General features: G+C 42.1%; 1 protein-coding gene across 1 annotated transcript; it reads left to right on the forward strand.

Annotated features, from left to right (window-relative positions):
* Positions 1-14,672: 14,672 nt before the first annotated feature.
* ISX (intestine specific homeobox) lies at positions 14,673-41,595 on the forward strand. The gene is made up of 5 exons (XM_071549838.1): positions 14,673-14,844; positions 22,445-22,681; positions 35,658-35,809; positions 40,579-40,695; positions 41,359-41,595. The coding sequence occupies exons 1-5, from the start codon at positions 14,673-14,675 to the stop codon at positions 41,593-41,595; spliced, it is 915 nt and encodes a 304-aa protein (XP_071405939.1).
* Positions 41,596-72,089: the final 30,494 nt, after the last annotated feature.

Here is a 72,089-nt window from a genome sequence, read left to right on the forward strand (position 1 = left end):
GCTCGTCCCGGTGACCCGCGGACGCCGCTGGCGTGTCCCAGCACTCCGGGATCGCTCCGAACAGGCCGCGCACACGGCGCCCTCTGGCGGCCAACACCCTGCATGGCCCCGCATCCCTGCGCGCTCCATCATCATTCCCTGTGGCGCCCGCTGCCACAGACCTTCCCAAGCCGTGGCTCTGTCACAGCCCTCTAGAATTCATGTGCGTCCCAGCAACAGTAGGAGACGAATGTTTTTACATGGGGGGAAAAAACCCCTAAAATTCCTGTTTACTGTTCTGTTCACATCTTCTCCAAAGGGAGGTGAAAGAATAAAAATTACCTGGAGATCTTGAAGAGGTATAGCAAGAGAAGGGAGAGCCCAGGACTCTGCCAGGGCAGTCCGTTTTGGCTGGGAACCTATCTACCAGAACTCAGAGCTCAGTGCTTTTGTCAGCATGCTGCTAACTGCTGGCAGAGCAGCCATGTGTTCTGTACAGTGCAGACTCCGAAACGCTGAGAAAGAAATAGCTTTCTAGTTAATTCTTCACTTGCTTCGAAAGAGGGCACTGAAATGAGGAGTTCATCTCCCTCACTCAGGGCAGCACTGTGTGTTCATGCAAAAGCCAGTGCTGTGAAAAAAACCCTCCTTTCTCAGGCTCATGCCACAGAACAAGACTAAGAAGCCTGTTTGGGAGACTGCGCTGAGATAGTTACACAGGACTTAGAAGCAGCATCATAGTACAGCACAGTTGAGCACAATTCTACCTGAAGGAACCAGCATGTTTGAAAGTAGTCTGTACATCTCTGAACTGCATAGTGCTAACCATGTGCTGATGCTCCTGAAGGGAAGTTCAGATACAAGTGCTTAAAGTATAGGCATGGTTTCTCTTATCTTAAAGTATAGGCATGGTTTCTCTTATCTCAGTACAGCCCAATTCCAACAAGGGCAGAGTGAAGATATGAAAGATTTTTGTAAATTTTTTTTTGTGTGATCATGCATTAATTATATACTTCTATTCTTGCCCAGAGAAGTGTCTCTTTCTTCTATACTTTACAGCACCGAGCACAAGGAGGTTCTTCGGTGTTAAAGAAGAGGTGAGCTGCAAACAGTCTAGTGCCTTGAGAAGCCCAGCTGGAAGCTACATTTTGGAGAATGAAACAAGCACACAATGCAAAGTCCGTGAATAATATGACTATAGCATCAACAACAGTAGGAAATTCAATCAGATTGGAGCATGTTTCCAGCCTTTACTTACGAGTGCAGCTGCTGGTCCAAAAAACATATTCTTGGACTGCATGGAATGGAAAGGATCCACTGCAAGGCTGAATGCAGCCATGATGTGCAAGACATGTAGTTATTCCCTTTTCCTCTAACCTAGTACATATACTATTTGTCCTGCATGAAACTACAGGTGTCAAATGAGGAATTAAATCAACCTTGATCAGAAAGCTTTGTAACAGTCGCAATTGTAAGCCAAAAAGCAAAAACCTCTCCTGATCAATATTCCAGAGCAACCAACACATGAATCAGGTACATAGCTTAATTTGTAAATGGCTTAACTCATTTTGTCTGTGTTCCTCCAAATGGGCCTACTGCACTGGAGTGTGATCCAAAACCTAGTGCTCTTCTCAGCCATGAACTAAGGCTATACCAGGAATGCAGGAAGGGCATTAACTTTATTTCCTCCACATGTAAAGCTTTCTCATGCACTTGAAGTCCAGTACCTGAGCTGTGGTCGAAACATACTCAGCCAGCATCCCAGACAGGAAATTTTACTGCATGCATCATAAAAAGTACACAATTGGTTGTGTTTGGTCATGGAGAGGGTGGCTAAGTGTATCACAGAATCATAGAATGATTTGGGTTGGATACGACCTTAAAAATCATCTAGTTCCAACCCATATGCCATGGGCAGGGACATCTTCCCGTAGACCAGGTTCCTCAATTCCCCATCCAGCCTGGTATGTTATTAAAAAAATATACTTGTTTCCATTCTCTTTCTCTCTCAGGAAGCAAATGAAAACACTCTCAAGCTGCACTTACCACAGCTTCCTCATCACAGACACAAGCCTGTGCAAACTCTCTCTCTTTCTGTGTGTCCTTAAAATACTCTTCTAAAATGTCACCAGGAAGATTTATCAACAATCCACTGTGGAAACAAGTGGGAGGAGAAGCTGACCATTAACACTAAAAAGCATCTGCAAATTGGCCAGGCATGAACCAGGTTAAGCAACTAGCTTGTATATGAGATTTAAGATGTTGTTTTCCGATCTTTTTCTCTGTTGCAGCTGCAAATAGGAGAAATATGCAAGTTGGGTTAATCTTTGTTATAAAACAAGTGGAGTCTGGCAGGGTCCACACACTAAGGACACTTGCACTCTCTTTGGATTGAAGTATCCTGCATTTGATTAGCTGAGTTACACATGGTGAAAAGTTCTTAGTGAAAAGATTTTTGTGGAAGGCAGAGACTGCCCTTTTTGACGGTGAGGCAGGTGATAAAAAAGTTATGCTGCAGGTCTTCTTGATGTCCATTACCCAGGCTGGATATTAACTGTTCAGAAGAACACCACATGAACTGCTATGCTATTTTCACATCCAAAGAGGATATCAATATGGTGCTGCAGCATCCCAAGAGGGACATCACTTTTGTTGGAAGTTGGCTGGAACATGTCTGCACTGGCATGATCCCTCACTGCATTGTTTTTTCTACTGCATCATGTTTTCTACTGCATCCTCCTTCACACTAGTTCAAATGCATTCAGTGCCAGCTGTCTTAATCCTCTCAGTGAATTGTGTTATGCCATCTGTACCAGCACTACCTTGCATTATCAAGAGAAAAAAAGTCCTTGGCTATGTATGACTCCGAGTTTATGTGTATGTGCAAATTTTTTACTGCTGTGTAGCTGTGATGTATTAAGGTGGAGCCCACTGAATATTTAGTAGCTTAGCTTGTTATGGCTGAGGTGGATTTTTATTGGAATGTGATATTTCTATTATATTCTATAAGCCCCAAGTCCAATATGTTCATCTTCAGAACTCTCAAATTCAAAGTACAGTCTCAGAAAATTAATATTTCAGATGCATTTGGTAGTTCTAACACTTTTGTATTAATGAAAAAACACAGACATGCCACAAGCTTGATCCAACTACCATTTCAATCAAAGGAACTTTTTATTTGACTTTCATGGGAGTCAAGTTGGGCTCATAATTTTTTTTAAACATTTAAGTGAAACCATAGGTCTTCAGGTATAAGCAGGAGGATGCTTGAATGTGGCATTCCAATTACTTGGCACTAGAGTTTGGGTTTATGTAGGACAATTTCTAAATAACCAATGCTAGAATATGAAGTGGGGTCCAGACTTACTTCCCATGTCACTATTGTTACTCAAGTGCCATTACACTGATTTAAATGTGACAGATATGGAGATGTAAAAATAATGTTTGTATTCCATTTTCTTCATAGTTTATCAAAGGAGTAATAGAAACTTACTCTTTAAAATAAAAAGCAATGGGTAATAATAAGCTTATTCTTAACCTCATCTCACCTCTACCATTAGTGTAATATTATTACATTTAGAAAGTATTTACCAAAAAAACACCCTGCCAAAGCTGGCAGTGACTGCTTTGTGTATTCATCTAGGCATGTCACCAGTACAATGGCAATTAATATGTAGTCTGCAAGAAAGTTCCTGTGGATAAAGCACGAGGCTGTACCTGCCTTTGTAGATCCAGAGGAAAAAATCTACATGATGCTCAGGACAGATTAATGCACAGGCATGTGCCTGGGGCTCCAGCTCTGCTTTGATGTCAACAACATTTTTGTTTTCCTTATTAAGAAATGCTTTTAGCCCTCCTGGCCATGAAGGAAAGCTGGAAATTACAATCTACATGTCATGGATAGAGCAACATCTGCTTGAATCTGCTGTCAGCGTCCAGGAGAGGGAAGGGCTGTACCTAAAGCTAAAAGGAAATTACAGAGACCTTCTCTGTTTCCTAAATATATAAAGAAGACGGAAAGGATTTTTCATTTTTAAAAATTCAGCTTTCATGGATTCCATAAAAAGAGTACTGATAATCTGAAAATGTTTTCATTTTGCAAAACTTACTCCCATAATAAGACAACTAAGTGGAAAATTTCAGACAATGGGGTTTATTTTTGGCAACCAAAACTGCAAATAAGCTTCAGTATTAAGTCAAAAAGGAAGCTAACTGTCCCGTTACATTTCCACTAGTGTAGGCAGGGGTGGGGGGAGAGAGACAGACTCTGTAGCAGCTGCCCTTCATCAATCCATGGTCAGATTTCCCTTTGGCTTTGCAGGGGGTTCCTCAGTGTCTTGCTTTGGCCATACACAGCTCAGCTGCTCTGCACTATGTTGACATGTTGTGTGGGTAAATTTTCATTTTCTCCTCAGAGTAGGCTGTGGAAATATTTAATGGATCAGAAAGCAACACTACTTTTGTAGCCCTTTTCAATGCCTCACCAGTGACTGACGGGTCATCACCAAAGGAGGTTGAATGAGCCAGGAGTAAACCACGGGGAGGGATTATCTACCTAGCAGCTCTCATCTCTTGCTTTCTGCACTGAAAAATGCCCTTTCATCCCCTTCAGAAGTTGTCTGAACTAGACAATCCTCATCTGCTGCCTCCTCCTTCTCTTTCTCCATCTGTGTCAGAGTGCCATGGTGTGTGTTAGAGCCATCATGGTTTTAGTACATTCCGGGACTTGCAGACGATACAGACAGTGGACCGACCAAAATGAGCACAAGGAAGGGGGTTGGAGGCCAGAGCTGAGGAAGAAGAAGTTCATACAAATGAGTCACTTTTCAGGTAATTCATCAGTCCTGCCTATGAGACAGATCATTTCACCTTCTGCAGGAGTCTGACCATCTATAAAAGCTTTCAGCATGTCCTAATGCATCTGCCTCTTAATGTATGAGCAGAAGCAATCTCAAGTCTTGCATTGCCTTAACTTTCCAGTACTTGATTCTGCAGCCTCAGCCGATAATGTTCTTTAGACAGACTTTCTGGTATGTAATTTTTTGGATAAAAAGCGGGCAGGGCACTTGAAGAGAGACTAGGTTGGCACACAACTGCAGAAGTGTTGCTTTCTTATGACAAACTGCAAGGGAAAAAATAAAAAAGACGAACTGTATATAGCCCAAGCAATTTTCATAGCCTGTGTCAGTGGCCCATCAGAAAATACAGAAATTTATTTAAAATGTCTGGGGTTATAAAAACACGAGAAGGCTTCTTTCAGAAAATTTATTTGAAATGCATGAAAGTAGCTATGTTAAATGTCACTCAAAAAAAAAAAACAAATTAGGGTTTTTCTGCCCCAAAGACATAGTCAGCTTTAGCAGCTGGAAACAAATTTTGACTCAAGTTTGTGTAGTTCATGGGCTAGATCACAGAAGGATCTGCAGTCAGCTGCAGGTCAGAAGTGTCTGTTTCCCTGAAGTTTGGGATCTTGAGCCACTACATGAATGGAAATACCATGACTCAAAGAGCAAATTCAGAAGGAAAAACACCCAAACTAAGCTTTTGCCCTATAATCAGACAATTTATTCTGGTATGCAACCTAATTCCCCAGCAGAGCCTCATGTGCCTGTGTAGCTTTGGAGATGTTCTGCCCCCTTCCAAACCCTAATGGTGACTTGCTGCTCCCCTCCAAAGATCCTGTAATTCCCTGAGTCACAAGAGCCTCTTTCTACCCCTGCCTCTGCCACTTCAGCACTTGGCCTTTCTCTGGAGGAATGCAGAAAGGAAGCTCTTAATGGGTCCCCGTGGGACATCCTAGGGAAGTCCAGGAGTGAGGAAGGGCATCAGACACATAATTCATGACCTGCCTCAGGCAAAAGGGGGCAAACAACAACAGCAGCAACAACAACAAAAAGCTCTTTTCTCTAGAGTGGATTAATAGGAGTTCCCACTGGAGCCCATTAAACAAAACAAAATGCTGAGAGCCTAGGAATATTGTGCACTTCATTGTTTTCTCAGGAACCCCAGGGACAGGACAGGGAAAGTTGCAATGTTACAAAGTGGAGGGAAGGAGCCTGAGAGGTATAAGAGCTCTGCCGGGCAAGAGCTGCCAGGCAAGTACCTCTTCAGTAAGTGGATGAATGTCTCCTTTGTGTGCCTGCGGGTGATATTTTTCCTTCTCTAGTCTGTACATAGATATTTTGTGCTCTCTCAAGATTTTGCAGGGCCTCAGTGGATTGTTTGCTTGCTTTGCCATTCTGCCATCTGGCCAGCTTGACATAACTGTCCCTGGCAGAGGGTGAAATTTTGATGTGTAGTCTAAATTTGGAAGTGATATTTTCACAGGTTTTGTAAAACAGAACTAATTAATTACTACAGTGCAATCTCTTTTACTCTCTCTTCATGGAGTTTGACCTGAATTTTAGGACTGACAAAGATGATGCTTTGACAGGACAGGTTACAAGGATATTGAGTCTGGTCTGCTGATGTATCTTGCTCCTGCCCAGAATCTTCTCCAGCTATCAAAACTTTTTTTGTCTTCTGCTTTCACTTTTCTCTCAACAACGAGTTTGTTCTCCTCTTGGGACTCCCTCTGTATGGCTCTGAGGACACATCTTCATACCCTCCTGCCATTCCCATTCAGGACCAACAGAGAAATTCAATAACACAAGCCATCCCAGCTCATCCTGAAAAAATACTTAAGGTCTTGTCAGGCAGGACGATGCATCAGGATCAATTTGTTCTGTGGGATAAGTAGGGTTTGGGGTATTTGACAGAAAAAATCACGAATGATTGTAACTTTCCTCATTAGTAATTTCTTTAAAACTACATGTCTAAGTGCTGGGAAGACTGAAGTTTAAAGAAGACAGTAAAACTTGCAGCTTCTCTTGGGCTTTCTACAATAAGTCACCTGAAAAACAGACTTCAGTGACGAACCTCTAACTTATTTTAATTTACTGGCTTTCCTTACAGAAATTGTATGTTCTCTATAGTTTCCTGAGGAGGCGAAGTGGAGAGGAAGGTGTTGACCTCTTTGCCCTAGTATCCAGGGCTACAGAATGTGGGTATAATTCAAAGCTGAGATAGGAGAGGTTTAGACTGTATTTAGGAAACATTTATTCACAAAGAGAGTGGCTAAACACTGGAAGAAGCTTCCTGGAGAAGTGGTGCAGTGCTTAAGAGGCATTTGGACAATGCCCTTAATAACACACTTTAACTTGGTCAGCCCTGAATTGGCCAGAAATTTGGTCTAGATGGTTATTGTAGGTCCCTTCTAACAAAAATATTCTCTTCTCTCTTCTCTTCTCTTCTCTTCTCTTCTCTTCTCTTCTCTTCTCTTCTCTTCTCTTCTCTTCTCTTCTCTTCTCTTCTCTTCTCTTCTCTTCTCTTCTCTTCTCTTCTCTCCTCTCTTCTCTTCTCTTCTCTTCTCTTCTCTTCTCTTCTCTTCTCTTCTCTTCTCTTCTCTTCTCTTCTCTTCTCTTCTCTAGTCCATTCCATTTCATTCCATTTTAATTCCATTCCTGTAATTCTTTCGCACCCTGCAAAGCAGCAGAAACCTATATATGGAAAAAATCAAGGTTGTTCGTGGCATGTAAATCATGGGCTTTTAGTGTCAAGTAACTGAAGGAGAATCTTTGCATGCAAATTAGATGGGTAAGACTACCACTTTTCATTCTGTACCCTCTTTTTCTCCTGGAGATGATTCAATTTAAAGATGAGGATGTAAAGCAATTTTGCACTTCCTCTCGTGGTGTGTCGCAGCCCCAGTGTGGTATCCCATAGGACATGCTGCCTTCTGCTGCTTGTCTTTTAGAGGCAGAAATGGTTCAAGCAGTGATCCCCTAATGCTGGCTCTGTCAGCCTGAACACTGAATTAATTAGTAGTAACTAAAGCACTGTTTCAAAATGTTGTTTGCTAAGCCTGTCATGTGAAAGGTGTTGACTGGTTAAAATCCATGCAGGATTCCGACCCTAGTCAGAAACTATATAACAGAGTAATGCTTTTTTCTTGAGGAAATCAAAGCAATTTTAGAGAAAGGCAAACTTGCACACACTGTGGCCATCCCAGAGAGATAAAAACCTCTTACACGTGCAGTATAGAGTTTCTTTATTCCCACATAAATTATCTATGGAGTAACTGCTTTCCAGGATGCTTCGCAGACCGGACTGCTGAATTTGAGAAAATTAGCTACAGAAACAGAGGAAAAGGCTTTGAAGAAAGTGGGTTTAACAATATAATAGGATAGCTAACTATGACTTCTGTTAATCAAGATAGTCAGAAGCTTTAGGGGAAACATACCTAATACAACTTTTCCTAAAAGTTCTTTTGGTAAACAGTTGATTTTCAAGTTACATTTCTGAAACCAGGAAACTGGGTCAGTGGCAAACACGTTCATTTCCTCTGCACATGCAGAGCACCACACCAGCAGCCTGATGTTGTTTGGATTCACTAAAAAAATAATAATATGTTCATTAAAAAAAAATTTTCATATTCTTGAAATATGTTGTTTCAATAGTCTTTAAATGCTCATTTTTCCTTGTTTGAGATTACTACTTTATTTAAAAATAAATTAATTATGTTGGAAGAATAATTGAAAGTTCAACAGCAAGACAAAACATTTTATTATGATAAAAATGATTTGTTTTTAAATTGAGCTGAGGCTAGTGAACTAAAACCCTTCTTTTTCAAGTCCTTTAGAGTTAAACTTTTTGTTCTGGCTTGGTGTGGGAGCGTCTCTTAAAACCTCAAAATCTCAAAATGTGTTCAGCATGAGAAGGCTACTTCCCATGAAACTGTACCCAAGCAGTGAATTACTCTAGACCAGTCGTCTCAGGAATGAGACAACAGTTGGTGGCTCCACCCCATTAGTGTAACACGAGCATTTCCCTTACAGCCCATGCGCTGATGGTCAGCTAAACCTCACTGACTTCTGCCTAAGTGCTGTGCTCACTTGGTCTGCCTGTGTCTTTTTTTCACATAAAAACATTGAAAAAAGCAGTCCAGTGCACATGTGGTTAAGAACAGAGGACCAAAAAAAAAAAAAAAAACGACTCAGTCTCACACTCCCAGTCTGTGTATTGCATGGTCAGTTTGGGACTGAGGAGTGTGTGTACCAAACTCCAGGCATCTAAATTTTAGATAATTAATTTAAACTACTTGAGGCCTTTTCTTTTGAAAACGTAGGGAGACAAGTGCATCCTGAGCAATATTTGGAACGTTTCTCTCAGGCATTTATCCGAGGATAGCTTGCATTGCCCATTTGGAAGTGCCAGTCTCTTCCTCACTGGCAAATGAGACAGCTTGCCATGGCACTGTTTCAAAGATTATCTTCTGCTGGTAATCTCTGCAATGGAATATGCAGTGAAGACCTAATTCTTTAATTGCAGGTACCACTACCTAACAACAGCAGTTCAGTGTAGCACTAGTGATTCACAGGAGCATTCAGTGCCTTCTCCACATCTGGGTGATGATGAACCATGCCAGGTCACAGGATGCTCACTTTCATGCATCACTATGGACATTTATTTGCTGCCAAACTACAACCAATTTGAAATAATGAGCTACAGGTCATGGACTTTCTGTTTTACTCTGTTATTGATTCCTGGGGCTTTCCCATTGCTTTTTTCCCTGTAGGATTGGTTTTATTTCTGTACACGTAGACTCTGTAGCTTTCTTCAGTAGGTGGGGAAAGAATTGTTGTTCTCCCCATGTTTGCAAGTATGGACCTCATTAAGCACATTCCTTCTTTATTTTCAACTTTCCCTCAGCCAAACAGCAGACAAATCAAAGCCATGCTGGAAAGTTCTCCATGGCAATTGCTGCTCAGAGAGGCCTGAATTGTTATGAAGAGAACAACCTTTGGTCTCTCCAGCCCTTCCCACATACAACAGCTCCTGCTCTGTTGGAAGCAAAATGCTCCCCATCATGGATTAACTAAAGATTTTTCATAGAAAAACCTCTACAAAGGGTGTGAGGGGTCCATCAGGGGAGAAGAAGCAATATGAAATACAAGAATGGATTAAACAGAGGGTGAAGTTGCTAAAAAACACCACCAAGTATGAAAGCAATGACCTGCACTCAAACTGTTTGTGTCCTTTCTCTCCTGCAATCCTGCTGCTGTTATTTTTGGCTTGGGAGAAATATTTTTCTGAGTCCATTTCACCTTGATGGATTATGACGCCATTTTAAATGTCAATTGATAATAACTGTGCCATAAAAAATCATAATAAATGTTACCAGTTTAAATCTACAGCACCCCTTTTATTAATATTTCTAATATATGAGCTTGTTGAGAAATCTCTGAAGAAAACAGGGCTAATAAATCTGATGTGAAAGGGACTCCAGGAGCAGGCTGTGTGGGCTTTGTGCTAGATCACTGCCAGCTGTCGAACTTTGAGAAGACCAGAGCAGCTCAGATGTCGCTGGGGAGATTGTTAGAGTCCAGTAAGGCATAAAGGATGAAAGGCAGCCTACAAGGACATGAGGATGCAGAGGTGCTGTGGGCAATTTGCAGCTGCACTGTCACTGGCAAGTGCTGGTGCACTGGCGTGTCTGACTGACTGAGCTCGTTGCCTTGCTCTGAACAGCTGACTGAGCACAAGCTCTTGGAGAAGTGGTGTTGAGAGCTTCAGCATCCATGCTGTGCATAAACACTGGACAGCTCTGACTCTAAATCACATGAGAGAATGGGAGTCTAAAAGAGATTCTTCACAGGCACAATGTGGAATATCATCCCCTTATTGTCTTCATGCAGTAGAAGAGAATAATGGGGCAGGAATGGTCCTGCTCTGTGACTGACAGCATAAACACAATTCTTATTATTTGAGATAGGCAGTATAGGACAAAAATCTTCAAAGTATTGATCCCAAGTCTACATGTCCAGGATTTTTGCTTTCTGAAAATACTCCCTATTTAAAAAATCTCATAGGCTGTGTGTGCCTCTAGATTTGCTTGGCACAGAGAGGATGAGCTGAAAAAATCAACACGGCATGATTTTGTTCTAGACAGCTCCCTTATGCTGTAAAGAGTTGCCTTCAGAGCTCAGCAATCCCAGAGGAAGATGTATTTCCTGCCTCAAGGAATTTATAGACTAAATTAGAGGGGTAGCACAGTAATTGTAACAAATGAGAGTCATCTGCATTTCCAGGTCAAGCAGAAATACAAAAATATCCCCAAAGTACCCTGCAAAAGCCATCATATTAGAACTTGGCAGAAAAATAACTTCTTCATTCTCTGGTAATTTAAAAGTAAATAATTTCTTGTTTTGAACATAACTAATTGTTACATTTCAGCAACTCAATCATTTGAAAAAGGGGGTCAGCTGAACTATTTTAATTTGCAAAATGTTCATTTGCATTTGAAACACCTATTTTTTGCCACTCATCTTTATTTTAACATAATGCAAAGCAAAGAAATTCTGAGCTAGCAGTCATTCTAAAGACATTTAATTTTTCTTTTAATTAATGAAATTGTATTCACTATTTATTTTTTATTAAAAATACAAAAAACATTCAAGTCTTTTGGTAATTCTTAAACATTTTGATATCAAAACTGCATTTTTTTCTGGAGAAACTTCTGTATGCAAAACATCCTTACACTCCTGCTTTCTAATCCCCTCTCAAAAGTTGTCGCTTATTTATCCTGTTTCCTACTTTAGTGCTTGTTTTGTTTTCCTATACAGAAGAAGAAAATATATATTTCTCAGTTGGCGTTGCCTTCAGTTTTAATAAAAAAACCTCAGTATAATAAGACAGAACAAAAATAAGGCCTTCACAAGGATGCTTTCAAGTCGCAAATTTGCATGTGAGCATCTAATTTAAATACACACAGAAAATCATCCTGTCGCTGTGAGCAGCAGGGAGGTTTAAAGTTGCAGACTGAGATAGAATAGTTATACAAACATGCACAATTTGATTTTGTGACATGGGACTAAAGCATTTTCTCAGCAGGTGCACGTTGGTGGCAGTGGAGACAGGCAGTGCATACACTCTGAATATGAGGATATTCAGGCTTTGCTCACTACTTGTTGCCAGTGTGACCATTAAATAAAAGTGTTTCACTGAGAGGAAAACTTGGGGTCTGCCTGTCTCAACTTTTTTTACTTCAGGAATTTTCTAACATGAAGACATATGTATTTCTGCCAGAAGGCTACATTTCTTACTTTCAAAATAGTGTGTGTTTTAATGTAGCAGAAGTGGAGCTGGGGTGAGGGGGAGGGATAGGAGGTGTATTTTTTGTCCTGTGAGTCTTTAGGATAATTTGCCCAGCTAATTTACCCAAAGATATGAGTCCTCTTGTGCAGAGTGCTGGGACCTATCAGAATTTCCTGTGAAATCATCCTCCTTCTCCCCCTGCAGCAGGAAATTAGCCCCTTGAATGTATAACCAAAGCCAAAGCTTTCCACTGCAAAGGAAAATGTGACCTTGCTTAACTTACCAACTGAAACAGACAAATCAATGGGCTTCACTTCTGTACTTTTTAAAAAATGGACAGCAGGAAGACTTAAAAACAGAGGTCACTAGAGCTGTTTTTCCTGTGCCTGAAATTTTCAGGTACAAGGTAGTACAGTAAACATCAGGGAGCTCAGACACTGTCATATATACTAGATTAATACTCTGAAGGCTGGGTCAAGGACTCTCAACTCGAGACATCTGGGAAGTGAGTAAGTTTTTAAGCCATTACTCTATAGGAAGCCAGTAAAACCAAGAAGAGTGGCAAACAGAATAGGGGAAGTAAGGCATTTGCAAAAGAATGCATCAGGCTTCTTTCTCATTGTGCTGTTTAATGGGTTTTGAATCAGGAATCACACCGAAAAAAGGGGAACCCTATTATTAAATAGGCAGTTTTAATCCAGGATGTAGATTCAAAGCATGTTTGTTTCCCTTACCTCTGCATACAGATAGTGTGCTTACCTATTCTCAGCCCCAAATTACCCACTCTCTCACTCTAAGGAAAGAGAGGGAAGACCTCCTTTTCTATATTGCCAGCCAGGATTACAGACCTCTCCAAAGCTGGAGAGGACAAAGCTTGGCCAAAGAGGCATTACCCTCCGTGCATCAATTGAAACAAGAAGGTGTTCTCTGCTTAATGGAGAGGGCCACAAGACATTTTGCACCCACACCACAGCTGTCACCTCATTATACAACCAGGAAGACACAAGATTCTCCTTTATAGAAATGGCAGAGGGATGCAAATAGAACAAAGAAAAGTGCTTCCCACTCTACCCCATGTGTCATCAGTGTGAAAGACGCTCACTTGTCTACCGTCACCTGGGGAGAAGCTTGAATAATAAAATCAGATAATTAAATATTCTTCATCACAACAGGCTGCACCATTTTGAACGTCTTCCATTGTTCTTTTCGCAACTACCCCCACCGTTTTTCCAGTATCTAGAATCTGGAAAAAGCTGAAAGCCTTTCATCTTATCAGGTGTGGTTTATTGCCCCCTGGTTACACAGTAATTTTGGTCTCCGCTCCATGAAAAGGTCATATGATGGGATATCAGCTCAAGAATTGTCAGTTCACTGGACAAATAAGGCAGGGTCTGCCAATACAATTATAAGAGCCTGATAAGGAAGGCACACAGAAGAACCAGGAGGAGAGGGAGAAACAACTTTAGCAATTTAACAGGTGAGGGACAATCCCTGAAGAAGGCAAAAAATGCCACTGAGGGGAGGGAGAGGAAAAGAACAGGAATGTATCTAGCCACACATTCTTCTCAAAATAAAAATTAATGAGAAGATAGAAGTGGATCAGGAGACGAATCACTGGTATTCACCAGCATCAACCAGGAAATCTTCTCCTCCGGCACTGGATGCCTCATTGGGAGGCATAAGCATAAGATTATCCAGCTGGCTTGCCTCATAGCTCAGGATGGAAAGAAAATAGTGTTTTATCTGTATAGGTGGGGAGTACTGGGCACTAATTCCTATTACTACACGTGTTATGAGGGCCATCTCTTTTTCTCTTGTGACTGATAAGATGGAATGATGTTGAAAAGCACCTGCCTGGAAAGTTCAAAGGGTTCCAAAGTAAGAGAAAAGAGAATCTGAACCAAAGCTGATGGCTGGGAGATATGGCTGAAGAATAATCTGGGAACTGCTAGTTAGGGAGGTTTTCATACCTCCTGGTACGCAAGAGAAGTTTACAGTTGTCTCTCTTAATAGTAAATGGCACAAAGGACAAATATTTGTCCAGCCAATTATTTCTTAATTTCTTTATGGTACAAATCCAGTGGGCTTTTCACAGGTTTCAGCCTGAAAGCAGAAAAGGAAGATAACTGGCCCATAGACAGGATTTACCAACAAGAAGTAATCCTGCCAGGGCAGTTTTTCCCTGGGTCTGCAAGGGACACACTTCCTCCCGGAATAGCCATGCGATTGTTCAGAGCTCTGTAAATCTGAGTGGCAAGGGAATACTCAGTAGCGGGGCAGGGGTCGGGGGGGTTGGTAAGACTTCTAACCCCCACTTCTACTGCTGTCTTTCCCAAACATGTGAGTGTAGGTCTTGGTTCCAGGCTGATTAGCAGAGAGGAGCAGGCGTGTGTGCTTATTTGTGGGTTGCCTTTGTTTCTCTTCCCAGCACTCCAGCAGGTCATCCGGGCATGGGTGGGGAGAGACGCACACCGTCCCAGCTGCATGTTCCTCAGGGTGCTCCGAGAGCCAGGAGAACGGGAGAGGACTCTCTGCCCCACAGCCACTTTGGCAGGAATATGATGGACCCCCAGGTGTGTGCTGGACAGAGGAAGCCCAGCCTGTCCTTTTCCATTGAGGAAATCTTAAAGAAACCTTCTGCCAGCACTGCCCTAAGCAGTGAAACCAGGAACAGAAGTAACTATGCTGAGAGACCTCCATCCCTAAAAGCAGGATCACCACTGGCCTCTGGTAAGTACTAGTTTTAACACTTAATGAAAATGCTCCTTTCTTTTTAGCCTCTAGGGCTGTCACATTTGATTACGCAGAATTTTTATTCTTTAGTTTTTGTAGGAAACTGCAATTTCCCTAATCAGGTACAAATCATTCGTTATATACACAGAAACAGTGTTTAAGAAATAGTTTGCTTTCAGCCTCACAGTGGACTGGGTCTGGGGTTTTGCACAATGTGAAGCCCCAGTGTCACCGGGAAGGTGAATACGCAACCTGAACAGTTATTGCAGGTAGCTCTCTTCAGTAACACTGAGAAGTGCTTGTTGTAAACAAATACAACAGCCTCATGTCTTTCCTTTAAAAATCAATACTGATATTATTGAAAAAAGAGACAAATAAATGTGTGTCATAAGGAAGAACAAGTATTCAAACTCAGGAAGCTAGCCTAAAACTGCTGAAACTTAATGAATTTTTTTGAGTTTGACTTAAATCAAGAGTTGACTGTTGTCTGGAGTTACAGCCAAATCTCATATCAGCACCCTTTTCTGACAAAACCCACCACTCATCCTCAAGCAGAAGAAATGATCTGTAAGGGTAATGGTAGCTAAAGAGTGTTAGAATTCAATTGTTGGAACAAGAAAAGAGAAAGCATATGTGTTTAATAATTTCTGCTTATTATCATGGACACTAGGTTCTTTCACAAACTAAATAAAAGCAGCTAGTAAAAAACTTCCACAACTTTGATCTTAGCAAAGCAGCAAGTACATTAGCCTTTTTGACTTCAGTTTACTCAGTTTAGTTACTTGGGCCTTGAGTGGACTTATACCCCCACAGAAATTGTCTCTTCCTTAAAAAAGGAAGACCAATACCAAAGACTTTCTGGATTTAACATGTTATCTTCTTTTTTAATCTACATCTTCCATGAAAAGGAGATATTTCATGTATAAAACACATCCTCTTAACTGAAAAGTTATTTATAGTTTTGACATAAAATTTTCACTCACCTCTTACTCAACTGCTTTCAACAAAGCTTAATGCTACACTTTATTTTTTGTAATATAGAGAGATAATTTCATGGCTCAGGACCCCATTTCCCAGGACACTGCATGAACCATCCATTAGTAAAGGAGAGAGTGTTTTTCAAATAACCTGCCAGTGCAAGTAACCACTGCCTATTTGCATAGTTTCATCTCCTTTTATGTCCAAACTGGGTACTGACTTGGACTGGAATGCAAACAAGACCTAAGTGTGAAGGAAACTACTCACTAGTGTAACATTAGCCACTAGCTGGACTCGAGCCCACTAACACTGCCTCTCAGCCACACTTTACACAAGATTTGTACTTTTTTGTTCATCTCTGACACAGAATAATTTCACTTACTCTGTTCAGACTTGTCTCTTGACCATGGGACAGTTAGCCCACCACACATCTCACAGTGGGGGGAGTTCCAGGCATTGGGGCTGAGTATACAACTGCTGCCTTCATGCTAGTAACTGCAGCTTTCCACAGAAACCTGTGTATGGGAAAAGGGATAGCATGCAGCTGATTTTTCACAGAACCACAGGACAATAGATGTTGGTTGGGACCTCCCCAGGTCATCTGGACATACAACCTCCTGCTCAAAGAAAGGGCTGTTTCAAAGATAGACAAGGTTGTTGAAGGCCACAGCTGTTTCATCAGTGGTGCTGTTGGAGAACTGCAGCACTGAGAGGTTTCCTAAAGTTGCCTTTGCAGACCTGAACTGGACAACCAATCTTGAAACAAGAAAGATCTTAGTTGTTTGTAGAGGTGGACAAGGACAAGCTGATGCCCCGGCATGTGTGCCAAAGGATCACAGGTGCCACATTTTAAAAGGGGAGAAATGCTGTTATGAGCTCTGGGAGTGAGTTTTTGTGAGCTGAAAGACCTTTCCTGAGGGCTGATGGCAGTCACTTTGTGCCACTGAATCCAAAGTGAGACAGATAACACCACTGAAAATTAAGTCAGTGCTTGTTCTTAATACGGACCATAGAACTGGGAACCGAGAAGCATGGCAGAGACAGGACCTTTTTATATTAAATCTGTTTCATGATCAGTATGTTGAAGCCCAGTTTCACTACATGCCTCAGCTAAGCACATCACTTCAAGCACAAGGTCTGACAAATCTGTATGCAGGACATGGGGTGTCCTTAGGATTGCATTACTGACTGCCAGTGCAGCCTCATCCCAAATTGCTCCACCTGAGCATACAGCCAGTTTTTCACCTTGAAAACAATGCAGGCAGAACCACCAGGCATTGCTTTTGACTTCACTTCATCACCTAGCCAGAAAGAGACTAGCTATAGCAAGAAAATGTAGTGACTCTTTTCTGCCCTAGAAAGAAGGGTTGGATTAAAATACTTGAGACAAGGTAATGTTTTAACTAATGAAAATAGTATATACATATGAAGATTCACTTAACCGTTACCAGAGGTGGGAAACCAGGAAAACTGTAGAAATCTTCAAAACTGTTGTACTTTGCTTTTGCAATTTATCAAGGATGTTTAAAAAAGAGAATGAAAAAACCCATTTTCATTGTTTGTTTCTTACTAATACCAAAGAGATACCTAAGCTTATTACCCTTTGTTTTCTGAGGAGAATGGTGGTTTATTCAGATAAGTTCTTCTTATTTCAGAAGTGCAATACGCTATGCCAGATAATTGCTGTATTTCTTCCATGTCGTTTAACTTTGTGCCATATAACAAAGCATTAAACAAGTTGTGTAAATAGTCAGCCATATCTAATACCGCTCAGTGCTGGCCAAAGTCAGGGAACTGAAATGATCTAGGGAACTTCTTGGAAATTCCAGGATGGGACACAAATCCAGCTGCTTTCTCATTTCATTTCAGCTTCAAGTAAAGAGAGAAGTACTAAAGGTCAGGGCTGAGCTATATCTTACTATGGATTTTAAGAACTTTTCCCATATCCCATGGGGTATGTATCTGAGCAAAGCCATCCATATGAGAGGTAGGAAGATCCATATGGCATATGAGATCCCTATGGCACTACATACATACTCATGACTACTGTGAGTTAAATACCAGGGCCAAAAAATGACCTAATGCAGACAGTCTAAGGGCCAAGATCACACCTGAAGTCTAAATCTAGCCATTATGAACTGAGGGGATGGGTAGGACCAGAGGACTAGAAGGTGCAGAATGTCAGAAATTGTTGGACTCAGTGGTCTAATATTTGGACGCAATGTTCTTAGAGGTCTTTTCCAACCTACAATTCTAAATTAGGTGCGCAGACAAGGCTTCCCAAGAAACCCCATGAGTGCTGGATCAGATGCCTTCTAGAAGTTGCTTCTAACTTAAGTTATTCTTTGAGTCCCTGACAAAAATGATGTTGTTATTTACAGTGCCAGCTTCTTGGGAAGCTGGGGCAGGACTTGATCAAATGTAGAAAATCTCTGGGCCTGACTCCTCAGTTCACATGTTTTTGTGAGTGTAATTCCAGTGGGGCTTGAAACAAGAAGTGTGCAGTCTTCTCTGAAGCATTTGGCTTCCCAGTTGCAGTATTAGCCATTGCAGAGTTCAGTGCACAAGCACTGCTAGATGACCTGGAGCTCCAGTTGTTGATACTTATTGAAATCTTTGAAAGACTCTAACCAAGTTAAAAAATAAATAATGAATAAGGAGATATTTTAGTATGCATTCTATGCTTTTCCTCTCATTATTTTGTCACAAGGTCTAGAAAGGGTAACCATGGCCTTTGCAAGGAACACAAATAAATACCCAGGAAAGGGCTGCTCTCCTCCTTAGTGCCAACTCTTTAATTTAAAAAAGAGAAGAATATCAGGCTTACTTAAAAAAATCATTTTTCTGAAATTTCTTGAAACCTGATTTCAATTTACTTGAAAGTACATCTGAAATGATTGTTCATTACTCTCCCAGTTTCTGCCAGTGAGGTCTCAGCAACAGAAGGTCTTTTATCAAGTAAGGGAGAGCCTGGGATGAGAGTGTTCTACCTGAGAAATTAATAATAAAAGCAATAAGAGATACAGTAATTTTGTAATCCTGTCTATATTATGCTTCATTATGTTAAAGATATTCAACTTAATAGAAATACAACTATTTCTTCCCACACAAAGGTCAATATGGTGATTGTTCACTTTTAGCAACACTCCACCCAGCTTTATCACGAAAGAGGAAACAACCTGAAGGAATCTAACTTAATAAATACCACCTGGTCAATATCACAAATTTACCCTGCCTACTACAAGGAAAAACAATACATCTGACACACATCAAAAAAGAAAAAAAAGTAAAAAATGCATAGAAGATGAAAAAATGTACAGAAGAGAAATACAGCAAAATACAAAGATGCTTTCTCTTCTCTGAGATAGACTGTTCCCTGTTCACAGCCTTAGTAAGACCCTAAAATCATAACCCTTATGCCCCCACAGGTCTGTCTCTCTCCACTGATTACACAACAAAGCTTAAATGGAACTTGTGTCATAACCTACTGCTTCCAAAGTTAAACCCTACTATCTTGCCTGAAATTTTCCATCCTTTCCTACACAACTGAAAGTCAAGCCAAAAAGACCATTTTGAGCCACAAGTCAAAGTCATTTCTGTGTGTGACAGTAACAAATATCTCATGTTGTGCTTGGCTGAAATGTTATTGCCATCCCTGGAAAAGAAAACTATATTCCCTGGAAGAGGTTTTATCCCATGCCACTTTATAGGTATTTTTCAGAACTCCCTGCCTAAAGAGCTACCACTTCAGACAGTCTTCTTGCTTGTTCAGGAAAACGAGCATCAGAGAAGGTTGCAATGCAAACTTTTAGACTGTAGGGCTCCTAACTCTCAGCTTTGTTCTTTAAACTAAGTGTCATCTACCTTCAATTTATCCTCTAGAAAACTTCCATAATTTATTCAGCTTTTCTTTAAGGTTCATGCCACTCTAATTTGCTTCTTTGATCTCAAACAACAGATCACCCAATTCACAAAGACATTGGCATTTTCCCACCTGCCTAGGACTGTCTTCCGTTTTCACCCTGTTCCCTCTACTTCAGTCTCTAATTACTCTCTCCATGCTCATACATAAGTTGTGCTCTTACCCCCTCACTGTGGTATGTGAGCATCTCCGTGAAACATTTTGGGGAGGAAAGTTGTACGTGAAGAATGAGGATGTGAAAAGTCTTCTATAATTTATAGAATGCTAATGTCATTCTTAGAAAGTTTTAATAACTCCCCATAAGAGCACCTTACTTGGATACCCTTACATTTTTCATTACTGTAGGATATAAGCATCATCAATTCTGGAACATACTAATTTTCACAGCATCACATCTAGCAAAGGGCTGCATCTAGTCCTTAAGGTAGGGATGGTAGACCAAGATAGAAATCCTGGAATAAGAACCTATGTGCCAGCACTGGTATCCACTGAGTTCCTGAGCAATAATTTAACCTTAGATCCATGCTAGTGACCACTCCCATGTCTGTCCTTGTCCTTTATCCCACAAATATTGTTCAAAACTTCACCTGTTTTCTCATCAGAAAAATCAAAGTTATTTGATTCTAAAGAAATTAAGTCCCATTTTGCACAATATGACTCAAACACAGAGGTGGACCTCATACCATATTTTTAAGCCCTGCATGACTGGACACACATAATTGTGTTTGAAAGATTACTCAAAGATTGGTGATAATTTGAATAGATAACATTTGAACAATCATCCTTTATTCGCATGAGGCTTTGGCCAATTTTCAGAGCTCTTATAACTTTGTTTTCTTCATGTAAGTGTCAACCATCTATAAAATTCCTGTTGTGTGGGCTTTTACTGAAGGCAGAATTGGAATTGGGTACCTTGTCTCCAGATGTTAAAATAATCATTGCTCCAAAGTTGGTTACAAATAGAACTTGTTATTTTTTCAGAAAATAAAATTGTGACAAGTCTAAAATCTTAGATGCTTTGCCAATGCCAGATATGACAACATAAATGTATAAAATATATATGTAAAGTGTATATTAAAAAGTGGAATTTCTTTCAGTACCACCTGTAGTGGTTCACATCTGCTGCCATTTAGATATGAGAGGGAAGAGGGGACCAGCCACAAGTGCTGCAAACCCCAGAGCACAGATGTAGGTGACTGCTCAGGAGTGCAGTCCATTTATAGTATTAAGATTTTAATGTTCTTTGGTAGTAATAGCAGACAAACCTGTACTGTCACATTTGCTTCAGAGTCATGCAAACCATGAAACCTAAATTCTTCAATGGGTGCACTATGTTCTTGTGTTACCTCTTCCTCTGTCTCAACAAGCAAAGAAATCCAGACATGGAGAAAAACTAAAGCAAATTCTAGGTTTGCCATTAAAGCAGCATAGATGCATTTGTCTTGTCTCAAGCGTAAGCCTTGATTGCAACTACCAAAGGCAGTATATAAAGCCCTCAGAATTGCAGTTTATGGCAAGGCCTTAATATAGAAAAGAAGGGCTGGTGGAGAGCAGGAGTATTTGCTATTCCTCTCTTGGGATGCTGAGAGCAAGAGATAGCCACTGCTTCAAACCATGAAATTTCCCAGTATGTTGTGTTTCAGTGCATGGCTTTGCAAGGTCTGTTTACATAAGGAAAAGTAAAAACTCATACTACATTCATAAGGGTAGAAAACTAATATGGAAGACTTTTGTGGTACCCCTGCTACCCAGTGAGATAATGCTGTTGGTAATAAGGCAACATTGTGGATAAAGAAAGATTGTGGCTTCTGTGACCAATTTCCTAAGCACTCGAGGTCAGGTGTCCTAGCACATCATCACTGGAGGTTACCTTAGAGATTGTTTATAATGTCAATGCTCAAATCTAAGCTAACATTACAGCTGCATTTCATGAAAATTGGCCAATATGTGTTTCTCCTGTTTGTCCTGTCAACAAGAGTGTGCAGGTGTTTTCATGAAGATGAGCTGGCTGTCAGTACCTTCCCAGATATCACCAGTGTCACCTGTCACAAAGGCAAACGGAAATGTTGACATCCTGGGCAAAGACTGGCTTTAGAATTGTCCAATGCCTAAATCAGAGCAGCAAGTAGCCCAGACGGAGAAGAAAGGACAGATGGATCTGAATCAGGGAAGACATTTAGCCTATTCGTTGGCCCATTTTCCTATACAGTAGAAGTATCTACAGGGAAATTTAAGAAAGCACCAGATTTTTAAAAGCATTTGGCATCCAGCAAAATCCATGGTGATCTTGCTGACAGATTTTCAGAACAGCTCTATATCTACTGTACTTCTGAATTTTTCAGAAAAAGCAGCTATTAATTTGAATACTGACAGAGAAACTGAATTTTTGTGATCATTTGGTCATGTCTCCTCATTTATACAGTCCTTTTTTAAAAATCTCCCACAGGGATGATTGAAAGTTTCAAGGTGGAAGGAAGAAGAGAACAGGTAGTTTTGGGGGTCAAATTCACCAGGATCTTGTCCCTGCTACATGGGATAATCTTTGCATTGGTGCACAGCACAGAATGCTTAAGGCCATTTAAAATATGATCAGGTTTGAATGGTACAATACCTAGGCCACTATCATCACACAAATTAGAAGGTGTGGTAAATTGTGGTTGCTTTATTCAAAGCTGTCTTGTGCTGTGTTCTTCACAGATTCCGGCAGCAGAAATCAGTTAGACTGTGACTTGCCTTCAGCCAAAATGCTTCTCCCCACCACATGTGCTACACCCATGGCCAGAGCAAAGAGAGTGCAGGCAACTCACTGCAAAAAGGCTGCTGACAGCCCAGTGTCTCTCCTGGGTGAGGACACAGGACATGAACACCCGGAAAGCAAAAGAAAACATGAGGAAGATCAGCTAAGTGATTTCCCGGTGGACCATCCACTTCATGGTGAGTGCGCCTATAATCCAACTTTCTCCCAGAGTACCTAAAAACAGAGCTGTTTTCTTACAATTATGTATATGACAATATCTAGCAACAGACATCACTAATGCTTCCACTGGCTGAGTCACAGTAGATGGTCATAGCTCCTGGATGAGTCACAGGGATGGTTCTTCAGTCTTGCCATCAAAAACTTGGAGAGCCACCCTTTGAGCTAAAGGGCCTGCCAGCCCTTCCAGTGTTAGTGATAGGGACTGCTTTGGGTGTTTATTGACCTCCTGCTTGGGGTGGCAATCTACAGTTACCATGTTGGGCAGCCTCACTCCCAGAGTTGTGCAACGCCCATTTCCTGGTAAATGTGTATTGTGCAATGTGAGGAGAGAGGCTGCTGAATATGCCTAATCAGCTCAATGTGTTCTGTACACCTTGGACTCACTGTATGGGTGATGAAGAGGTCATCAGCATGCACACAGGCACAGTGTTGATGTGCAATAGATCTGGCAGGATGTGTCAAGCACAATTTTCAAGCCTGGCCATGCTGGTGGATCTGCTAATTTAATTAGTTATAAGCTTTGGTAAACAACAGTCTGCCTCTTAGCCAAAGCACCTGGACAATACAAATATCCTTTCCCAATATGTTGCACAAAGACTGTAGGCTAACCAGGATACATGGTACCTAAACCAGTGACTCACCTGGTGGATGAGGGAAAGGCTGTGGATGTGGTCTATCTGGACTTCAGCAAGGCCTTTGACACTGTCTCCCATAACATACTCCTGGAAAAGCTGGTAGCCCATGGCTTGGACAAGTGTACCAGCATTAGGAGCTGGCTGGAGGGTCAGGCCCAGAGAGTACTGGTGAATGGAGCTGCATCCAGCTGGCAGCCGGTCACTAGTGGTGTTCCCCAGGGGTCAGTGTTGGGTCCAGTCCTGTTTAACATCTTTATTGATGATTTAGATGAGGGGATTGAGTCCATCATCAGCAAATTTGCTGATGACACCAAGTTGGGAAGGAGTGTCGACCTGCTGGAAGGCAGGAGGGCTCTGCAGAGGGATCTGGATAGACTTGAGAGATGGGCTGATTCCAATGGGATGAAGTTCAATAAGGCCAAGTGCCGGGTCCCGCACTTTGGCCACAACAACCCCATACAGCCCTACAGGCTGGGCACAGAGTAGCTGGAAAGCAGCCAGGCAGAAGAGAACCTTGGGGTACTAATTGACAGGAAGCTCAACAGGAGCCAACAGTGTGCCCAGGTGGCCAAAAAGGCCAATGGGATCCTGTTCTGTATCAAAAATAGCGTGGCCAGCAGCACCAGGGAAGTGATCCTTCCCCTGTACTCTGCCTTGGTTAGGCCACACCTTGAGTACTGTGTTCAGTTCTAGGCCCCTCAGTTCAGAAAGGATATTGAGGTGCTGGAGCCAATCCAGAGAAGAGCTGGTGAAGGGACTGGAGCACAAGCCCTATGGGGAGAGGCTGAGGGAGCTGGGGTTGTTTAGCCTGAAGAAGAGGAGGCTCAGAGGTGACCTCATCACTGTCTATAACTACGTGAAGGGAAGTTATAGCCAGGTGGGGGCTGGTCTCTTCTCCCAGGCACTCAGCAATAGGACAAGGGGGCACGGGCTTAAGCTCTGCCAGGGAAAATTTAAGTTGGATATCAGAAAAAAATTCTTTACAGAGAGAGTAATCAGGCATTGGAATGGGCTGCCCAGAGGGGTGGTGGATTCACCATCCCTGGAGATTTTTAAAGGCAGATTGAAAGTGGCGCTGAGTGCCATGATCTAGTAAATGGACTGTAGTTGGACCAAGAATTGGACTCGATGATCTCAGAGGTCTTTTCCAACCCAGTCAATTCTATGATTCTATGATTCTAAATAAGACCAGTTCCTAACAGACAGACAGCAATTTATTAGTAGCATGTGACAAAAACTGCTGTTAGTTCTTTGAGTTTGAGGAAAGGTACATACAGATTTTCAAACTGAACTCCAGAAAACAGGTTTTCAGTATCAGCAGAAAGGTGTTTCTGCATAGTTGGTTATTATTTACTCCAGAAAAAAAAATACAGGAGAGTTTCATTTGAGTCCATTGAAAACCCCTGATGGGCTCATGTGACCACAGATGTAGGGTTACTCAGCTGGCTTCCTGTGATTCACACATCATCCTTGGTCTGTACTCTGGAAGCTGGCAGAGGAAACAACTCTGTCTGTGAAATACATTTGAAAGAAAAGCCTTGTTTCTGCTGCTGCTGGTAAGGTATACATCAGTCTTGTGACAAGCTGCTGTCACCTCCTCCTCCTGCACAAGATAGCCATAACTCTTGATGCAGGAAGAAGCGTTGTAAGATAACTGGATATTTTACCTTCCCTCTGCCCTGTAAGCTGCACACAGCTGATGACAGCAGGGCAAATCATGTTGCCTCCTTGCAGAGGAGCCAGAGCTGTATGTATCTGACACTTAGAGTTGCCTCTGAATATAAAAGTAGTATATTTCACACATGAGGAAGTCCCCAGCCACGAGGATAACAGCAGAGCTGGGAGGTGGCTGTTCCAGCTTGGCACTTAGCCTCATTGACCAGCACCATGGTCAGTATTGGCCTCATCAGTAAAGTAGGTGAGGAAGCATGTAATTATCTGCGCAAAACTGAGCCAAGGTGAGCAGTCCCTTTCAATGACAGCTTATATTTCAAAGGCATTTAAACAAAATACATCTGTTCCCTGGTGGCAGTGGGGTTTTGAAACCAAGCAGAGGTTTAACGATCTGCCATTTTCTAGGCTACTGGTTCCCGCAGTTGCTGAGCCTTTGATAGAAACTGGCTGACGAAGGAGGGAGGATCCTAAAGGACTGGATTGGCGTGTTTCCCATGGTGCACAAACAATTCATGCACTGTGTCATTCTTAACAGAGAGCTGGAGGCCTGGGTTTAAAATCCTTTCCAGAATCTTAAGCTTCAGCCTCTTTCTTCCACTTTACATTAGGGGGGAAATGTTGATGGCTCTTTTCTCTTGCCCCTGTCTGTGGCTGGTGTCACTTTTCCCAGATGAGGTCAGCAGCATTCCCTGCAGGAACAGTAGACTGCATCATCCCTGAAAGCAGACTGCAATCCTCACAGCTCAAGCCAATGGCAAATTAACTTCTCTTTACAAGCCTGTCAACTCTGGGGTGCTTCAGATATGCTTTTGGCATGATAGCTAGAGATTGGTTACGGGTCCTCTGACAAGGCACCTGGGCAGTGCCCAATGTCCATAGCATATGCCATGAGAGTGTCTCTAGGATCTCCCTCACATCTGCACCAAGGATCACCTACAACTACCTAGGGGAACGGCACCAACCTCAGCAGCAGGAGACCTTTCTGATGTGAAAGACATCAGAAGCCCTTGGTGGGGTGCTCCCTCAGCTCTCTCTCTCAGTTTTATCTATATAAAACACCTACATAATTCCTGAGGAAGAGCACTGGGCTCTGTCTAGGCATACACATCTGTTTAATTGACAGGGAACAGAAGAAATCAGGAATGCTACACATTCACTCTGGAGGCAGGAGGGCTGGGCTTTGGATGAGGAAAGTGAGGAACAGGCTATGACAGGAGCCCCCCTTCATGGGGGTAGTCTGAGAGAGAAAGAGCAACCTAACTGACCCTGAGCATGAATTTGGAGCATATTTCCAGGAAACTCTGTAACAATATAGTGTTCCTAAAAATCTGCTTTTCCCACAAAATGGCTTCTGCCACTAAGCGGTTTAGAAATGCAGTGTCATTTAGGCTAAATAGATTTATGCTCTTATCACAAACCATTTGCAGGAAGCAATGCATCTTGTACTTTGAACTTAGAGGTTGCATTGTAAGCAGAAAAGGAGAAGAGCCCTCATACACTAGAGACATGCTGATAGCGGCATTTAGTTTTACTAAGCCTTCATTCGAATTTGGGAGCCTTTGTTCTCAGTGTTGGGTGCTTTCACCTGAGTGGCTTTCTGCATGAAAAGCTCAGCAGAATCTTTTTGGAAAACCTGGATTCTTTGGAAACATCATTGATAAAATCTGTTTTGCAAGGAGGGAGGCCTTACCTTGGAGCTGTCAGTACAGACTGCTCAGGCCAGCTCTCTGTGAGATGAATAATTGCAGCTGCTTTGGTATGTGCAACCACCATTGCTGCCAAAGCCAGGCAAACTCTTGTGGCTGTCACTCAGGATCGCAACAACATGTAAAAACTCTAATTCCAAGCCCCCACTTTCCTTTTAATTACTTCTCTGCTCTGTCTGATGTCCTCAGGACTTGACTAGTTCACTAACAGTCGAGCACTGGAGCCTGAGAGGATAAAATACCCACATGCCTGCCTGGCCTGCAGCAGCTCCTGGTGGAGACTGTCATGTACAAGATCCCAGCCTAGTTCGGATCCTCATGGGCAATTAATTATTTTGCAATGTCTGGTCTGATTGTATACATTTGTGTGCATGCACTGTAAATATTTACATCCAAAGGCAGTGGGTGAGTGTGCCCAACACTGCACTTGAGTAATGGTTCCAGTCTTCTGCTCAAGCAAGGGAGCAGTCAGTGCCTTGGAGAAAGCAGACAGCAGCAGCACTGATGGGTATCTGGTCTTGTGGAATGTCTTCTCTAGGCAATAATTCAAGGACAGGACAGATCATGCTTCAATAAACAGAGCTGGCTCCTAATTCCACTAGAAACTGAGGGGTTCAGGCTGTGAACACCAGGTGGTCCTGGGGCTCATGTTATTTCCTGCAGCTCATGTCTTCATTATTCACTGTAAGGGAGGCTGCCATAGTGAGTCAACATCACCCAAATATTTCCATAGCAGAAATCCTCTGCACAATGTTAACTGGGAGCTCAGGGATCTTTTTATTAATCTAATTGTTTTATTATTATGATAGCATCTGTGATTTCAAAGCATATTGACAAATTCTGGTAGCAATTATCATAAAGACAAGAGAAAGTATAGAGATAATCTCAGTTCTGGAGAAATTCCAGGGTAAATCATGTCCCCTCTGACTGATGCTAGTTGCAGACATCTTTAGCTTTATGTTTTTGTTTTCTCTGAAGTCATAAATTCACTTGTAGTGTTCATTTGTGGACAATATGGTCAAATCCATGTACCCCTGTGAAACAGCATGGTTTATCTCTCACAGAACAGTCTTTTCCCCAATATGCTGACTTATCTTAATGCATTTTTGAAACACGCAAGAGACAATGAAGCACTGTATAAACACAATCCCAGATAAATATCAGCTGCCCAGAATACACCAATGGGACTGCAAGAAAGGGCATAAGCATCCCATTGTCCTGCAGAACAAAAGGAAGCATTCTAAATGAAAAGAAAAAGCAGGAGAAAAAAAATAAATGCCTATATATATAATTTGGCTGCCATTAGCTGTCTTACCAGTCTTTTGTTTATCTGTGTGAATAGTCCCTGCAGCCCTGTGTCTCTAAAGTGCAGTGTTCCTCCATATCCATTTGGAAATGCCTCAGACCATTGACCTTGTTTTGTTGGGTTTACCTGAGCTATTGTTGAAGGCTGATCCTTTTTTTGATCCCTCTTTGTAGACTGACTGTTTATAATGACCCCCTGGATAGTAAATGAAAGGCACAAACCCCAAATCCTGTACTGCCACCCTTCAAACATCATTCACATAGAAGTCTCACTGATACAAGTAAGCACTGAATAAAGCAAAGCTGTCAGCAGTTGGGTGACTATCATAAATTTCATTTCTGTTGTTTCTTCATGGTGTTGGGGTTTGGGGTTTTATTTAGTTAAAGCAAATGCTAACATTCAATGTTTTTCTCAAGCAGCCCCTTCTTACTTGGAATTTTGGATCCAAAGGGTACATTACACAGAACTCAGAGATTCATTTGTTCCTGCTAGTCAAATCTGTGTAATGGGACCACTTGTAAAGTTGATGGCACATCTTGATAAGTTTATTTCAAAGGTCTTAAGGAGTACTTTCTGGCTTCTCTTAAATTCTCCTAGAACTTCTCATTACATCCCTGGGATATGGTAGTTTTAATTACTGTTTTTTGAAATTGAGGCCAGGTGCTTTACTCACTGTATTAGCAAGCCCTTTATGCTTAAAGGGAAAGAGAAGAAACTACATACCCAGATGCCCAAACCTGTCAGAGCTTGGAATCTAAGCAGGGTCAGGCCCCCTTAGTACTTGGATGGGAGACCTCCTGGGAATACCGGGGACTGTAGGTTCTAGTCCTGAGGACTTCACTCTCACTGTCCAAGCTCACTCAGCCATGGCAGATGAACCTTAGGAGTTAAACAGTGGGTCAGTTCTGCACATGCTGTGCCTCTCCTAAAAAATCCACTGTGCAGGCTCGAAGGACACACCCAGGTGGGTAGAGCCCTTCCCAAATCTTCATTCGCGAAGTCTAGCCGTGATGATGATGACATATCAAAATAATGATGGAGTTATGCTTCCTTGGAGGGAGCACAAACTCTGAGGCAGGGATGTAAATAAGCATACCTGATTGATGTCTAGATGTTTGCAGGTACAAATAACCCCAAAGAGCAGGAATAATGCAGAAAACACAGTCTCTTCAACCTGCAATAAGCTCAGCTTACTCCCTGGGCAAATGGCTGGTTTCTCACACAGGTGTTGGACCAGAGAGTGTGAGGAAAGTGGTGGGGAACCTTTTTTCCTAAGTGAGAACCATTATCAGTTTAGGCTGGCCACTGCTTTTAAGGCGAAGTTGACCATAACTGAACAATCACTGAAAGTACATGTCACGGTTGAGCTTTAGCTGAATGGGGATCCTACACATGCATCTATCCAAAATTTACTTTGGCCTGAAGGAGTTCATGAAGGTGCAGGCTCCTTAGCCTAGGTACAGACCTGGTGGTTTGAGTCAATGATCTTAGAGGTCTTTTCCAACCTTAATAATTCTATGATGCTGTGATATCAGGTGATGGAAACTGAGATCCCTCTGAGAACCCTGCATGGTTCATCCTTCAGATATTCTGCTGAACAATGACTGTGCCAGAGTTATGCACAACACCACCTCAGGCAGCAGCACTTGTAAATACTGTCATCACTTTGCTGTCAGAAGAGAAAAGTTAAATTCACCAGAGGCTCAGGTTGATAGTAAGCACGATCCTCCACAACAAACTGTTCGCATGAATGGTTTCATACATACCGTCTACTCCTTGCCAACTCTTCTGACAAGCAGACTAAGAAACTCCCCTGGCCACTGTTGTGCAGCTTGCCTAAACAGGTTTTTTGCCTGATATTTTTAGCATTCCTGTTCACACCACCTGAAATCTGTACCTCTCTGCATTTCAGTCTTGCTGTCGGGTGATCAAGGCAGTGCACTCACCATCAAGGTGGAAGCAACTCTCTGTCAAGGAGTTGTGGTCTGAAGGGAGGAAGTCAAGACTTTAAAGGTTCAAGTTGTGCTTCTCTATCTTAACATTGACAATGCCTGAACAGCCAGCAGCTTGAGGCTAAATGTTGAGTTTCACTAGCAGGAGGCTTTATCTGGAGCAAATTGTACCTATCCAAGTGGGATCAGTCTTGTTGGTCATGCCTGTGCTTCTCAACAAAGGCTGAAAAACCACTTTAATAAAGATTAGGTACACTGCAATACTCCTACCTAAATAGTGTAGTGCAAGATCTTTTGAAAGCTGTTAGCCACCTCTTGAACTAGGAGAGGGACTGCCATGGGCACATTTCTGTACTCAGACAAACACCTTTTGTCCTGATGCCATCAGTACTGTGTAATAACTCTTTGATAGAGTTGCAACTGTGTTTTTTTCTATGAGGCTGTCTGCCATGGTCAGAAGGTTACCACAAGAGAACCATGTTCAGAAAAGCCACAAGAAGGAATTGCCTGGGAAACTCATATATCTGAATAGCAAAGAAGAAGAAAGAGGAACTTCTTTTAAAAAGGCAAAAAAGAGAAAACAGAACTTAGCCAGATATAATGAGGCTCTTCTTCAACACACCTGGGCTTCTTTCTGAGAAACAAATGATACAGTCAACTTTGTTACACAGACAGAAATGTATGTCTGTGGATAGGTAGCTAAAGCCACTTGCTTGCTTATATAACTGCTTTCTCCTTGTCAAAGAAGAAGCAAAATCTTTGGATCTATCGCATACTTTGAGAGAGCGTCTGTCCGGAAATGACAAAGAGGATTGCAGCAAGATGAACTGATTCCACCAGTTTTCATCTGCCTAGATTACCTACTCCAAAGCAAATATGTGCCAGCACTGACTTCCAGCTTTTCTCCTGGGTTTTTAATTCCTTATCCATCTGGTGTATGCATCCGTGTAATGAGACCAAGTAGGCTTGATACAGTCTTAGCCTGCTAAGGGGGTAGGTGCAAATGGGGAATGCAGTTGCAGAGATGTCCCTGAGGTAGCATCTTTCTAGCTGGTTCAGGTATGATGGACAGCTGAGAAACAGCAGTGCAAGGTGTACCATAGGCTATTTACCCAGAAGAAATCTGCCCCAAATATGACATTGTTGCAGCTGCACAACTTTTGTTTAACAAACTGTAATTGTTAATGAACATTTACAAGCAATAATATTCAGTGTTGATTTGCTTATACTTCTAATATCTTGAAACTGTGTTATAGATGACAGTGAAAATAAGCCATAACATGCTAAGCTAAAAGCAATTGCAAATCTGACTGAGTTGTGAATAGTATCAAAACCTTAAACTCCCTTACTTTTTTGGGAAGGAATGATAGAGTGGCTTTATTTCATGTGGATATTTATAGGTCAGAGATTACATTAAAAAGTAAGTTGGGTGAGACATCTGGAGGCCAATTTGTCCAACCCCAGATCTAAGCAGGACCAGCTCAAATCAGGTTATTTAGGCCTTTGTCAAGTCAAGTTTGGAATATTTCCAAGGACTGACACTTCATAGCCTCTCCAGGCTCATGTCAGACTACCTTCATGATGAAAACATTTTTTTCTTATTATGTAATCAGAATTTTCCTTGCTGCACCTTGTAGCCATTGACATCACCCTTCCACTCTGCACTTTCAAGACAAATCTCTTTTTCTACAAAGTTCAAATGGTTCCAACTTGCTTTAAGTCTGACCTAGTAACAAAGCAGGTCTTCAGAGGACAAATGAGCCTGCTACAGAATTTAAAGGAGCTATACAGCTTTATCAGCTTGGAGAATCTGGCACTTCGAATGTCAACAGCAAAGTAATGTATAGACAGCTGTATCTCTAAGCATCTGAAAATGCTGACATATTTAGCTGCCTGGTATTTTCAAGCTTGGTTTCAGCAGTCAGCTAACCTGCAAATGACTTTCACAGAGCATAAAAGCACACTTGAATATCCCCAGCTTTTACATAAAAAATAGCTCAGGAAACTCAGACAGAGTCTTATTTCCCCAGAGACTCTAGAACCGCATTTGAAAAGCCAATGTTACACTTCCAACACTTTCTAGTCTTATATCTTCCACCCACATTCTTTATTAGACTGCAATTCTGAATGCTGTTGTTTGCTATGGGGTCTCTAAGTTAAGGTCTCCAGGTTAAAGGGAAGTATCAAAGCTACAGCCAGAGAAAGTTTTATCTTGCAAGAGAAAATGTTAACACAGAGTCACAGAATTTTTGCATTTCTTAATAGTTTAAAAAAAAATTAGAATGTCTGATTACTTATAGAAAAAAAGCACTTTTCTAGATTTCCTACTGTCAAAAGCCTTGATTAGTTCAGAGGGTTCTGTTTTGTTTGCAATTTTATTTCATTTCTAGTTGAAATCAAAGCTTGTCCTTCAGTCTCTACTGGACCATAACTGACCTCATGTTACTGTATTTTGTTCAATCTGATGAGTTTTGGCTTTGAAAAAATCTGTTTTCAGTAGGACTGACACTTCTGAGCACTGTATAGACTCCTCTTTTATGTAAGAGTCTTGTATGTAAAACAGTTCACCTTTCAAGAAGAAAAATATGAAGGATATCAGAGTGAATTGATGGGGAGTTTCTTTTGCCCATCACTGAGTTATCCGGGTCATTTTCATACCAAAGAAGCTGATTTGAGACACCAGAAACTCATGAGCCACTTGTCTCTCAAGCTACACTCTCTAGTCCTGACCCCTTCTAAGGTTCCAGTGGGACAGAATATAGTAAGCCATTATCTGACAGATGCCTTGCCCATCTCATATAGTGTGTGGTTCAAGTCAATGGATCCATCCCTCAGGTATGATAACATGTCCCAGCTCAACTAAAAGCTTTTTCCCAAATTTACACTTGCTGTGCACAGCCTTTTTTGTCTCATCCTCATGTACTCTTTGTAGTGTAGACTTTCATACGCCTTCTAAAGTCATGATCTTCACTCCGGAGTTTATTTCTCACTTCAGCCCTGTAGACATGGTATTGCATTGTTTGTGATGGCTGATTTCTTCAACCTGCCTAGGTCAATTAACCCCATAAACTCTGTACCAAGTGTCCTGCCAGCACCCACAACTTCTTAAGCTGATAGCCAAGGGTAGAACCTAATGTGCTTGAGAAAATCTCATCTTACTACTCAGTTTTACCTCTCTGCAATATCTCCCAGAAGGATATGGAGGCCAATCCCCACGCAGAGGCACAAGGTGAAAATCTTTCAGACAAGAAACACCATTATGAACCCTATCACATCTACAGAGGATGTAGTGTCCTGAGATTCATATTGTCAGCGTAGGTATTTCCCTTTTATTGGATATAGCAATAAACATTTTTTGTGAAGGTTCAAGTAGGTGTAATCTGGGCTTCTTAGGAGATTGTGTCCATTCCTACCTTCAGCATAAACCCACAGAAACATTTCTGATTTCAAATCTCTGCCCCAGTAGTGCCTGCAAAATTCAATGGAAATAACATTTTTCTCTTGGGGCTGAAGCCAGTGCTGCAGTTTAATGAGCAATACTTGGATAGTCTGGTGGAAAGCCTAATAATATGGATTTAACTGTGTTACACATCAGCTTTATTAGGCTGTTTCTGAGACAAGGTAGTATTGACAGTGTTTATGATAAATGACACTTCTCTTATTCTTGCATGACTGGTTTCCTTTCAAAGTACCCAAAAGGTTTAGAAAAGATGAAATATGCGTAGTGGTATTGTGTCCCAAACTCTTTCCTACCAAGTTAATGGACAGAATTTTTATTCCTTATTTTCTGTGTCAACAGAGTCACAATGAGGCTTTGATTACACAGTGAAAAATGTCATTTTCTGCTTGACACAGAGCCCAATTTATATTGGCCTAGGCATTTAGTTACCTTTTCATAGTTTGTCTTCAAAAGGAAAAGTATATGCTAATGGTGAACAAAAAGAGATGAAAAAAAGTGCAAAGTCTCTTTGAGAAACTACTGGTTAACTGTTTCCATCAGGAACAGTAGGTATCTAGTTACACAGTAGGAATTGGTAGTTGTCATCAGACCATGGAAGACCAAAAGCAGTTATTCAAAATCATTAGTTTTCAAGTAACATGCTTTCATTGACAATAACTTGAGGTCACTGAGTAGCAAGCTCATCACAGTCACTAATGAAATCAAAATTTTTATGCTCCTATCAGGTTGCAGTTTTGAAAGCTCAGTAGAAAAAACCCTATGATTCACTACACTTGGGGCATGGTTTTTCGTGCTGGTCATTCAGTGTCAGCTGCAAGATACTCCATTTGCTCACCAGAGAGGATTCCAGCCTTGGGATAAGGCTGAACTCCACATTCTGCAGATCAGCTGCCTTAGAGCTTACTTCTGCTGCTCTTCTCCTCCTTGGAAGATATCAGACCTCCAGCATCAGTTCAGAGCAACCTAGACTTTATTATAACTTACACCAAGTGTCATACAGCTATGATCTAAATAAAATATCCGGGTGTAGGAGGGCATTTTTAAAACAGTATAGTAGTGTTGAGGGAAGACCTTAGTGTGGTCATACCACAGCAAGTGAAGTCATGAAGCAGTCTATTAATTGCCCTAGGAATTCACAGCACCCAAACTTCCCTATGGGTTTTAAGGCCTTGTTCTAAAGGTTAAGTTATTGAGGTTAAGCTTGTTTAGAAAGTCTGCACACTTCAATGGTACAGTAAAAAAAATACATTTTCTTTGTAACTGCAAAGCTAAGCTGCTGGTTATTACTGCTGCTGAGGGATCATTATGGGAAGAGAATAGAGGTCAGTTGATCTGTAATGGTTGACTTCCCTTCATATCATTCACACATTGTGGCTACTCTGTGGTCTTGCTGGGAGGTGAAAGTTCATCCAAATTGGTAGAATGACAATGGATTAAAATAATACCTCAGAGATGGAGGAAAGCTTGGTAAGATCAGTATGACAGGAGAAGATAGGAATGAGTGACTTAGCACTGGAAGAGATTGCGCTGAGACATTGTGGAGTCTCCCTCACTGGAGATAGTCAAGAACTATCAACATAATCCTGTGCAAGGTACTCTGGGATGACCCTGCTTAAGCAGGCAGGTTGGATCACATGACCCCCTATGATCCCTTCCAATTTTTCCCTGTCTGTGATTCTGTGAATATTTATGACCTGAAAGCAAGACAGTTGTTAGCTACAGGCATGAGAACTGCACTATGGCAAAGTGTAGTACCTATTCTTTTATCCCATTTTTTTAAGGGTTTCTTCAGAAATAATCAATAAGGGACTACAAACTAGCCACAGATGTGTGCATGTGACAGATATGAGCAAAAAGGAGTCAATGGTTGGTCTAACACTAAAGGACTGTGGTGACAAACTCATTGCAGGGTAGTGTGGCTAAAATAGGTAGGGGTTTGTAGCTGATAACATGAAGTGGATCCATAGAATTAGCACTGCAAATGGACACTTTTGACTCATTCCTTTAATGATAAAGTAGTTCATTCACATTCACTGCTGGGTCTGGAGCCAGTCACCTATTGTAAGTATATCTCTGTAAGGTGTTGTAGATGCCATACCAGCTGCAGAGCAATTTACAGAAATCACAGGGTCTTTGAATCTTCTTGTAGTTCTGTAGGCTTTTTCTGTAAAATGATAAACAGCTTTCCTTGTTTTCACAGTTGAGAGGAAAGGGAAACGGAGAATCCGGACAACGTTTACGGCTGAGCAACTCCAGGAACTGGAGAGGATTTTCCAAGTGACTCACTACCCAGATGTCCATATTCGCAATCAACTGGCAGCAAAGATAAACCTCCCAGAAGCCAGAGTTCAGGTATAGTGTGACTCCAAAAGGCTATGTTCATTGCAGCAATTCATTATTCAGAGTACATTCTTAATAGTTTATGCCTGGGTGACAATGCTAATGAATTACGTGACCTCTCTCTTACCTTACTGACAAGGCCAGTATCGCTGTTCTCCTTTTACAAACAGGGAAGAAGTATTTGTCACCCAGCTGTGACTAACCAAATGGGATTAATCAAAGGGTTAACAGGAGTTCTAAGCATACTAAATGCATAGCAAATAGGAGTTACAGATGGTTATGGGCAACCTGTTGGACTCTGTAGCGACAGAGCAGCCATTTACGAAAATATTTATTAATCATTTATCAACTGTTTATGGGCTAATATTCATCCAGTACAAGCTGTCATCCACATCCATCTTCCACAAGGTCTCAAAAATGTGAAAATAGCTGCCCAAATAAAATGCTTTGTTAGTGTTCTGTATTTTGATATCATAGGCTATAAATGCCCTGGTTGTAATTTCAGCACACAGAAAGTAATCCAGTTTCCATCAATTGTAATATAGTCTTGCTGACTGAGCTAAAAATTGACCCCAAATGTTTACTGCATATGAGATCTGCTACATTAAAATATACATACCATTCTGTATTGGCATTTGGTGCTGTTTATCGGGCACTGTTGTGATGATTTTTGCACAAGGGAGTTTCTTGCCGTAATTGTAGAGTCACTGGTGTACTTCTATACACATATTCCACTCTAACAATCAAAGCTTACCATGGAGCATTTTATTGACTATGGCATGCCTGGGACTGTTGACTAAATATGATGATATTGCTTCATAGTTAGGTGACAGGGAGAATTGGAACTGCATAGCCACAATACGCCCATTAGGGATATCAATGCACCAACAATGGATTTCCGATGGCATAAAGCACAAGCTGAGCTACTAGACAGTGTTTCCAACAGAACAGCGAATCACGTGAAAGAACAGGGCAGTCTTCCTGTTTAAAGAAATTATTTAGAATCTGTATGGGGAAAAATAAAAATGAGTTATTATGGAAAGCATCAACCTGAGATGTAAATGAAGGAAGTAAAAGCCCCTCACGTATGAATTGCAGATGGCAAATTCCCAATTCAGATAGTGTTAAACATGACACAGGAACTTCTGTGTTTGACTTTATCTTAGCTGATAAAGGGAAATCAGCCACAGACCTAAAAATTAGCAGTAACTTATGTGCAAGTTGCAAGTTATTGTAATTTTGATTGATTGCATTTGTCACATAGAAACCAAATAGCATGCTGAGAATTCACATGTGCTCTTGATATTTTGAAATAATAGATTTGACAAAGCTAAAAGCAATATAAGTCAAATCACCTCAGAAAGATAATTTAACTGGGGGGAAAAATGTGAAGAACCATTAGGTAACCAAAAAAAACATTTTATAACTGCGAAAAAGCTTATGTCCTCCAATCAATAAAAAAGGTATGATTGCTGTGAAACAGCTTAAGTGAATGGATGAAATTATATCACTGCAGGTGTGCATGCCTACACACCAGAGAAAATGAAGAATGCTGGGTAAATAAACTTTAGAAACAAGAAATTATAAAAAGTGAATAAGCAAAGCAGGAGGATGCAGACCGAAGTTTGGTCAGAAAAAATTCTAGATAAAAATTCAATAAAAGTTGATTAAGAAAAAAAACAACTTACCCAAACTAATCAATTATATTGATCTGTTACTTTATAGAAACAGTAGGACTGTCAAGGATAATGCATAAATAGCAAATGTTCAGTCATAATTTCTGCTCTATCCTTGGAAATATGTTAGGTAAGGAGGTAACACTTTCCATAAGGACAGCATTGAACAGCAGCTGCTACAGACAAATATTTTTAAATCCAAACATCCAAGTGACTTACCTCCAGTAGTTAAGAAGCTGCTTGTTTTGATTTGAATACTTTGGCAAAATGCCAAGTATAAACCAAAGGACAAACTCCCTCCTCACCCTGCTGAGAAAAGGGAGAAAAAAACTGGACACCTGAGCTTGAACTTAACTAGTTATATATTTACACCAGAAAGGGAAAATTAAAAGTAGACTACAATATAACACACACCCATACAAGTTACATATAACAAATAATTCCTTCATCTCCCCACCCAACAGAAAACTGAACTCTTCCAAATACAAATCCCACCATTCTAGCTACAAAACTACCCAAGAGAACTCAATCTCCCGAGGGACAGACCCAAGCAGAGAGAAAACTAAGAATGAACATTTCCTTTCCTGTAGATAACATAGCAGTGAGGTGGTGCTGGGCCTAATCAGCAGAGCAGCAGACAGCACGTCCACCTGCACCACAGCCATCAGGAGAAGGAGCAAACTCCTCCTCCTCCACTGTATTTATATGCTAGTTTGTGTCATCTGGTATGAAATATTTCTGTGGTTGCTTAAGTCAGGTGACACTATCAGGGCCTACTAAAATTAAGGCCTATATCTTGGCCTAACAAAAACTAAGGCCTAAACTACCATACTGCTTGAGAGGCACTTTGGATCACCAGTGTTGACATTAAATCAGTCCTGGAGCACAAGAGACATTCCAGGGGCCTTGAAGAAATGTAATGTTGTGTCAGTATTTAAAGGGAAAAGAGGACAACCAGATAATGACTGGCCTGTTAGCCAAACACTGATTTTTTGCAAAACTGTGAAAAAGATTATATGAATCTTTGTTAAAGAAGAGCTAAAGAAAGGGTAACATATTTAATGTTTATCAACCCTGGTTTATGGAAAATAGACACTGTCAAACTCATCTGTTTATGAATGGATTATTTATGAGAGTTTTAAACTGAAAGAAGGCAGATTTAGTTTACATATAAGGAAGACATTCTTTATTGTGAGATAGACAAGACAGTGGAATGAGTTGCCTGGAGAAGTTGTGGGTGTCCCATCACTGGAAGTGTTCAAAGTCAGGTTGGATGGGGCTTTGGTCTAGTGAAAGATGTTCCTGCTCACAGCAGATGGATTGGAACTAGATCATCTTTAGAAGGTCTTTTCCAATCCAAACCAGTCTATGGCTCTATACTTCTATGTATTTGGTTGATAAAGGTAAGAATATTGGTGACATGGCACTGTAAAGACCTTGCCTTGGTCCTACAAACTGTTTGGATTAAGAAAACAGAGCAGAACAAAGGGCAAAATATTAGGTCTGTAACAGCTGTCCCATGGCAACATTTCAAAGGTGATATCTCATAGGAACCATTTATTGATACAAAGGTGAATTTGAACCAAATAATTACTATAACAAATAGAGGCCATTCCTACAACATGGGGCACACCACTCTCCCTCTACTTTATTTCAGTTGTTGTACCACTCAGAAGGCAAATGAGTCTTGTGAAATCTCAATCAAGACTAAGGAGGTACTTGCCCCTTTTCTGAACACGCATGGGAATATTGTACTCTATTTCCACAGCTCAGAAACACTGGAAAAGTGGGCATTGAGAAACCATTTTAGGGGTAACTGTGTTGCAGAGCTGGTTGGGCCAAAAAGAGCAGTTTGGTCTGAGAACTACTAAAAGCTTCGTTTTTATTTAAAAAATGTAAGTCCATGAGGTGAGAACATTATCCCATGTGAAGACTTTGAAAGGAGCACTTCAGAGGCTGAATGTTGGCTTCAGGACCCCATTTGCTCTCAATCACTTTCTCAGTGTTAAATGGTGCTATTTACCATATAAGTCCTGCATGGTAGAAAGGGAATGGAGGAGTTCATATAGACTAAGCAATACTCAAACACATGCAAGCCCTGATAAATAAAACTGCCATTTCAGTAACCTCAGCTACTGCTAACTATCAGCAATACAGCAGAGGGCTTCTGACATTACCATTACTTCCTGGGCAAGAGATGCAGAAATAATTGAGTTGCTCATTATTTAGTTTAAAATACACACATATTTACATCCAGTAGCATCTGACTTTGATCACTAACACTTCATGTTCATGTTTTGTATTCAAACAGCAAGTCCCTCAGCCAGAGGGAAACTACCATGGATGCAGGATTCAGCTTTTCACAACAATGCAGCAAGATGTACTACTGTGGCTGCACAACAAATACATACATGTCTCTGCCAGAAGTCAGAGTAGTCAAATCAGCTAATAGATGAAAGAAACTCCTCAGAGAAAATTATTTGTCTGTTTTCCAGTGCAAAAGAGATGGCAGACAATATACTCAAGATTGCTGAGGGAACCCCTTGGGTCTTTTGCTTAGGACCCTTGCGTGAATTTCAAAATGCTATTTTTAGACCAGTTAAATAGAGGAAGAACCCTGTCAACTACATCTCCACTGATGTCACACTTTTATTGCAGCCCAGCAAAACATCTAGGTAGATTTTTTTCTCAGTCTATTCATGTGGAAACAGGGCAAAAGAGCCCTGTCATGAAACATATCACACCTCCTAGGGAAAACAGAATGTCATGTGCCTTGACTGCTGCATGGCTTTGACCACAGAAGGATCTGCTTTCCCAGGAAAGCCCTGGAAAAGCTGCAACACTGTCTTTCCTTGAGCAGGGCAATTCTAGATCTAGATCTTCTGTGAGTCTGTCATGATAGTCCAGAGATCCCACATGCTATGCAAACTGTGAAAGGTGCTGTGTCAAACCCAGTGTTTTCCTTTAGATTCAGCCCCTGGTTCTGAACTGTATGCCAATGTTTTCTGATGCTCACTTAGAGAGCAGGGAAAGTAATTGGCTGTGAGCAGTTTCTTCTTTATATTCTGTTAATTTCTGTGCCTTTTCTTTCTTACCTGTATCCAGATCTGGTTCCAGAATCAGCGAGCAAAGTGGAGGAAACATGAAAAATTTGGCAATTTTGGTGGCCTTCAGCATCTGACAGAAGTTGATTTCATTCCTGCCCCCAAGCCAGATATCACAGTGAGTATTGAACACCATGTATAAAGCCACTAAGGGAGAGACAGCTATCTTCCACCAGGCAAACACATCACATGAGACTGTCCCAGAGAAGGAGAACTGGAAAAGACAAAAATGGCAATACAATGACAAAAAATCCCAGCAAATCTGGTCAAATAACACATTTCTTCATGAAGTTAAACCTATTTTGTAAATGTGCTGTGAGGAATCTTTTGCAGCATAGCCCTTCCCTATTTTGCTCCTAAATCACTTCTGTGTAAATCATACTTTAATTCAAAATGCCTTTACCATCAGAAATTTCCTGAAGAGGAGGAAATACGACATTTGCAGCAGTTTCTTTACAGCCAGTATCTCTTTACAACACTTGGCCTTACTAGGCTGACCAGCACTTTTTACCCCTGATGATTGCTATGTCCAGGACCATTAATCTCATCTAGGCTGGCACACAGGCTCTTTTCCTCACAGGCGTTTTGTTACGGCTAGGAAAAGGGTATTTTGCCTTGCTTCTGCTGTGAGCAACACACCACCGAGTTTTGGGAATTCTATTCTTCTAAACTTTTCTTCTTAATTACTGAGCACCAGGGAAACAAATAAGGTTGATTGCAAATGGTGTCTAAATAAAAGTCCACATTGATTCACCTGAGACTACATTTTTATTCTTGCAAGGCACCTAGCTTGATGCCAAGAAAGGTCTCTGCTTCCTTTCCTGCTCTGGGATACTACTCAACACTGCAAGGACAGCTGACAACTGCCTGGCTGCCCAGCACACTGTCCTTCTCTCCCCATCACATGGAGCTGCTGGCCTTCCCAAAACCATACTTGGTCTTCAATGTCTTCCCCTTGTACGGCTCACCACCACCCCACAAGCTGGCAAGGAGCAGTATCTGCGCCAGTTCCACATAGAGGAGGATACAGGGGAGTGGGGAAGAAGTGCAATTCCTCTCCCCAAACAAACCTGCTGGATGATGGGTGCCTGTGGTGCAAGGTCAGCGTGCTGCAGGAGTGCTACCAAGAGTGGATGCAGCCTTGCGAACTTGGGTAAGAGCCACCAAAGACTGGAATGAAGGTTTTCATCTGCCTGAGGAGCACAGAAACCCAACCATTCAACTGAGTGCATCTACCCATGGGGACACTGCACCAAGCATCCCTACGAAAAGACTGGGGTTTTACTCAGCCGTGAGACAACAATGGATGACCCTATTGCACTGGTGGCTTGGGGCAGGAAAGGTGTCTGTGATAAAGTCTGCATAGCCCCAGGGCCCAGCTGGAAGGGCTTTCTTTTCTCTGCAGGTTTGGGTTGCTCACCCTATACATTGTGATCCTTATGCACTGCGGATTGCAAAGAACATGTTTAGGTCAAAAATCAAACATTGAAGATACAATTTTTTTTTCCCAAGTAGACAATGAGGGAAGGGGGTGGGTTTGATTTGCTGTCTGTGTTTTTGACTTGAATAAAAGGGCACAAACACAATTTGAGCTGAAATATGACAGTCTGAGCTCTGGATTTGGTACCTTGAGTCTCTAGGGGCAAGAGAATTTTTCAGCTGGTTAATTAAAATGCTTATGAGGAAGCCTCTCATTTTTTGACCTGAATTAAGAAAGCTCCAAAACTCCATCAGAAACAATAACAAAAAGAGACAGCCTGAGTTTAATCTGCTAGACCTAATAGGATGATATGACCCCAGTTTAATTTAACTGTAGATAAATAATGAGATTGGCCTGCCCACTTACAAAATGTCTCTATGCCTTATTATTTACATAATACTCATCTTCTTCCAACATATGGTGCTTTTTTCTCCCCTGCTTTTTCAGGGTCTAATCCTACTTCCACTACTATCCCCACTGATAGTAGTGGAAGTAGTAAGCACTGTTGGAAAGTATTGGTTGCACCATCTTCTGTCTTGCAGTCACAGCACGAACTGTGCACTGACAGGGGAAGTTACTGAACAAAGCCATTAAAATGTGGTCTTTCTCACAGAAATATCAATTCTAAGGGTGGCTGTTAATAACAATCCCAGAGCAAAGCAAATTGGGACCCTGTGGTCTGTTGGCCAGGCTGTCCTCTGAACATGGGAGTGCAAGTGGGTTAATGACTGAATAGGTTGCTTACTTTAGAAATCCAGCCAGCCAGACTGCAGCTGTTAGGTCTAACGCCTTCTCCTAGCCACTAGTTGTTAACTACATAGTGGGTGAGTAGTGAGTCAATAGCTTTCTTCTTATCTGGATGGTAACCAGTCTTTAAAGTAATTCAGGTTTGGAAGACCTGTAAGATAGGAAGTAGCTGATCATTGCAGGGGAAAAGATTAGTCCTGTCTTGTACTAGTTCCATTTCTTCAGGCCACAACTGAGAACTCAGAAATATTCTGTCCTTCCTCTTATACAGGTCTTACACAAGACCTTTTTCCCATACTTGCTTGGATCTGTACTCTGTCATCTTCATCCCTGTCATCTTACCTGTCATCTAAAGGACAATCAAGTCAGATACAGGGATAAACTTCAGCTTCAACGAAGGGCTTCAGTACCTATCTGATTAAAATCAACACAAATTAGTTGTGGTGTTCACCTCATGCAATTTTATATGACTACATGGTAGCCATACACACACAAATCAAGGACCACTTTTAAGAAGAAAAAGCGATCTCACTAAGGTTTCTCAGTTAGGTGTAGTCCATGCATTAGAGCAGTTTCTGCGGTGTGAATTGTCCCTATACAATGATTATCTGGAAATAGACACGGGCATTACAACCATCTCAATCTAAAGGGACATGACTTTTTGCACAATAGAAGAGCACCTGCATTTTGAGAGCTTATCTTGCAGGAATATTTGTGTAGCCTAGGGAAGGATTCTGAGATGATCAAGTGACCATTTTCCTTGGTCAGGATTTGGAGTGTTTTAATTTCACCAGACTTTTAATAGAAACCAAGCAGCTTGCCAGGGTTATTGCTTAATTTCTGTCCACTCCACATGTCTGTCTGGCAATGTCACAGTCAGGGTTCCTACACATCATGATACCTGTCCAGAATATGGACATGTCTCTGAAGTCCTCTAGAAGCCCTGTTTTGGACCAGAGAGGTGAGAAGCAGAGCTTAATCAACTTCATATTGAAAAATCAAAGTCTTAGAATTCTCTTTTTGGTAGCACGGTCAATATTTGGAGAGTTTATTTTGATGTAGAATGATTTCATTTGGGCTTTCTTGTTGTTTATGAAGTTTCAGAATTTCCCACTGAACAGAAGACCTACATTTCAGGATACATGAAGCTCTTCCTTCCACATCGAACAGGTCAAATCCCAGAGAAACTTACTGACATGCTTTTCACCAATTTCATAATTTTATTTTGAAGAAAGACAGAACAAATAAGCATGAAGGGGGGCAGTTTCTGGCAACTGATGCCTTGTTATACCCAACACCTCTTAGTCTTTAGGTTTTCATCACATCTCATCTAATAGTGGCATCTTTCCCTTACTCTGTACTCCTTACCTACCCTCCAAGAATGAAGTAAGAAAGACCACCTGTTTCATGGCTGTGCTGGTCCTTAGGATGCTACTTTTACCTTGTTTTATACTCTGATGTTTCCAGAAAATGCCAGGCTGGGCACACCAGTCTCTGGGACATCCTAAACTCCACAACCCTTCAGACATATAGGATTACTTTGGGCAAATGCATCTTAAACCTGACAAAGGGTTGCTTGAGAGACAAGTCATCTAAGGAAGCTGATCACACACTAGCAGACCTAAGTATGGAAATGTAGTCATAGTTTCATCATAACTTCAAAGTAATAGTCTGTGGCTTTCCCTGAGCAAGTGACTGGGGGGAAAAAAGAGGAATCAGACTTCTCACTGCTGCTGTATGACTCCAGTTGTACTGCCTTAGAGTGAACTGGTCCATCTGATCTCCTACTATGTGCTACACTTGTTCCAGCCAGAAACACCCTGACCACCTCTTAGAAGACTCATCCAACTTCTGAAACAAAAATGTGTTATCATCTCTATCCAAATGGCCTGGCAGAGAATTCAGTTCAGGCTCAAATCTAGTCATTATAACACTTTTTTCCATTAGCAGATCTGAATGACTTCTCCAAAGAAGCAGCAATGAGATATGAGAGCGTAGAGTTACATTGTCCTCATTGATGGACATTCTGGAGGGCTGTTGCCACAGTCTGCTGGATCAGGTCATACTAGCTTAATAGCTTCTTGGAAACAAGTGATCGGGCCACCCCCGTCTCGTCCTAGAACTTTACAAAAATGTGAGGCCATTTTTTGTGGTGGATACGGACAGGTTTTTCCACACCTTATTTCAAGTGACTCAAGTGACAGGGTTTACAGCCCCCTTGGGGGAGACCCCTCTGCAGTCTTTCATCTTTGCATGACATTCCACTTAAATTTTCCATAAAACAGTTTCAACCTTTAATCTTCCCTAAAACCCCTTGTGACCTGAACAATTTCTCCCCCTGGCTTACAGCCCTGATTTCCATTTTCACACTGACTTTTCGATAAAAGAAAGAGAATTACAGAACCCAGGGGCATCTAGAAAGCTTTTCTGTTATGGTTTCTGCTGTTGTTTTGTGGGGGTGGCTAGAAAAAAGAGTTGGGGTTGTTTACTTTTAGAGGTTTCTTTTTTTTCTCTTTTTTTTAACTCCTGTGATTACGTGTTCTGATCACAGTCAGAAAGAGACCATGCAGAGAGGGTGCTGCCTGCTCTGCAATTCCAAACAGGTATACACCACACCTTGAGTCAAAAAAAGCTGTGATTTAAAGCAGCCAAACATCTGGTTCTTTATGCTTTTTGACCAAGCTCTCCATCCTCTTCCCGCTCTGTGCTCTGATCCGATTTTGTGAAGTAACTGCAAAATGTCCTTCCTCTCTTGCCTGAGGTGTCCCCTTAGTCTGGACTACAGGTCTCACCCAAGGGCCTACTTCTATTTTCTTGCTTTGCTTGCTTTTTGCCCCTGGGTAGTTTGGTTTAGTTTTGTTATGAGAAAATGCTATCAATTCTAGCTCAGGGACCAAATGAGCCCATGTCTGTGCATCTCAGGGAGATCAGCTGAACACATTGGGTGCAAATAGGGCTTATTTTAAAATATAGTTGTCAGTGAATTAATTCAGGTGGGCTTTTATCCAACTAGGAGGGCTTGGCTCTTGCAATAAGGAGTGTTGTGACACTTCCTCCCTGCTTGTGTCTTCATGCAAACCTACTCTGTTTCTGAGACAGTTCTACCCTCTTCAAGGACATATTCTTGCTTTTGCTGAAATCCATCATTTACAGTGTCTGTCCAAAGATACCTGCACATAATAATTTTAAGTGGCTAATGGTAAAAACTCACCCCCTGATCTCCTGAAGCCCAACAAAATGGAGAGGGCAGAAAAGGAAAATGTCTTTCATGCCAGCATTTCAGAACTGGAGCTTCTGAAAAGACTATGGAGTTCGATGAACTTGGTGTCAAAGTCACAAGGTGAGTTTAGATTAAATGCTTTAAAAGGAAACTCAAACAGATTTTGTTTTTAATCAGCTTAAAAAAAATCTCTGTCTCAAAGCAGCAAATAATTCATTACTCCAACATGTTATACTGTCGCGGGCATTTCAAGGAATGTCCCCTCATGGGGTAGCTTGCATTGGCACTGCAATCCTTTATGGAACCAGCATATTAAGCAGTACATGTTGGCCACCTGAACCATCTGCACCCTGTTTAAGAAGCAAAGAGTACCAGCCAGCAACCACATGCCAGGAATTTGTAGTAGTTGCCCCCTTTTTCTGCATTTTGAAACTCTCATAGTCATGTTCTTTGCCATTGGAGTCTTCATCTTTGTCACACAGCTGATGCTGAGCTTACAGGACAGAAATTCACTGAATCCTTCATCATCTTTGATTAAATATAGATGCTGCTATTTACAGCCTTACAGAACCTGGGCATTGTCAGCTTTTAATGGTTTTGAAGGCTTCCAATAGCAGAAAAGAACCATTTTGTCTGTTCCTCAACAATAGGAAAAACCAATTTAACACATTCCTTTTTTGCTCTGCAGGAAGCACATTCCTAATATAGCCTTTGCTTTGTTTGTGACTGCTGAAGCTAGAAAAACTTTTAGGACTCTCAGCAATATCTGTCTTGTCTGTCACTAATTTTCCACTCTCTGAACCCTTGCTGTTCCCTGCCTCTTTTCTTCTGTCTCCCACACACATTACTAGGATTAATGCCACTGCTACATTTGCTTTATTCCCTCAACTATTCTTTTTACTGCTCTGAATTTAGGGCTGTCCAGTACAATGCTGTCAGGATTTCCCAAGTAGGAATAGGTGTGCACTCTTTGTAGAAGCACCTGGCAGTGCAAAATGCCTCCTTGCTTTCTGGTGTGGGGACCTACTCAGGATGGGCTTTCTCCTTTGTTTGTTTGGAGCAGGAGCAGATAAGTGTCTGGTGTTCAGGGTCTATCATATAAAACCCAGGATTATCTTTCCTACAGCTAAGGAAAAGCAGGACCCCACCAAGGGGTCTTAAATCCGAGCCTGTATTGTCAGTGTTTGGGCAATCTTTTATTGACAGCATTTTACAGCACTCCTTGGTGCAATCCGCCTGCTCTCAGGCACTTTGAATTTTAACAAATTTTAACTTTCAAAATTTGACGTTTCTCTGTGTTATCTGTCTGCTTGAAGGAGATGCCTTAAATCTAGGCAATTCAGTCCCTGAGGCTGGGAAAATTGTGCTTTTCATTCACAGTGACAAAATTTTGGTACTCTTTTGAGAACAGCACTTGGAGCAGAAGCTTGAAATCTGGCACAGTGGTGGCCTTTTCTGTTAATGTTGCTCTTTGCCATAATTGTCACCAACTACAGTCATCTGGCCAAAGTATTAGTCTTTGAAAAGTATTGGTTTGCACGGGTGTATTCTGTGTCCTTCAGATTATAGCAATTACATTCCTTGTGGATTTGATGCTCTCTAGGGGTGCTTATTCTGATGGTTCAGCACAAATTCCCCCTACAAGTTCAGTTCTTGGCTTGCTGTGAAGGACATGTGGCCTATACTGTCACAAAAACCACCAAGGCCCTTTTCCCCTGATTTCTGAATACCCCACCGCCTCAATCACAGGATCAGGTTGGTGGAGCAAGCCTAATAGTGGAGGAAAATTCCCTAGGGAAGGTGGGACAGCAGGAAGGGCTTGTGGCTGGCAAGGAAAAGTAGGACAAGGACTGGCACAGGCAGAAGAGGCTGGCTGGGCAAGGAGACTCATTTGGGGAGCCAGGGAGATGTGATTGGAAGCAATGCCATTGGGTTCATGGAGTCAGGATGCACGGGTAGCAGTGGATTGCATAGGAATGAAGAGCAGATTGGAGGTGAGGTGAGGTGAGGTGAGGGGCAAATTTGGCTCTACCTGTTCCTGTGGGATGCTCAGCTTAGTGGCTTGAACTGTAGTTTTCACTTTTATGCAAGGTGCCTTTTCCACATGTCTGGCTTGGCTGGATTACATTATAGCACTAGTTGGCACTGTCTGCCTGAAAAAATAAGGTCCCCAAAATCTGACAGTGCCAAGCTCAGGAGTCCTCCCAGCTTTTACTGGCCTCTGCCTCAGTTTTTGTCTGAAAAATAGGGAATGCATACGCTTGCAGGATGTGAGACTGTGGGGCTCAGACATGCCCAAGGTGGAGCACTACAAAGAGGCCGGTGGGCTGGGAATAATTCTAGCACCAGAACAGGCAGCAGCTAAGGGGGCCTGAAAGCTCACAATTAATAATGAGAATAAATCAAGTTCTACCAAAAGCTGTTTTTCAGTGAGTCCTTCCATCCTGTGTGTTCAATGAAGCCTGATCCTGCAGGTTAAAAAGCATGATGTAATTGTTAAATTAAGGACACTGACACAATATAAAGCATGAAAAGGGGCAGAGCTGAGGATTCATTCCACCCTCTTGGGGTTTCCGACCCTATTCAGTGCCCAATTTATCTACCTTGATGTCTTTTTATTTACTCAGCTTTTGTCTCTGGTTTTGTGTTGAGTATCACTGGAGAGGAGTGAATGGTGAGGAAGGCAAGAATCTTTTGTGCTATGCAAAGCAGAGAGCTATAGATTCACGTTGACTGATGGAAAACACCTGACTAGACTACGAGGCATTTTATTATCTAATCATATGTTACTAAGACGCAGCAATAGAATAATCTATAGATAACTATATCTGATGAGTGTATGCATGTTTTTAAATGTGGGTGTACATGCATGTGTTCATTTCTTGAATTAAACTGTTTAGAGTCTACTGGGCCAAAATATAGGTTCCACTGATAAAACTGCCTATTTCATGGAAAGCAGGAGCAAATGAACACCAAAACAGCCACACTGGATCAAACTCCAAATGAACACCCAGCTCAGTACCATTGAGTCCTCAGACAATCAGCACTGGATGTTCTCAGCATATGTTATTCCACGTTGATGTTGTGTTGTGTGTATCAGGTTATTCCTGCACATTCATCCCGTTCAAGAAAATAACCCAACATGCTGTCATTCCTCAATGGCAGCCTCTCTGTTCTTGGTGTCATCTTGTGATATAAAGTTGTGAGATTTGTGTCAATTGAGACAATTGTGTCTCCTCAGCCACCAGAAACCCGTCATGACCAAGACTTTCCTTTTCCTCCTCTGCAAAACATTCAGTTCCAGTCCCCTTGCTGTGCCTGTTTCAGAACAAAATAATCATATCTCCTCATCCTACACAAGCACCTGCCTCCTCCCCGAGTACTCAGTCTACCCAATTTCACCAGACTTTGTGAGAACTGACTGAGGTGGATGCAAGGGGTCTTATGCATAAAGCAGATCCATTTTCAATCCCCAAATATCCCAAATGGTCTCCAAGCACTATGAGTACTGATTCTTGAAATGCACAAACTACACATGAAAAAAGAAATTTCCTGTGAGCAGTCACAAAATAAATAGAGTGCTATGTGGTAAACACTGCTTTCTGATATATGTCTTATAAAAATCTACTGTCCAGCTCCCTAACTAGGGGCTAGGGATGGCTCCAGGAAGGACTGTGAGTCTGACTGTGGGAGTCTGGTTCAGTCCCTTTTGCTATCAACAGAAAAATACCAATCATCTTTGGTAGAAACAGAGTTAGGTGTGTGCTGGGAAAAAACCCACCTCTAAATGCACCTATTCACTGAAGAAAACTGCAGCCAGAGGTCTGTTGATGTTGCACAGGGAGTTGCTCAAGTGCAGACCAGCATTCCAAGACTTAATATCATTCCAGGCAATTTATTGCTCTCCAATATTAAAGCTGCTGTCCTTACGAAAACAGCATGTGGTAGCATCTCATCTTTCCTGTGTCAAGCTGAGCTACCTTAGAAAAGCTGCTTTAATAAAGTTAAATATGTACTCATGTTGCAATGAACAATAGTGCTGATGGAGCTATGAAAATTAGTATCCCTTTCTGAGAAGCCAAGTCTTCTGAGCTCTTGTAGGATTGTTGCAGTACACAGCATTAGCCCAGGAAACCTTTTATTGCACAGCCACATCATCACTGCTTCTTACTCAGTATAAGAATTTACTAGAAACAAAATTCAGTCTGCGACTTCATTTTCCATGGGGAGGATGTGAGCAGGGAGAAAAATCCGAGTCCTGATTCTCCCAGCAGACCATTAGATATTGCCTGGGCTCTTTGATTTTTGCTCTCCTTATGGTTCCACAGCCTATGCATTCCTGCCTGCACCATGACCCAGACTGAAAAGGGATTACCCTCTTCCCCATGCCAGAGCTGTGCATCCCATCTTCCTCAAGGCAGAGAAAACTTAGGTTGCACATCCTGGTGAATAGAAGCTGTGATCAACATGTGTCAGGTCCAGCTGTGTTTTTTGCCTGGGAATTGCAGCAGCAGCAAAGATCATGCCCTCAGTGATGCTGGTGGCAGATACTCTCAACTCTACTGGCTGCTCCCACCTCTGAGAAGGATTATGTTTAAGTGGTAGAGGCTTTTGGACTTCAAGTATGCCTCAACAGTGTGTGCTGGCAGCCAGGAGGGCCAGCCATGTCCTGGGGGGCATCAGGCAAAGCATCACCAGCAGGTCAAGAGAGGGGATTGTCCTGCTCTGCTCTGCACTGGGGCAGCTTCATCCTCAATATTGTGTGCTGTTTGGGGCACTGCAACTTAAGACATTAAGCTATTAGAGAATGTCCAAAGCAGAGCAACAGAGATGTGAAAGACCTTGAGGGGAAGCCCTTTGAGGAGCAGGTGAGGTCACTTGGTCTATTCAGCCTGGAGAAGAGGAGACTGAGGGAGACCTCATTGCAGTTAAAACTTCCTTGTGAGTGGAAGAGAAGGGGTAGACACTGATGCCTTCTCTATGGTGACCAGTGACAAGACCTGAGGAAAGGACTTGAAGCTGTGTCAGGGGTGGTTTAGGTTGGATATTCAGGCACTGGTGTTTGGGCACTGGAACAGGTTCCCCAGGAAAGTGGTCACAGGACTAAGCCTGAAAGAGTTCAAGAAGCATTTGGACAATACTCTCGGGCACATGGTGTGACTCATGGGGATGATCCTGTGCAGGCCTAAGGGTAGGGCCTGATGATCATTGCGGGTCTCTTTTAACTCAGCATGTTCTGTGATTCTGTGACTCTGTAAGTATCTCCGCAGAGTCTACAGGAAGATTGACTCATTCAGGCAGCCCAGATGTGGCCACAAAACTATGGCTTCACAATTCCTACCTATATCAGGCATGGTCTGGATACTGTCCTCAATATATATATATCTTAACAACATTTATCTTCTTAGAAGGCTGTCTTCACCATCCAGCATGGTAAATAAGGGATGCAGCACTATACATTCCCATTCAGTCACAGAACAGCTTGTCCTGAATCACATGTAAAAAAAGAGAATGAACAAGGTATTTTTAAAAAGATCAAAAATCAGATGAGGATAGCTTAATTAAAAGATGAACGCAAATGAAATCAAAACAATCAATGGTAGTTCAACTCTAATTGAGTTTTATCATCAGTAGAACTGCTGTTCTTTTTCCCTTCCTCCCAAAATGAGAAGCCCTGGAAAGGAAATTTCCCTCATCAAATTTCACATTCAGTTGAATTAGTCTGGGAATTTTCTAATAAAATAAAATAAAAAATTAAAAAAAAAAAAAGGAATAAGCAACCTTGACAGAAAATTTAATTCCAGTCAAGGCCCTAAAAAAAGCACCCTGTGCCAGACAGTTCAGTGACAGAACCGGAGGGGTCAGTGCTAATCATCTGCCCCTATTTTCTGAGGGTAAATTTGGCATCTGTCTCCAAGCTGGAGAGAAGAGGCCCTGGAGTCCCCCAAGGATTGGATTGTAATTCTGATGTGATGGCATGAGCTAATTAGCAGCTCTAACAAACCTCACCTCCAGCCCCTTGCTGGATTTTTCTCCAATTATGTCTAGGAATGCACCCTGCAAGAAAGGGACGTGAGGTGGGGGGAGTTGTCCATAGTTATTGAAGGTTACACAGCTGCAAAGAATCAAAATGACTGCAGTATTTAATGACATTCCTATTTAATTCTGACAAACAGAAGCATTAACATCCTGCAAATAGGAACAAATTAACATGGAGGATACTGAGCAGAGATAAGCCCCAAAGCCCCTTCTCTGGCCCTTTGCACAGAACTAAATTTTACCATTATCAGCATTAGGGACTTGGCAGTTTTAGAACATGATTACTCCTTTACATATGGGTGTGACTATAAATACATCATTTCCTTGAGGTTCTCCTTTATTAAAATTCTTAACTACAGAGGTTTTCTTGCTGCACTCTTTTCTCATACATATCATACAAAGAGGCAAATACTATTTACCTCAAGAAGAATAATCACTTACATGCCAAAGGCAGAAAACACTTTAATTGCTTCTGTCCTCAAAAGAGTTTTCTGTTAGACTCAGAAAGTTTCGGTGTATTTTTTATCCCTTGGTGGCATTGCAAAATTCTCCCACTGAATCCAGTGTAGTCCATTTTTCATTGAAATCACAGCATTTCCCAGATGTCATAAAATGATGTTATTTTAGAAACACCATAAAATCGCACAGAATTTTACAAACACCATAAATGTGGCCATGCAAAGACTGAAAAATGTTCAAAATGTGGTTCCATCTCTCCCAAATAACTGTGACACCCCTGTCACAGTACAAAGCTTTGGAACAGTTATATCACCACACATAGCAATGTAAAGCACAGATGATGACACAAAAAAAATGCTCAGTGCTGACACTTAAAAGAGCAACTGTAAAAAATAGCAGTCCATGATAAAAAGAACAGCATCAGCCAGTGACTTTATGCAAAATATTATTTACTGTACAAACATACTGGGCTGCAAAATATAGCTAATAAAATAAGTGATTTCCCTGCCTGCTGCTTCCAGAATCACTCACAGACTTCAGTAGGCACAGTTCCCTAGGGGTGATGGAAAGTATTTTCTAGCAGTTGACAAGAAACTCTTGATGATTTTTTTTCTGTTTTGCTGGCAGTGAAGAGCCATCCTTGAAAATCTGATTTCAACTCACTAAACTTATTAGAAGGCCCCAGTGTAAAAAAAAAAAATTAAAAGCAGGTGCTCTGTCTCTAAATAGATCAAACAGATTACATCTTCCAGGGACAGAACCTGTTCTTCCAGATCCAAAATAGCCAAATGGCATGCTAATGTTTTTATGCAGCATAGAGCACTGGCACTAGTCATGCTAAATTCCACCTCACAGTAAGTTGGTATGAGAGTTGAAGTATGCTTAGTTTTGGCCAATGTAGAGGAACAACCTGGCGAGACACCACTAGGTTCAGCCTGCAAGCTATTTAGGCACATGAGCTTAGGAGCTGCACCTCAGCAAAGGCACCCTAGCCTTGGTGGGGACCAGTGGGTGGAGAATACCCAGGCAGACCACAGACGGGTCCCTGGACACTGTCTGTGCATGCCTGTGTCACGCATACATCCTTTCTTACTCCCCTCCCATCTGTTCTTGGATGTAATAAAATCTCTCCCTGTATGGGTCATCAATTTTGAGACATACGAGCCAATAAAGTCTGACTTGAAAAAACTCTGGGAAGGTCAGTCAGGCCTCAGAGTTTCTCTATTGACAGTGATGAGTTTTTCTACCAAAGTACAAAACCTTCTGGTAGTGTCCAAATCACAGTAACTTCTGAACAGAAATCAAGTCCTTTTTTCCCTGGCTGATTCCCAAAGGATCTTGTTTCTTCTTAAACAGGTTTGTATCCACTTTCATGGGATGTTATCACCCTGTTCAAGGAAGCCTTTCACCAGAGAATCAAGCTCCAGACTGGGAGAGGGAGACATGAGCATGTTAGGAAGAGTTTCCCCTCACCAGCTCTTTGCTACAGAAAGGCAGTCTGTATCCACCAAGAAAGTCAACCAACTACACAAACTTGGAAGGATTTTACAATTTGGATTTTGAGCTCTTTTCACAGTGATCTCCCTCTGGCACCACTATATGGGCAAGGATCCCTGAAAACAAGGGGCAACCTTTTTCAAGTGCCTAGGGTTGCCAGAGATGCACAGGAGGTCAGACATGGATCACCACCCACTGCTCTGTGCCTTCTAACACAGCACTGCTTCAGCTCTGCTCTTTTCTACAGAGAGCTGCCACATCTAGGAAAACAATCAAAAAATCCCAGAATGGCTTGAGTTGGAAGAGACCTTAAAGATCATCTAGTTCCAACTCCACTGCCGGGGGCAGGGTCACCTTCCACTAGACCAGGTTGCTCAGAGCCCCATCCAGCCTGGCCTTGAACACTGCGAGGGCTGGGGCATCCCCTGCTTCTCTGGGTAATAGTCAAAGTACCTGAAACAGATTGATGTGCTTCCAGGGTTTCCTACAAAGGTCACAGAATTTCCCTGCTGTAAATTAACATTTCAAGCAGAGTATCTTGAGAGCACTGAATATAGCATAGAACAAGGCAACAACAAAGCAAGTTTATGGTTTAAGAAATACAAGCAAAAGCAAAGCAGTGTCCTTTCTGGATAGCCTTTCTCAAACAAACTCCATTTTGTCCACTTCGGGTTTTTTTGGCTGGTTGTTTTTTCTTTTTAATTTTTCCCTCTCCTCATTTTGAAACGCTAACATATTGACAGGTGCTTCTCATGTATTTCCATCTGTTATGGGTTCATGTAGGTGGGCCTAAATTTGGGCTCTGAAGTCTGGACTAGGCCGAAGCTGTCAGCTGACTTGAGCTGGGCTGAGCTAACAGCTGACCTCTTCTAGCCAGCAATTTTGTCTTCCATACCACATTATGACATCATCTCCAGGGAAGTAGGAACCAGTGTGGGAGTGGTTAAGGCAGTCACTTCTCAGCCCTCCTCTTGGGAGGACTCACGATGCTGTCCCAGGGGATGTGGAGAGGACCAGGCCCACCACTGGCTCACAGGGTATCTCAGGAAAGTAAAATGTGTTGTTCTGGGTCTTTCCTTTCTGCTTGAGTTTGTCTCCCTGGGGAATAAGTCTTTTCTTAAGTAATGTGTAGTTAAGACAGTAGAATTTGTGTGTTCGTTAAGAAGTTGAGGTGGGGAACTTGTCGTTGCAGACTTGTGTGAGTGTATATTTGTACTCTCTTCTAATTGTCTCTTTCTTTCTGTGAAAAATATATGTAGTTTTAGTATAAACGCGGTTTGAAGTGGTTTTTTCTTTCCCCTCTCTTTTCCTCCCTTTCCGTGGTGTTAGGAGGGAGGCTTTTCTCTCTGTGCTTGGCGGGGTTGGCAGTTGCTTATCTCAAACCAAGACACCATCCTATGGTATATTAAATCTTACTGCTGAAACAGCTACAAGTCTTTTCAACTGATTATTTTTTTATTATTACACTTAGGTCATCGAGAAATCTAAGGGGAGAAAGCAACGTTCTTCCTGGCTCTGTGTTTGAAATGATTTATCTTGCCACACCTCACAGCACCACAATAAGCAGAATGCCACCACCCTCTGTGCATGCAAACTCCTGCACGAATCTCAGCTAATGGCTTTTTTTCCCAAGCAGCAATGGCTTCAAAGCCCCAGAGTCCTCTTCTGAGGCTGGAAAAATACCCTATGCTCAAAGCCAAAGTCAGATGGAAGCAACACATTAGGTGGAAACTATATTAAAAACTCAAAGCAACATTGTTCTCTCTTATTAGTTGGGCAGTGTAAAGGCAGTGCCTGGGCTCATGACAGCAGGAATGTGTTCATTAACTGAAGGCATCACGGCTGCCTTCCTATTGCTGAGCTATGCAACTTCCACACGGAATCAATTCTGCTTCAGTAACAGAGTTTAATCTAAGCATTGCCCCATTTATCCTAATACAGACTAAAGATTTATCTTATTTTTTACTTCTTTTTTTTTGTTCTTTGTGGCAAAATTGAACAAAAAACCCCAATAACTTTAACACTTGCTCTAAGCAAGGGTCACGTTGCCCACTGTAGTGGCAGTGCTCACATGCCACTCAAAAATGCCATGGAAAAATAAAACAACCCCATGGTCTTATGAGTGATGGAATTTTCCTTTGCAAAGAAATATTTTACCGTGTATTGGCCCATATCTTGAGTTGTCTGCCATGTGAAAGGCTGTTCAGTCTTATATTTGCCACTCAGTGTAGCAGTAATTGTATGTACTTGTATGCACTACATCCTTGTCTCTCACACAACATAAATACATGCCAAACACAGCCTGGCCCAGCGTCAACTACCTTTTGACCTATGCTGTCCTTAAATACTTCACCTTATGAAGTAAAATACTTAAAGGGGACTGACAGTTGCCAGGGAAGTTTGGTGCAAAGTCGCACACCCTGAGCACTGCTAGGAACAGCATTATGTGTCACACACACACCACTAGTCCTTGCTTTTACATTTCCTGAACAGCACCACTAATAAGCTGTAACCCCACCCTTGAGCCTGGCTTCACAAATGTCACTTTTTGTCATTTCCCTGTAGTGAAAGAGGTAGATACACATGTCAGGGCATGGAACTGGGCAGCTAGTTACCTTTCTGCTTCCCCAGGAGGTGTTTGCTCCTGTAGTTGACAGCACTACCCTGCTCTCCCCATTAAGTGAAAAACGGGGAACAGGAAGCTCCTTTTGTCAAAGTCCTCAGGGCACAGGCTTTACTGCCTGGGTCCAGCTCAGAGAATCCCAGCTCCCTCTTCAGCTGAGCTGGCAAAGCAGGTGCTAATGAGAAAGTGCAATTTAGCAATGACCTGCAGGTACCACACACTCCACATGGAGATGCACTTAAAGCTCCTTGCCAGGGTATTGGGAAATAAAGGTTGCAAAATATAAATAATGTGGATTTCCACAGAGGCTGGGGACCATGGCCAAGGTGGACAGAGTGCCTGCTGTCCATATCCTGCTCCTGAAGGAAAGCACCTCCCAAACCCTCTGAGAAATGCCAACCTGAAGAAGGCCCGTTAGCCCCATAGACTGGAAACAGGTATGTGATTGTCCAGGCAGGCCAGCAGCTTTTGCATTTACTCCTTTTAATCAGCAACCTGCTACATGATCCCAGTTCTGCACTGTACACATGGGATGGGAGCAGAGAGACCTTCTTGCTGTCTCTATGAGACAATCAAGTCATTTAGCAGCAATTAGCCTCCCAACCAGCTTACCTCATTTACCATTATATTACAGTTCCTAACAGCTCTGAAGTTCCAAGACATTATTTGAGGGAGATCATAACCCAGTTTGGGTGGTGGTGCTGCTAAAATGGAGCTAAATAGGGGGACATAAGATGGCCAATAAAAAGGTTTAACCCTCAAGCGCCAGAATGAAATTCACTGCTATGCCATTTCCAGGACAAATGAGAAACATTACCACTCTTTCCAGTCCAAATAATATAGTGTGAACAACTAACCAACTTTTCCAACTTCTGTTTGTGTATTTACACAAAAAGAAAAGTTTAGTTGACTTCCTTAATAACAAAAGGGATAATTTTTTCAATTCCCTTAGAAGCAACACCATATTCTTAGCATTTGCTATAAGTGTGATGTTATTTACATTCATCTACCTGGTATTTTAAATATATCAGGATACCGGTACCCCTGGAGATGCTGTGGCTAGCACTTAACCTCATATATTAGATACAGCTTTGGGGTCTTTCATCAGGTCAGGAAAAGACATGGGCTCCATTTTAGTTGCTCTAAGCCCACCCATGCAGAGTTTCCTGATTGCAGGGGGAGCTAATTTTTGTAGGTTAAACTGACCCATTGTATATTGCTTCCTTGGGAATCCACCGCAAAGAGCCCTGCAGATCTGCTCGCCCACCCATAATGCTTTCTTGATTTCTCCTTGTCAGTCTCTTGTCCCCCTTACCAGATATCAATCAAGCTAGGTATTAAAGCCTGACCAAGTCAGTAGCCTCAGTGTGCATCGCTGATCTCCACTTGCTGGTTTGGACACTCACAGTGAAAAGAACTACTGCTGGGCTGGTAAGGTCTGATCTCTTGTTCTGTCAACAGCTTGCTCACTGACTCATGATGTCCTGGGGCACAACAAAGATGTGGAATAAAATTCTGCAACCAATTGTTAATCTCCTTCAGTCGATGCTAAATTTGTTCTATAAATATATGCCCTGAGTGCATAAGCCATTGTGTGTGCAGTGCTTCTTCTTGGCTATTTGTGAAGCTGGAGGAACTGTTTTGTCCCAGTTGCCTCATTCAGTAGTGTTAGAAAGTGGAGCTCTTCACCTGGGGAAATGAGGCTGCCTGGAGATTCCAGGGGATTGCAAATTGTGGGTGTTTTTTCTTGTTTTCTTCTTCAAGGGTCCACTCCCAGGGCATCTGACTCACTGACAAATCTTGTAGTCAGCTGGAAGACTTTACTGAAGGAGGGTAATGGCATGTATGAGAAAAAGAGGTAAAAACCATAGGTAGATAATTAATGTCAGGAAGCAAGTAATTATAGAGTTAACCAGACCCCTGATAAATGCAGGCCCAGGCTCTCTGTTGCTTTGCAAGGACACAATTCTGACAGTACTAGCACAGTTCACTCCACTTGAACACTGAAAACTGGTCTTGGGATCTTTTCCCAGTAAATTATTGTCTCTAGATTTACTCTGCTGCACCAGAAGCCCAACCCTTCAATCTCACATCCCAGTTAGGCAATGATGCTTGATCTCTGTGTGTCTCATCTGATGATCCTCTTCAAACAAGGTTCAAAGGTGTTGCAGCCAGGAGCACTGTCATGTAATGGAGGACAGCACACAGAGGGCAGGATCAAGGCCTTCCAGGCAGCCAAAATGCTGACTTTCCCTGCCTTCCAAAGAACTGGCCTTGAAAGGTTGCTCTGTGTCTAGTACCATTTCTTTGCAGACAAGACTGCAAAAACTCTCAGAAGAGGTCTCTGTTGGGTGCAGCATGGGGATAATCCACAGAGATGCCCTTTTTTTCCAGACGGTGACCCTGTGACCTGTCCTTGAGGAAAAACTGGGCAGAGAAAAAGCAAATCACACGAGGAGTTGACTAATGGAATAAAAAAACAGCACAGAGCATAAGAAAGAAAAACAAAAGGCAGAGGGAGTGAAGCAAGCGAAAGAAAGTAAAACTGCTAATGTGTTTAGTGCCACCAGAACTAAAGCTTTCTCTGATATTTTTTTCAAACAAAACCCTAAAAGAACAGTCTGGCAACATGAGAAACCAAGCCAAACAGGGATGCCATCCTCACTTTGATGAAAGGTGTGAAAAATTTTCTAAGCCTCTCTCTAACCTTGGTGTCCCCTAAAGCCCCTTGGTAGCCCATCAGAGAGCATCTCTGAGCAGCCTGTTCCCTGTTCCCTGTGTTAGCGCAGAGGATGACATGGGAAATGATGATGCATTTGTATGCGCTGAAGGACTAACTGTTTGTGGGGGATCAGCTGTTTGGCTGCCTGCTGCAGCACACCGGGCATCCCGGGGTGTGCAAATGTCACAACAACAAAATGGCAACCCATTTCAATAAGAGCACAGGACATTTAGATATGTTTTATAAACACTATTATGACAGGGAACCTCTTAAATTCTCAGGAAAAGCATGAGTGTTTGATTGGTCTGGAGGAAGTGGTGATATTTCTTCAGATATGCCAGTAACAGGAGCTTGTTCGGGAGCACAGCCTTGATTCTCTGGAAGTAGTTTAGATTGCCAAGGTTAATGAAGTTAAAAAGTGGCAAAGACAACGAAATGCTAAAGTTCTTGTGCTGCACATATCATACCCTTTCTGCTAGCTTGCTGAAGAAATTGAGTCCTTTTTTATTGAGAGAATGTACACTCTGTATAGGACATCTCACACCTTCTAATAATTTGTTTTTAAAAAAGTAATTACGAAATGAAGCATAGGGCAAAGTTATCTTCTTATCCAGTGAGCAACCTTATAACTTGTTATCTGCGTCCATCATTAGGGTAAAGTTCAGGTGGGATGTTAAGTATTGCAGCAGCAGAAGCAGAGCTAATGACAGCTGTGGTGTTCCTACCTCATTCCTTTCTCCGTGCTTTGGGCTGGCACTACATGACAAAAGAGACCTGGAGTTTAGAGTCAGCTACTTGACATGCTTCATGTGATTCCTGAGGCCTGGATTTTAGGTACTTTCATTGTTACACCAATAAACAACAGGCTTGATCTCTAAGGACAGAGCATGTGTTTTATTCAAGACATTTAGCAAAGTTATTGCCCAGCTTACAATAGCTACTTGTAGTAAGCAGTACTTGTTAGAAGGTGTTGCTTGCTAGAAACAGCAGAAACTGCAATATAAGCAATATGTGTGGAAGCATTTTAATGATAATAGCATCCAAGTCTTCTTGGAGTGGCACAAGGTGCCAATAAAAGTAGTGCCCAGACCTGCTCATACCAAGAATTTCCCTCCAGATAAAGCCAGTGGTTTCCACCTGTGATACATCATGTGTATTATGATTCAAGTAGAAAGTTTATTCTCTCTTCATGGGGCTGGAGTGGCACCATATAGAAATTTGAATTCTTGTTGACTATGCAGTGACCTTTTCAGCCAGTTCTCACTACTACTCTCTGAATAACTTTACCTGTAGAAAGTGCATTCAAAAAGTAATAAAATTGAACAAGCCATGAACTCAAAAATACAAGTGGAGGGCTGGGAGCAGTGCAGGGCTTTTGTTACTGGTGCCATGTCAATAAGGGACTTGCTGTTTGTCATAGGAAACTGCCAGGAAACGTATTTAGATGCTGAACTTCTGAACTTCTCTTTCACCTGTATTTGAACCCTGCTAAATGGTTTTACAACTATTATTGCTTTATAACCCATGACTCTAAATTCTTCCATTAGCTTTTATTACTTAAGGATAAAAATGTGTGCCTGGGGTTTGTATTTATATTTAATAATATGTGTATGAGCTCACACACGAAGTGACTGAGAGATAAGATAGAAGGGAGAAAACGGCGGTTTGCATCTGAGAACTGCAGCATTCCTCACTGGGAGCCTGTGACAGGGCTGCAGCGGGGAGATGTGAGACACCCAACCCCTAGTCACCTCCTCAAAAGGCCCTCAGAGACCAGGAATGCTTTATGCTGGTAAAGGAAGGAAATATCAGTTTTGCCAGCCTCAAGCAAGAAAATTATTATTATGGCCCTACAAAATCTCTGGAATGTTTAGAAGTATCATTAGTAACATGAGTTCCTTGGGTTTTTTCCCTTTTCTGAGGCTGTAGGGCTAAGAATTTGAAGTTTTCTCTGTCATGTGAAGGGCTAGGCTCTCTCTTCATTTTTAACAAACCCCAAGATTAGGCTACAGCAGCAAGACCCAAAGAGCTTTACGCCAAAAAGAAATAACTATTGTAAACAACTGTGATAAAAATTTTGGGAACTGATATCACAAAGTCCTCAATGCCTCTTTCTTCTATGTGCACTCATTGTCTCTCATATAATGAACATCGGAGGGAAAAAGCTGTTTCCTTCCCTTGGTTTCTGTATTCCAGCTCATTCTTTGTGGGTTGTTTCCAAACAGAAATATCAAGAAAAGGTGGTGTTTTCTAGTAGGCCTTGGCTAGGGAGTCCTCAGAGCCCTGAAGTCCAAGCAGGAATTTTCTTTTTCCTGCTCCAACACTCAGCAGAGAGCCAAAATGCAGAAGAAGCAAAGGTGGCTGCCTGGAGCACACTGTGTGTTGGAGCTGCAGACAAACAAGTAGGGTGTGCAGGGGGAGCACAAGAGACAGACAGTCTAAGAGGCAGACAGCCAGATACACAACAGGCTAAGTCTTTGCTCTTCTGACAGTGATTTTGGTGCTGCTGGGACAGGGCTAGTTTTGTAACAGGACAGCTTGACATCTTTCAAAGGCCTCCACTTTGCCTCCTTAAAAAGATGTCTACAGGGGCTCCAGCCAAAAATATCCACTTCCACTGACTGGAGATCAGCTGTCTTCCAAAGGTCTCAAAGGGCTCACTTGGGAGGGAGGTCTGAAGCACAGAGAAGCTCAGCTTCAGTCTGAGAAATAGGTAACTGTAAAAAGGGAGGGAGAATGGTTTCTGCTCTTCCCAGAATAGTTCTCTTATTTCTGCCAACACTTCTTTAAGACAAAATCAGATTGAACAAAAGAAAAGGATTTTCATACAAAGCTTAAAAAGAAGAGTGACTCCAAGAGAGTAGGGAAGCTCTACTCCCTGCTGGACAAAAAACAGTTAAGAAAGGACAGGAGTGTGGATGGACACTGAAAGTTTGGAGAGTGATTCAGAGTATTTGAAATTCATCAGCATGGCTTCTGTTTCAGATGATACAGAACTTGTATTTCACAATTGTGCTCTCTGTTTCTCCAGCTCATCTGTCTCCATTACTCAGTTGTTCCAAGTAAAACTCTAAAGGTTTGGCTCTGCAAAATGAAGAATTGGTTTGCAAGGTCCCAAAAGGCAAGAAATGTGCATTGATAGCATTTCTTAAATGGGATTATCACTCTGCTTTAACAAAGTTTAAGGCAATTAACTCCCTAAGAGCCTCAGGTGGCTGATTTCCCTGATTACTCAGCCAGAGGGAATGTCATTGCAGCTGCAACAATTAATTAATTAACTCACACCAATTGATTGGAAGAGTCACTCCATTATAAAGCCCTTGCTTTCAGTCTCTTGTCACTTTTCTGACACTTCTGGGAGTTTTTCTAAGGTTTTCTTAGGGTTTTGCTTCTACCCAAAGGCAGACTCCTTTTAAGAGTTACAGTGAAAGCAGTATGTCAACTGTTTCCTTTACCAAGGATGAAAAGGCCTGGGCACATGTATTAGGTGACCACCAAGTACGCTCAAATAATGCAACTAAGTACTCAGAAATTGGGAAAAGGTAATGTTCGGCTGCTTGTCCATCTGGGGTTGACTGAAATCCTCCATGATTTCTCACCATCACAAAGCAGCAAAAGGAGCAAAGTGATGGCACTGTGGTCAGATTCACCCCTGTTCCAGGAGTCATTGTCTCCTGCAGACAGTGATTCCATCTCAGGACAGCAGGGTGGAGAGACAGAGCTCTCCATCCACTGCCAAGGACGTTAGGAAAGCATGGAGAGACAAGCTGATCAGAAGTGTCCATTTGGGTGACAAGGACATCAGTTTTCCCTCAAGGACCAGCAGAAGGATGGGGCCTTTGTGTCCATCTCCCCACTCCTCTCTGCTGAGCTCTGATTGCACTTTCCTTCTCTGGAAAGTTATCTAAGATGCACAGGCACTTGTCTCCTGCCAAGAAATAGCAGTGTCAGGACAGAGTGCCATAATTTCTCTCTCATTCTTTCCTATGCTGATGGCAGGTTTCAATTTTTGGGGCTCTTTTTCAGTTGCTGTCAGATTTCTTTGACATATAAACAGATTTCTTTGGGTTTTGCCCCACAGAAAAGGGCAGCACAAGGAGCACAGGCAAGATGGGTCTTCAGTATTGTTGCAAGCACTGTCCCAGGGACATTCCCACATTGCCAAACTGAGACATACCCCGGCTGGCCAAGGACTACTGGGGACAAAAATACAGTGCACTTACACTGGCTTTGGGTTTGGTGGGGTTTTTGCAAGCGTGCAAACAAAACTCTTTCGCTCTAAATTTTCTGCAGACAGGCATACTTTGTACGTGGGTGGCATGACTGGATAACCCATACAGTTTGTACCCACTCCTCCTCATCTGGCAGCTGGAGCCTGCCTCAGGATCAGACAGCACTGCAGAAACCTGAGCAATCACTGCTCACCATCTCCCTTTCTTCCCCTCAGAGCCTCACACTTCACTTCCACCCCCACGCCCTCTTGCTGACAGTGAAAGACATGAACAGGGTTCATCATGCTCTTGTGGAGGCCATATCCTCCTGCAGTCACCAGGCCATCTGCAGTGACCCTGGCAATGAGATCCTGTAGTCTGACCCAGTGTTCTGCCTTGGGATGCAGTCATGATGCTGATGGTGGTCATGATGTTGAGGACTTCCCGCACTCCTTCACAGTCTGTGCATCCCATAATGGCCTGCTCTAACAGTACATGTTACCTTCCTCTGAACCTGCTCTCTGTTTTCAATTCTCTAGCCAAGAAATGCTGGTGCTGCATAGCCTATTACCACAATGCTGGCCAAGGGAGCTTTGGCTGTCTATCACACACCAAGGATATAGGTCTCACGACAGCTCACAGTCCAGGGCTGAACACATTCAGACTGGACAAGACTTAACCAGTACTCCATGGGGTCCTCTCTGGTTAGTGTTTCTCCTCACAGCCACAGGTGTTCACCTCCTTCCCCCTATTACCATCCCTGGTGACTTCAGCAGAAAAGGCAGAAGGCCCATCCTCCAGTGTATGAACCTCCCTTAAACCCTCTGGAAAGCCAAACTGAGAAGAGTCCCTGCAACTCATGCATATTATGGCCCTGTTTTCTTAGGAAAATGACAAAAACTATCCTACTCATAGGTAAGGGAGAGTGACAAAGTGGCCTAGACATGAGAGCAGCAATTCTGTGTGAGTTATGCTCTTGGCACAGCCAGGAGCTGGGAACAACTTCTATGTCCCAAAGCACAGACATAGCCTCAATATACCTTTGCTGTAGTTCTCTGTCCATAAACTCAGAACCTTGCTTACTCCCTCTGCACCCATCCATGAAGACATGCATAAGCAGGAAGGACTGAGGCAGTCATAACAAGAATGCCTCAAGACGATGCCTAATAATATCAGCCCCAGACTTCCCAGAGAGTATTTGTGATCAGTCTGTATGATGCTACAGCTGTGGCAGTAATGATTCACAGTGGGGTTCAATCCAGGCAGCTTCATTGCCATCCTGTGAAAACGCATTAAGTTACTTGCAGCTTAAGTCTTTCCTTGTAGACAACATCAGGGACTAATTAGTCCTTTTAAATGTAATATGTCAGTAAGTGCTGAGCTCCTTACTTATGACTGACTCAGTCCTGATTGATGCATGGTTTCTTCCATGACAACAGCATCAGGCACTAGCCAAGGTGGCACTGACTGCTGCTGGTGATCATCCTCACTCCAAAAGCCAGGTAAAAATTGCCCTATTCCCTCCTTCCTCAGTTATCTGCATGGTCACTAAGTCTCCAGATTGGCCAGTCTGTACCTTTGTGTCTGTTCCTATTAAGAATACCAAGCCTGTATAAGGCTGACCTGCAGTACAGGAAGAGCACATGAACCATAGTCACACGGAAGCAGTGACATGAATGACTTAAAATACCATCAGCCTGGGAATCCCCATCTGTGGCAGTTGTTGTGTGTCCTTCAACATACATATCTCTACTTCTCTTGACATGGCTTGTCTCAAGTTCTTGCTGTGCCTCTTTTATTCTCAAGCTCTTTAAGGAGAGGACTGTCTCCAGCCTTGGATTTGTAAAGCTCTTAATGCAACTTGATCCTGTCCAAGTTCTTCAAGCACTCTAAGTAATATAATATATTCATGGATCTGTATAAACATTAATCATTTTCACTGTCCTTTACAGAAGAGTGGCTGCCAGAGGAGGGTTACACTGTCCACTTTGAGGTAGGGTTGCATTTCAGGATGGTATCATTATACTTAATTGATCATTCCTTCAGCACCAAGAAAAAAAGGAACCCCTAGTCTTTTAATCTAATCCATGGTATTTGTCATACTTGCAAACCCTGTTTGCTGCGTTGTCAAAAGCTATATTCAATTTTTAACTTTCTATATCATAATAGAACTTACGAACATCCATTACAGAGCATGACTCCTGTGCTGTCACATGAGCACAGAAAAAAAAAATCAGTCTTTGCCCCAGAGCAAGATATATATGGTTATAAAAACAGTGATAATTCATTCTTCTAACACTTTTGTGAAGTAAGCAAATATGATTATCAGTCTCATTTACAGATGGGGAAGTATGTCATAGAAAGGTTAAGTGATTTATCTAATACCATGAAGCATGTCAGAGACAAAAAAAGACTAGAACTCTTGATCCCAGACCCAGTTGCAGTTCTCTAGTCTATGAGTCAGGTCTTTAGCAGCAAAACTAGAAATGGGAACCAGGGTTACTGAAACAACTGTTTTAAAAATGGCCATCTATTTTTGAGAGAAAAAAAAACAAGAAAGAAGAATTTCCCAACATTATTTCAATCTTTTGTCAATAATTTGAGTCCCTGAGCTGATAAATCTTGCATTTCCAAAAACTGTTCTCAAACAAACCTGTGTTCTCCCAATGTGCTACTTCTCTTTCTTTACTCAGTTTTCCTCATTTCAAAATATCACCTATAGAAGTATTTGCCTAAAGTAGCAAGTGTTAAACCAGGTTTGTGTTTCTTGTTTGTCCTGGACAGACCCAAACAGCCACATGTGCTCTGAGAGGCATTTCTGAGATGTCCCCACATGGGGCCAGGCACAGTTAATAGCCAGGGCAAACCTGGTCCCTTCCCTGTGCCTGATGTGATGTCCTGCATGGAGGGAGAAGACCCTTCCCCACTGCTGCCATAGGCAGCCTGGGAGAGGGACAAGCTGGTGCTGAGCTCTACACTACTCAGCCCTTTGGCAGGACACCTTAGGGATCCTGTTTGAGGTTTAGGATATGTGGGCAGTGGGATCCAGAGCAGCATGCCCACATCTGTTCAGGTAGCCATGTCCTTCACAGCTTGGTGCTGAGCTGTGCTGCAGCTCCTGTGTCTGCAAACAGGCTGTGCATCCTCAGCCTTAGGTGTACTACCACCACCTGGAGGGTTATTTGTGCCTCCTTTTTCTTTGAAGCTGGCTGTCGTGCTACATTCAGCTGGCAGCAAAGCTGCAGACACTGTCCTCCAGCTTCAGGCCACAAAGAAATGTTTGTGTTTTCTGAAACATTATTAATATTTAACTTGCCCAAAGTAAGATTCTACTCTAGCTGGCAGATGTGAAACCTCAGGTGTGGCCGTGACAAGGCACTCCATCCAGCTGCCCGGCAGAACAAGGGCAGGCCCTGAAGTGCCAGTGTGCCCTTCCTTCAAGCTTACAGCTCCCAGTCCAGCTGGAGAAATTTCTCTGGGAAATGGAGTCCAGAAAAGTCTCCTCTGCCACGTCCCCCAAAGGGCGTCATAGTTTATTCCCTCTTTACCTTTTCACCTCTGCTTGCCCTGTTTGTAATGTGGAGTTTATGATGTAATTATATCTCACACAACTGAAATTGTACCCTTATCACCAGACTGATTACACTTAACAAGGCATAAACTCCCTTTCTCGTTCTCTGCCAGGAGTCCAATTTTAAGCTCTAATTGTTTTATAGGCCTTTTGCACTCAGGAGAAAGGGGAAACAAAAAAAGAAAAAAAAAAGAAAAATTGGTCACCATTTACACATGTTGTGTAAAGCACATTTCTCACCCTCCTATCCACACAAATGCCTCTTGGGAACTGCCCAAATGACCAACAACCCAACAGCTCATATGCCTCAGTGCTTTCCTAATGGTTGCTGGAAGCCTCAGCTTTTCTCCATCTCAAGGACAAACTATTTCTTAGAGGTGAGCAGCAAAGGCCCCTTTCCATGACAAGAGCTCCTGCTCAGGGTCATCAGCACTTGCCTGATGGCACACGGGACTGAAGGCAAGCTGGGGGGGCACTAAGCTCTGCTCAGACCTCTGCCTGCAAGGGCTCAGCCAAGGCACTTTGCCTTGAGCTGTGGGAAGGTGGGCAGTGAGTTACTGTGGCTCAACTAGGACAACCTGAACAATTTCTGAATCTCTAGGAGAGTGGCCATGGGATTTCACAAAGAGCACCTAGGTTATGCCCTGGGCAACCCTGATATCTTCTCAGAGCATTCTCCATTTGTTGTGTTTTCCTGCTTCCCATTTTCCTCTTTGGAAAGGAGAGGCCCACAGAGGCAACTTTCCCCAGATCTTAAGGACCAGGATGACAGCCTATCAGGCTGCCCATGCTCTTTTATGATAGCAGTATTCTGCTCCCAGACTGCATTGACTGGTGGCAAGAGGTATGCGGGTTTCTAGGATAAGGTTTTGGTCTTTTTGTGCATGTACAGCACCTTGTACAGTAAGAGCCTTGTTACGTGAGGAGAGATATTGCCTACATACAAGAGAATGGGAGGTGACCCAATACTAAGAAAAAGAACTTGTATAAGGATTAGGTGGACCATCAAAATCAGGAACTGAGAAACCTCTGTGGGGAGTACATTAATGCCATTTTCAGGGTACAGAAGTCCATGCTGATGGCTTTCTCTGTCTCATCTGGCTCTTCTCCATGTCTTTTGGCTGCCAGAGCTGGCTTATTCCACAGTAATCTTTTATTTTTTTTCCCTCCCTCCCTCATTCCCCAAGCTCACTTGGCCCTAAGGATCTTTAGTGCCCTATTTGCAGTCCAGGCAAATGGTCCTTCATAAAATCCCAGCCAGATGTCCAGCTGGTGAACAAATCACATAGCTCAATTGATTTCTGTGGAGCTATAACAATTTATAGCAGCTGAGACTCTGGTCCTATAAACTGCAATGAGCTTGGAAGGGAACTGCAAAGGGCTGCATACACCACAGGTTAAGGATGTATATTGGTGTGTGGGGAACTGGGAAAGGGTTTGGAGATAAATGTTGTGAAGCAAAGCTGAGGAGCCCAAGCAAAGCAAGCAGGCTGCCAAGTAAGGAATACAGGAGCACTGTGGGTTAGGAGTGATGGGAAATGATTAAGCACATCAGGGCATGCTGGCCTGCTTTGCTGACACAGTTGATAAAATTATTATGATGGAGAAAGGAAATGCACTAGAAGCAGTTCTGCGCATCTTGGTAAGGTTGGGATTTTGTAGAGCAACTTGTGAATTCTTACAGTGGCAAAACAAATTCACAAGGGCATAGATGTGGACAAGACAAAGCATGAATGCTGGCTGCAAGCCCTGCCCTCTGCTGTGTGCCCAGTAAGGGGAGCATCAGGAGAGGTGTTGCAGCAAGACTGTTACTGTTTCATTGTTTATTCTGGTTTTATTAATATCTCCATTAAAGATCTGGAATAGTTTGGAGGAAAGATCAGAGAGGATGTGAGAGTCTGCTTTCAAAGGCAGCCAAGGAGGAGAAATAACAAACTGGGAGCTGGAGAAATTGAAACAACAGGAAGAAATTACCCAAATGAAACATTAGGCTTGGCAAAAAAAAAATTATCTGTGGAGATCCAGGAGGGAGGAGGAAAATAACCCAAACCACAGGTGCTTAATGGGAAAGAGAAAGCTGCAACACTGGAACACTAAGGACTATAATAGAGGGCAAATTGCATATGACTTTGGCAAGTCAATGCAATCTCCTTGGTTTTGCAGGAAAACACTGTATACATTATGCAGCAGCAAGCCATGCTCCTTTTTTTTCCAAGGACGTCACAACTAAACTATTGATTTTTGTTCTAGGTGCTTCAATACCCAAAAACTATTGACAGAGCAATATATATTGATTACCAGAATAGAGACATCTAATTATAAGAAAAAGTGGAAAGAGCAAAGTTTGTATCAGTTCACTAAGCAATTACTAAAAATAAGTAGGATAACTGCTGACAAGTAGACAGAAAGAGGGACAAAAAATTACTGGAAGGAAGAGAAACATAAGAAGGGATAAAAAAATAAGTTACCTTATAAAGTCTTAGAAAACTTTATCCGGCAATGATGGCATGCTGCTTGGTGTAACAGGTTTCCCAAGGGAAGGCAGTGCATCTTTGTTACCTGGGATATTGTAAGGTGCCATAAACTGCTAAAAGGGTTTTGTAGACAGCAGAGCATAGGGAAATTGACAGGTTTTGCTAAGTTTTCCTGATATTTTCCAGATATTTATCTAGGCTTGTGGGGTATTTTGCTTCATGCAGACCATCTACACTTTCTCCCCATGTTTCTCAGGAGGTGGCATGAGCTTATTCTTGTTAGGCATTCTGCAAGTGGCATCTTCCAAACCCCAAATCCAGGCTCCCCCTCAGCCTTGAACCTGCTGAAGTACTAATTTTTTCAGGAGCATTACAGTTTCCCAACCCATCACTTAGGGGAAGAGGGGCAGGACATTCCACTTTACTTTCAATCGCACAAGACAGCAGAGGGTTAAACTGAAAGAAGAATGAATGAGAGAAGATGTCTTTATTCTTCCCTTCATGCTCCCTGCTCTTCTCTTCATTTTGCTATTACAAGAAGGCAGAATGTCAGAAAAGCCTATATATTTCTTCCACTTCAGCTGATATGATCTGTCCTCAAGGGATTCCTCCCCTTTGTATTACCACAATTCCCAGGTCCTTCTTCCTCTGAACTTTCCTTTTCCATTATTCCTTAATTATTTTGTCTGATAAAAAAATCAATTATCCCATTCAGTCATCCCCAGACAGCTCCAATTCTGAAAGGAAAGGACATGCCTAACCTGTTACTGACGTATGCTAAGTACTGTTGTCAAAGAAAAGTCTCTTAAACCAACCCAGGCATCTGGAGCCACAGACATACATATCCCATTTCACAAGGGACTGCACAATTTTGTAGCAGGTAGATTTTTTTTTCAAACACAGCAATCTGAACTTTATGCAGGAAATAGGAGCTACATTTCCTTTTCTCTTCATTTTTTTATCACTGACCCCCATCCACCCTCCACACCCCACCCGCCTTTTTATTTCATTGTTGTCTGGAAATTCAGTAGCAACTGAGTTCTTTGTCATAGGCAGAGCTGGAGAACTTGGCACTAACTTAGCATTAACTCTGGCACTCTGGTAGCTCTGACTTGCTGCCAAGAGAAACAAATTAAGCCCCATTCTGCTAATAGGACTGTGGGTACAGCACATGATCTAAGATGCAATAGCATTATCAGAGAAATGGGAGAATCCTCAGGGCCATTTTAAGGATAGTGCTTCAATGGCCAAGTTCCATCTTTGATGTTGTCTTTGAGGAATATCTGGGACAATAGCAAACACATCTGCAGCCAACATTGCAAATAAGTAGCAAATAATTAGTGTATACCCACAAAACACAAAATGTAGATCTATCTTGACCCTAAAGCATGAGTAACTGCTTTGATTAAATCTTAAAGTCTCATTTTGCCTCTCTAAAAGTGCACATAAAGCTTGGAGCATCAGAAACTGTTACATATGTCATCCTGCAGAGGCTCTGTGGCCCAGAACTATCTTCCCACAAAGCCTGCCTGCACTCTGTCACTCACTGAGGCAAGTGGCTTAATGTGACCCAGATCCTCAAGGTCACAGAAGAGTATCAGGTCACCCAAGTATTGCAGACACCTCTTTGCTGTATCACGGAAATAGTGGAGCAGAAACCTCTGTTTTCCATCAACAATCTGATTAGTCATGTAATGCCTCACACATGGCACATGCCTATTGCACATATGTGCATTTACATTGTCAATGAGGGCCCATCAAAATACTGAGAGTCCTGCAAGAGGAGACTGGTTAGAAGATAAACTACCTCACCTTACTTCAACACTAGTCTGGTCTATGGACCTCAGTTCTGTGTATGACAACTGACAGCGGCTGTGACAGTCAATAAGCAATTCTTCCTGCTTTTCCCACTATACCACTGGGTTTTAGGCATTGTTCATCTCCTATTTCATGAGCCTGTTGACCATGACACTGGCTTGGAGACATCCTGGCTGCAGAAGCAGCTGTACTGTCCCCTCTCCAGATGACAGTGTCCTGGTTTCAGCTGGGATAGAGTTAATTTTCTTCCTAGTAAGTGGTACAGTGCTGTGTTTTGTATTTAGTGAAAGAGTAATGTTGATAACACACTGACATTCTCATTGTTGCTTAGTGCTTACTCTAAGTCAAAAATTTTTGCATTTGCCAAGATCTGACAGTGAGGAGCTGCACAATCAGCTCATGGGGAGCGTGACCAGGACATCTGGTCCGAACTGGCCAAAGAGGTATTCCATACTATAGAACATCATGCTCAGTATATGAACTGGGGCAAGTTGGCCAAGAGGGGGGCTGATCACTGCTTGGAGATGGTCTAGGCTTTGATTGACAGGTGGTGAGAAATTGGATTGTGCATCACTTGTTTCTCTTGGGTTTTATTCTTCTCTCTCTCTTTTGCATGATAATTATTACAAGTATTATTAGTCTTTATTAGTA

This window comes from Pithys albifrons, chromosome 3, assembly GCF_047495875.1.
Source record: "Pithys albifrons albifrons isolate INPA30051 chromosome 3, PitAlb_v1, whole genome shotgun sequence".
Taxonomy (NCBI): Eukaryota; Metazoa; Chordata; class Aves; order Passeriformes; family Thamnophilidae; genus Pithys; species Pithys albifrons.

Bases quoted from the DNA above. Each gene is read 5' to 3' on its own strand.
- ISX (XM_071549838.1), top strand. From the start codon at position 14,673: ATGATGGACCCCCAGGTGTGTGCTGGACAGAGGAAGCCCAGCCTGTCC. The intron at 14,845-22,444 runs GTAAGTACTAGT...TGTTCTTCACAG, and splicing joins AGGATCACCACTGGCCTCTG to ATTCCGGCAGCAGAAATCAG. The intron at 35,810-40,578 runs GTATAGTGTGAC...ACCTGTATCCAG, and splicing joins TCCCAGAAGCCAGAGTTCAG to ATCTGGTTCCAGAATCAGCG.